Raw genomic sequence first — 72,089 nt, forward strand, 5'->3', positions numbered from 1 at the left:
TCATATGTTACCATGTACTAGAATCTCTCCGTTACAAAATCCCAATTCGAGCTGGAGTCATGGTTAATGTCAAATCCCATTTGCTATGAACATTATGTTCTCTTTTAATTCCAGTTCTTGATTAATTAGATTTTCTTATCAGAAACTCTTTTCTGACTAAATCTGTCTGTTCTGGCCAGAAACTTAAAACACCAAGAACAATTAAATTAACATAAGATTTTATCCCTATTTACTTAGGGTAACGGATTTCATCTTGATCAACACCTATCTCCATATATAACTAGTAGGAGCCAACACATGCCCATATACAAGTATGAAAGCAGTATCAAACTCAAACCACCTATATACAAGATAACTATGTTATCTTAGGTCTAAATAGTATATGCACTGATATGATATATGACAATGCATTGACAAGAGTAAACTCCATGTGCTTGTCATAAGCGTTACTGGTTCGGCCTACTTATCATGTATAAGTGCCTATCATGTTTGTTATGTAGTATGAGACTCACCAATCCATCTTATTTACATCTCATATAAATATCTTGGGAACAAACATGACTACAATCTTTCTGGACAAGTCATGTTCTTTGTGAAGTATCCTCGATTGTGAACCAATTTATGATACTTTGTACTAGAAATACTATCACTCATATTCTTAATAACTTAAAAATAGAATTTCTAACAAAATATCAATGGACATTTTCTATTACACATAAATACATTATGTAAATGGAAAAGTGAAATTGCCTTTTATTAATAAAATATGTATAAGATACATACAAAATGATATGCTCTAGGGCATACTACTAACACAATATCCACAAGATGTGAAGGTGAAGAGATCAATGATGAAGTTGCCGACATGTGCTTCATGGCAAAGGAGGAAAGCTCTAATGAGGTAACTTTAAATAATGATATTATTGAATTTTCTTATGATGAACTAGTTAATGCTTTTAAAGCTATGAATAATGAACTAGAACTAAGTTATAAGAAAAATAAGCTCTTGAAAAAGGAAGTAGCTAGTTTAAGGAAGGAAAATGAGACCTTAACTAAGGATGATAAACCTTTAGGGGTTAATATGCAAAAATCCTTAGATGAGCTCTCATTAGAAAATGAGAAATTGAAGAATGAAATTATTGGGCTAAAAACTTCTCTTTCCGAATTTGCTAAAGGAAAGGACAAACTTGATGTAATTTTGGACTCTCAATGGTCTCCTAGCATCAAGTATGGACTTGGCTATAGCAAATTTGCCCAAGCACCTCCTTCTAAGACCATCTTTGTTAAAGCATCTAGTTCTAATGAGCCTAGTCCCCAAGTGCCTAGTCCAAAGGTGTTCAATCCTAAAGGACAAGAGCTAAAGTAATCTTGTGGTAATGAAACTAGAAAGATTTCATTTCATCAACATGCTCCTAGACAAAATATAAATAGGACATATACATCTAGGAGAGTTGCATCTAGGCCAAACCTTCAAGGGGACATGCTAATAGGACTCATAACTATTATCGCACTCACCATGCCTCATGCTCACATTCACATAATGGACATAAAAAGATTGGTCATATGAGACCATTTGCTCACCCTCATACACATAGAAGGTTCAATGGACATTGTCACTATTGTGGTATGATTGGTCACACCAACTATAGGCGTGCTAATAGGAAAATCCATCCTAGATATGGTAGAATATTTGATTTTAATGATGGAAATACTAACCTCCAAGGACCTAAGTACATTTGGGTACCTAAAGTAAATTGAATTATCATGTGTAGGTGTGTTTGAAATCCTCAAAACTTGAAAGCAAGTGGTACTTGGATAGTGGATGTTCAAGACACATGACTGGAAATGCCAATCTCTTCCTTTCACTTAAAAAGAAAGATGGAGGTGGGCAAGTGACTTTTGGTGATAATGGTAAAGGTAAAATTGTGGGAATAGGTAAGGTTGGTAAGGAAAACTCCCCTATTCTTGACAAAGTGCTTTTGGTTAGTGGTTTAAAATATAATATGCTTAGTGTTAGTCAATTATGTGATAAGGGCTGTAGAGTTGTTTTTGAGTCCAAATCTTGCTTTGTGTCTAGGATGAGTGATAACAAAATATTGTTTATTGGTGAAAGAATTGAAAATATTTATATTATCGATTTGCATGCTTTGTCTAACAAAGATGTCAAGTGTTTTGTTTTTATTAGTAATGACTCTTGGACTTGGCATAGAAGGCTTGCACATGCTAGCATGGACCTTCTTGCAAACTTAAACAAGGATGAGCTAGTTGATGGGCTACCAAAGATCAAGTTTCAAAAGGATAAGGTGTGTAATGCATGCCAAATGGGTAAGCAAGTCAAGAGCTCTTTTAAATCTATTCATAAGGTATCTACTTTTGGACCCCTTCAATTATTGCATATGGATTTGTTTGGTCCTACTAGAGTGGCTAGCTTAGGTGATGCATATTATGCCTTGGTGATTGTTGATGACTACTCTAAGCATACTTGGGTTGCATTCCTTGCTCATAAGGATGAATGTTTTGATATTTTTGAGAGATTTTCAAAAAGAGTTTAAAATGAAAAGGGTTTTCAAATATCTTCTATTAGGAGTGATCATGGTAGAGAATTTGAAAATAAAAAATTTGATAAGTTTTGTAACTCACTAGGGATCACTCACAATTTTTCTTCTCCTAGGACTCCCCAACAAAATGGTGTTGTTGAAAGAAAAAATAGAACTCCTTTAGATATGGGGAGGACTATGTTAAATGAATAAAATTTGCCTACTTATTTTTGGGCGAAAGCCATTAATACGGCTTGTTATGTTTCAAATAGAGTTTTGATTAGACCTATTTTAAAGAAAACCCCTTATGAGCTATGAAATGGCAAGAAACCTAAAATAGGTTATTTTAGAGTTTTTTGGTTGTAAATGCTTCATTTTGAATACCAAAGATAATTTAGATAAATTTAGCTCCAAAACTGATGAAGGTATCTTCTTGGGGTACTTTACATGTAGTAAAGCATATAGAGTCTTCAATAAGAGAACCTTAGTTATTGAGGAGTCAATGCATATTGTATTAGATGAAGCTAACTCCTTTGGTCCTAGAAAGGATATTTCTTGTGATGATGATATTGTAGGTAATCTTGATGAGTTGACTCTTGAAGATCCTCAATCTAGTGGAATTCAGTATCAACACATGGAAGATCCCTTGAAGGACTTGGGAGTTGATCAAGTTGAGCCTCAAGAGCAACAAGGTCAACCAGTTCCATATCAAGAAGTTCAATAAAATCTACCCAAAAATTAGACATTCAAGAAGGATCATCCTAAAGACCTAATCATTGGTGATACATCAAAAGGGGTAACAACTAGATCCTCTTTTAGAAATATATGTAATAACCTTGCATTCATTTCTCAAATAGAACCTAGAAGCATAGATGAGGCCATTAATGATGAGAGTTGGGCACTTGCAATGCAAGAGGAGCTCAATCAGTTTGAAAGGAATAAGGTTTGGACCTTAGTTCCTAGGCCAAAGGACCATCCATCTATAGGCACCAAATAGATGTTTAGAAACAAATTAGATGAGGATAGAAACATAACTAGGAGTAAAGCTAAGTTAGTAGCCAAAGGCTATAACCAAGAGGAGGGCATTGACTATGATGAAACCTTTGCCCCCGTAGCTAGATTAGAAGCCATTAAAATCTTGCTTGCATATGCATCATACATGAATTTTAAGCTTTTCCAAATGGATGTTAAAAGTGCTTTTCTAAATGGTTTTATTGATGAGGAGATATATGTTGAGCAACCTCCTAGTTTTGAAAATCATGAGTTTCCAAACCGTATTTTTAAATTGACTGTTGGTTTGAAACAAGCTCCTAGAGCTTAGTATGAAAGGCTTAGTAACTTTCTTTTGCAAAATAGTTTTTCAAAAGGAAAAGTTGATACAACTCTTTTTGTTAAAATTCACGTAAATGACATCCTTGTAGTACAAACATATGTTGATGATATTATATTTGGTGCTACTAATGAGTGTTTGTGTGAAGAGTTTGCTAATACCATGAAGAGTGAGTTTGAGATGAGCGTGATGGGAGAACTCAAGTTCTTCCTTGGGCTTCAAATCAAATAAGCTAAGGATGGCATCTGTCACGCCTTACCCCTCTGTAAGGCATAACATGATCCCGTAGAATACCTAATGAATTACCAAACTTTACCTACCGATAACTCATTAAGTACACTACAAAGGATTTTAAAACCATTTTCTTACTTTTTGGAAGTGGTGAGCATTTTTGGTAGAAATTAAAAAGATTTAATTGAATTTTCAAAACTAGTTAAAATTTTTGTCCATTTGTATTTTTCCGCAAACTTTGGAAAAAAATTTCGGCAGAGTGCCTGCTGTATTTGCAAAAACCGAAAAAATTTTACTTGTAGAAAACACTTCCAATAATTGTTTTCACAACTCCTAACCACCAAAATAACTCAGTTCAACATAATTCAAATCAATTCCACAATTCAATCAAAGTTTGTCATCTCAAAATATTTCATAATTTCATTAACATTGCATTTAAAATTTAATTTACATATACAGGTCTTAATTTACAAAAAGAAAATCTAAAATAATATTATTACAATTTACTATACAACTGCTCTACTTTACATTAATACATATGACATTACAATATTTACATCAAAATAACTACAAGGGTATAAATAAATACCCGTACAAAAAGGTTTATGTAGTCCTCTATCTCAATAGCAGCTCACTCTGCTGCTTTCTCCTTGCCATTATCTGCGACAGCAAAATAAGCTATCACTGAGTATAAAAATATTCAGTGGTGCACAATAAAAATTCGAAATACATTACATAAAACATTCATTGATAAATCATAATTTAAATATTTCACAAATTATCAAAACTCATTATAGTAGAATTTTGGTCAAACAATTTAATAAACACAGTGTTGCCAATTCATACACAACTTAAGCCATGACACAAAATTTTCGATCAATGTCGCGTTGTACACCACGACAAAATGATCTACAACCCCACTAATCGAAATCAATGAGGGAGGTGGCTAGCTAGCTAATGCGTACTCATTCGATCTACAACCTCAACTGGTAAGCCATAGAGGGAGGAAAATAAATGATCTCAACCCCATAAATAAAGGAGGAATAATGTGGTACTGTCATGCTAATTGTGAATACAAAATCAATTCAAAACAAAGTACTCAAATAATTTAGGAAAGATCCCAAATAATTTCCAAAGTCATTTTTGTAGTCACAAAATGGCAACACAATTTATAAACAACACAACGATTTCATAAAGCATAAGATTTAACTTTTCACTTAGAAAATAATTACATAAATTTATTGTGCAGAAACCTGACGTGAGTCGCCTCAAAGCCTTGACTCAGTTTGTAACGATCGGGCTCCAACCACTAGAGGAATTGTCTGCTTTGGCCATAAGCCTCACGGTTTTGTCCCATAAGTGGAATGGAGAACTTCCTAGGAGGTCACCCATCCTAGGATTTCTCTCAAGCGAGCACGCTTAACCTTGGAGTTCTTCGAACTCTCCAGGCCATTCCACCAAAAGGCGCCTCTAGTGATTAGTTTCCCCATTTTATATATCATTACTTTTTGAACCCAAGACCATCTCCGTGCTTTGTCGCTGTGGGATTTGCCTAAGGGACCTTTCTCCCCCCCTTTCGGGACTCAGCATCCTCGCTGAGGTTTGCCCCACCATCGCCCAAGAGGACATGCGAGCGGCTCTGATACCAATTGTAAATTATACTTATATTATTATATAAGTTACAATTGCAATATTTATTTATGTTATAATTTTCTTTGCTAATCTTTTAGCAATTTCTCAATACTTTCTAGGTTGTCTCAGATTATCTCATAATAAATAAATTTTAATTATCCAAATTATGTTTTGTTTCTATCTTTATTTGTATATTATTTCCTTGTTATATTATTGCGCTACTAAGCAGCAATGCTTAGCGCGATGAAATTGTTTCCTTTGTGCACGTACTGTAGCTAAAACCCACAGGACATTCGACTGGGAATTTTGGGAGTCCAGATCTGTAGAGTGTCAAAGGTTGTCACCTCCTTAGCAATGCATGTAGCTAGGGCCCATGTATATCACTTTATGTATTTTGTATGTTATAATATGTTGTAATTTGTATATTTTAATGTAAATTAAGAATTTGTAAGTAATATTTATGTGATGTAAATTTATAAATTGATTATTTCATTTGTAATTAAATTGTATATCATGTAAATTAATGAAGATTGAAAATTATCATATATGAGTTGAGAATGAATAGAAATGAATATGAAATTGAATTATATAGAGGATATTCAAATTGATGAGATAATTATGATTAGTATGGATAAGATTTTATTGTGAAAATATTTTTGAATTTTCAAGCAGGTGAATAATGAAATACGCCAAATAGAAATAAAATAGGGGAAACTCCGCTGGTTTCTCCATAGAAAAATAATTGATATTAAATTAAACGAATTCAAAATTACTAAAATAATAAAGAAGATAAGATAGGGTGCTCCGGCACCGAATGTAGCACACTTTGCTCGGCTACACTATAGTCGGGTGAGGGGTGTTACACAGTCCCTTAGATTTTTCGAATCTTTTTCAGCTGAAACACACAATTGACAGTATTTCAGTAGCTTATCTCACAATAAATCCAATAATTAAACTCATATATGCTCAAATCTAGCCCTAATATGCTTAAACTTATGTTCTTGAAAATTTTTATGTCAGGGTTACTATTCATGATACTTTCAAGTCAAAATATTGACTTTCTTATACTTAAAAGGTATGGAAAATCTAATTATACCCACATACCACATTTTGGTTATCAATTTTGTTGGTTTTAGTTGTTCCTTCAAATTTTAGGTCTCCTAAGTACAAATTTCAATTTTCCAGATTTGATGTCCTGTTTTGTACTGTTCCATTGGTCATGTTACTGCGATAATTTGGCTAAGTTTTCTTAATAGAAGTTGTTCCTTATTATCTTAAATTTATTTCCCTTTTTGAATCACTCCATTTGGAGTTTTGTAGCCTAAGTTATAGCCATTTGAACATGGCTGGCCGGATTTGGTTTTACCCAGAATTCTAGGCATTCACTGGATAATGGCAGTTTTTGTGGGTTGACTACAGGTGGCTTTTCAAATAGGTTATGGTCAAAATTTAGGTTTTTTTTTTCTTCATGAAAGTTGTAGGGCTATGTCTCAGCTTTCTATAGGTATAAAATTCAGGTCATTTGGACCTTCCAAGACCAAGTTATGGTCATTTACGTAACTACTGTTCATTTGGTCATTGTTGTACAGGTCAGTTTGCTAATTCCAGATTTGGCCTAATTGTTCACTAAGTTATGGTCACTTTCTGGGCATGATTCCTGAATGAAAAATGTGCCATTTTGTGTCTAGTTTCATTCCCAATTGACGTCACACCAATTGGGTTAGTAAATTTTCAATTTTGGTCCCTGAAAGGGACCTAGGTCAAACTGCCTGTAGATTGACCTTCACCAATCCGAATTGGAACTTGGTTCCAACAATTCATACACACTACAAATGGTCACAATTGACCATTTCTCAACTCAAATAAGGTCAATAAAATCATTTGGCTAATTCTCAAATTTTTCTTCAATTTTTCACAATCTCCAAACCTTAATTACATACATTTCAACTCTAATGCAAATTTAAAGTGTATATTCATGATTTATACACTTAATTCACTTCAAATAACCATTCAAATCTATCAAACTCATTCATATCAAACCCTAACCCTAGCTGGATGAATTTCATGTTTGGTCCCTCAATAATTATTTTTGTTTGATTTTAAGTTAATTTCTAGGTTAAGTGAACTAAAAGCACAAGTATCAAACTAGAATTTCAAATTAAACTACTAACCTCAACTTTGATGTTCCACTTCCTCAATTCTTTCCTTTTTTCCTCCCTTTTTCTTCTTCAATCCTCTTGTCTAGTTGAGATAGCAAGCTTTTTAGGGTTTAGGGTTTACTTTGGGAGATTAAAATCAAGTTATGCAAGCTTGGAAATGGGGTTTCAATGGAGTTTTTGGGAGAGAGAAGTGAGAGAGAGATGGGGACGTTTTTTTGAAGAAGAAGAATTGATTTTTTTTTTATTCATTTATCTCTTTAAATTAGCCATTTGACTTAGTCCCAATTTGTAGGAAAAAGTAAATTAATTTTGACATCATAATTGATGTCATCACATGATGTAATAAAACTTTTTCAATTTCTTCTCTTTTTTTATTTTTATTTTTCCTTAGTTCTTTAATTTAATTCTTGATCTCGAAATTTTCTTTTCTCCAATTTTATTGGAAAGTTAGTCAGGAGTCAGCTCTAGAGATGAATTGACCAAATTGCCCCTCGCCGGTTCAATTCGGTTTGTAAGTTATTTGATATTTCTTCCGGATCCCTGACCTAATTATTTGACCTGCTTAACAACTCTTTTCTATGATTTTCTCTTTTTCACTGTGTTCGTAATAGTTCTAAAGACCGCAGCGTCATATTTTACAGTTCGAAATTTGAGTTTAGATTGACCTCGCAGTCATTTCCGAGAAAGGTCACCCATCGTTGTGACTCCCGGCTCATTTAACTTTTTATGCTTTGTTTTTCTTATTCATATATAACTTTGTGGCAATTACTAATTATTTGTGTTCAGCGTTTATTTAGCTGTCTTAAATGTAATTCTAATCCTCTTAATTGTCCGGACCAACACCGGTCACCAAAACAGTATAATTTACCAGGTTAGGCAAATAGGGATATTACAGCATCTTCATCAACCAAGCCAAGTACAACAAAGAATTGATTAAGAGGTTTGGAATGCTAAATAGCAAGCCAAGTAAAACTCCAATGAGCATAAATACTAAACTTGACAAGGATGAAAAAGGAAAACTGATTGATAAAAAGCTCTATAGAGGTATGATTGGTAGTCTTTTGTATCTCACAGCTAGTAAACCGGATATTATATTTTTTGTATGTTTATGTGCACATTTTCAATCATGTCCTAAAGAGTCTCATTTGCATGCTGTTAAACGTATTCTCAAATACTTGAATGGTACATTGCATTTAGGTCTATGGTATCCTAGAAATGCATCCTTTGATTTATGTTCCTACTCGGATGCCGACTTTGCTGGAAGCATCCTTGATAGGAAGAGTACCTCAGGTACTTGTCAACTCCTAGGACACTCTTTAGTTTCTTGGTGTAGCAAGAAACTAAACTCGTTTGCACTTTCCACGGCCGAAGCCGAATATGTAGCTACAGGTCTTTGTTGTAGCCAAATACTTTGGATTAAACAACAATTAAGAGACTTTAAAATATCTCTTCATCACATACCTATTAAATGTGATAACACAAGTGCAATCAATTTGACCAAGAACCCTATACAACGTTTTAGAACCAAGCATATAGACATTAGACATCATTTTATACGTGATCATGTATTGAACGGTGATGTTGTTCTTGAGTTTGTTAATACACATCACCAATTAGCTGATATCTTTACAAAACCTTTGTGTGAAGATAGGTTTAATTTCATTAAGAGAACATTAGGCATGCTTGACAACCTTGATGCTTGAGATTGTTATTTACTATTCACGTAACTGTTCACATGAACAAAATATGGGTTTCCTATTTTTGGCTGCCATATGGTCACAATACCATTCCTCATTAATTTAAATTGTTCTCCTTGATTGTTCTATGAAGGTTATTTACCAAAATTCTATTATTGCTTTGAATAGATCCATGATGGTTTTACAAGTCCTATGCAAATGAAATTAGTGAACTTGTATTGTAGTATTCTTAGCTCTTTGTAGGTTATTCTTTAAAATAGTTGTTATGTTGCCTCTAGATTGAGCATATATTATACATGTGTTCTAAGTGTCTCAATGACATAATTATACTCATGTTCAATTTCAAATCAAGTTGATTATGCACATTTGCTTAACTACCATATAACCACCTTAATGGTATCACTTTTTATGCTCAAATGCATGGTGGTAAGCCTTTGAATGATGCCATAATTTTTGTATGTTTTTCCTTCTAAAGTGCATTTTGATGATGCTAAAAAGGGGAGATATATAGCTAGTGGATGAATTAGCTAAGTGGATGAATAATTCCAAATTTTAAGCTTTAAACATGATATATAAATGATGATTTAGAGGGATACATGTTTTGGGTATACTTATGTGATGCTTCTTGGTAATCCTTTGATACATATTCTGAATTGTTTTTTATATAAAAATAACTTTGCATCATCATTCACTTAGGACTCATGGCATTGCATTCATTGAGTCAAAGCCTCTCTTATGTGCTCTCCAAATTCTATTTAGTAAGGCACAAACTATTTTTGAAAGGGAGAGTACATTAAGGGGGAGAATTTCTGAAAAATACACACTTCACTTGTGCTTAATTTTCCTCATCTACTAATTATTTGTTATCATCAAAAAGGGGGAGATTGTTGGACCTAGGTGTCTTAATTCATGTTTTAATGATAATAAACAATTAGTGTGCCACTAATATACTTTGAAAGTGTTTGTGTTGAGTTTATAGGCCCTATATTCAAAATTTCCAAACTGCTTCAAATTAAGGTTAAGGAAGAGCAAGATAAGGAAGCAAACATTTATGGAACCATACAATGTAACTTTTATTTATTTTATATCTTGTAAATCTCATTTTATTAATTGTGTTGGCTCAAGTGTAGGTGGTACCAAGAATATCTTGTTCAACTTAGTTTTCACCTAATTCTTTATAAAGGGAAAATTAAATAAATCTTTCAAAAATGCAAAATTAATTTTGAAAAGATTTTAGTTGCAAAATACATTGAATTAGCTTTCCAATGGTTCAAACGGATCAAAAATTTGAGTTCGGATCAAAAAGTTATGAGTTTTTTAAATTCTTAATTTCTTAGTGCCTTTACTTATAACTTTTTCTTGACCAAAGGGGACTAAAATAAAATTTTTACATTTGAGAAATGAAAATTTGTTTTTGAAAGTGTTTTCATTGAAAAGTTTATCAAATTAGCTTTCCAACGGTTCAAACGGATCGAAAATCCGAGTTCCGATCAAAAAGTTATGCATTTCCAAAGCCTAAGTGCCCTTTTGACACTTTCTATCCAAAAAGCACTTTGGCAGCCGAAAGTGGGAACTTCGGCTGCCGAAGTTCACTATTTAAATCATGGTTTTGAGTGTTAAAAGTCATTTTGTCCATAGAGCACTCCGGCAACCGAAAGTGGGAACTTCGGCAGTCGAAAGTGACTTTTCAAAAGCTATTTTTTAGCACTTCAAACTTCGGCAGTCGAAGTAAATAACTTTGGCAGCCGAACCTGGGTTTTTGCTGAAGGAGCGGAAGCGTAAAAAATATAAGTTTATACCATTGAATTCAAAAATTTTCACCTAGGGCCGCATGCATCATGCAAGATTTATTTTTATCTATTTGATTTCAATTATAAACAACATATTAAAACACTTTTAATATGTTTTTGGATCTGTATTTGTCATTTAAAATTTTTAAATTAATCAGATTAATTTTAGAACCCTAGATTAGATCAAGAACAAATACACTAACCTCTTGATGCACTGCAGTGTATTTGTGCCTTTCAGATGCGTCTTCAGGACACCAGATATTGTCCCTCTAGCTTGTCCACACCAAGAACACCTATGACAGCCCTTGAACAGCTTCTAAAGCTTTTTCTATTAATTAGAAAATCAAGTTCTGCCTTTTAAGATATTAAAGATGTAAACAGGACACTAGAAACGATTTCTAGTATTTTTAATTCAAGAGATTGTTTGCTAATCTCTTGGAATAGATGAGAGATGAAGAAGAAGAGAGGGAGAGCTTCAAAGTGGCGGCACAAAGAAGGAGCAGCTGCTGGTTGCGTTGTTTTCTTTTCATAACAACACTTATATAGCTAGGTCAATACATTAAACCCTTGCCACATGTCACCCTCTGATTGGTTCTAGGTTTAATTGACCCAATCACATTGTGCCAAGTGTCAAACCTATATTTAATCTTGATTTTAATCATCTTACATGATTAAAAGACATTTGGCAAGCTTATGTGTAATGCCATGTGTCACCATCTCATGGTGCCACATGTCACCCTGTGAAATAACCAAAATGCCCCTGTGTCTTAATTTTGAGTTCTCAACTAAAAATAATTATTTCTCTTCTTCTAATCAATTTATATCAAATATAAATTGATTAATTAATCTTTATTAATTAATTTCTCATTAATTAAATTCATATTTAAACACTTTAAATATAAATTTAACTTATACTGTACATTTAATAACCTAGATTTGATTTCAAGTCATGCTTGGGACTTTGCAATCTAATTGCAAACCAAACCTATTTAATTAATCAATTAAACTCTTTAATTAATTAATTAAATCATATTTAATTAGGTGATTACTTGTGTATGTATGTGACTTACTAGTCTCATCACTAATTGGCAATGAGATATGATATCAACTCTTAATATCATCAGAACTCTTTCTTACCATAAATGATTTCTCTAAATCATTTTATGCACCTCATAGACCATGGTTAACACCTAGTATAGCATGCCATGGTCACCCAATTAGTATAAGGTTTACCTTAAATGAACCTATAATCATATATTACCATGCACTAGAATCTCTCTGTTGCAAAATCCCAACTCAAGCTGGAGTCATGGTTTATGTCAAACTCCATTTGCTATGAATATTATGTTCTCTTTTAATTCCAGTTCTTGATTTAAAAGATTTTCTCATCAGAAACTCTTTTCTGATTAAATCTATCTGTCCTGGCCAGGAACTTGAAACATCAAGAACAATTAAATGAACATAGGATTTTATCCCTATTTACTTAGAGGAACAGATTCCATCTTGATCAACACCTACGTCCATATATAACTAGTAGGAGCCAACACATGCCCCTATACCCAAACACAGTACAAGTATGAAAGCAGTATCAAACTCAAACTACCTATATACAAGATAACTATGCTATCTCAGGTCTAAAGATTATATGCACTGATATGATTTATGACAATGCATTGACAAGAGTAAACTCCATGTGCTTATCATAAGTGTCACTAGTTCGGCCTACTTATCATGTATAAGTGCCTATAATGTTTGTTATACGGCATGAGACTCACCATTCCATCTTATTTATATCTCATATAAATAACTTGGGAACAAACATGAATACAATCTTTCTGGATAAGTCATGTCCTTATTATGAAGTATCCTCGATTGTGAACCTATTTATGATACTTTGTATTAGAAATACTGTCATTCATATTCTTAACAACTTAAGAATAAAATTTCTAACAAAATATCAATGGACCTTTTCTATTACACATAAATATATTATGTAAACGGAAAAGTGGAAATGCCTTTTATTAATAAAAACATGTACAAGATACATACTAAATGATATGCTCTAGGGCATACTACTAACATTTGTAACTCAATAAAATAGAGCTTTGGATAGTTGAATAACTAGTTTTGCATTTAATGCACCCCCAACGGCTATTTTCTTGCAAAAACTATAAATAGGCATCATTTATGACTAGAAATAAGTTTTGACACAATAATCTTTTGGAAATTTATTATTTTAAAGATTTTCTTCATTCTCTCTCTCTAGAACTTGAGCTACCATAGTTAATATTGAGAACTTGATATTTAAGTTGTAAATTCATTATTCTGAGAGTTCATTCAAGGTTGTTGTGAGCACTTATTATAATTTTGGGTGTGATAGAGCCTTAAATAACTCTTGAGTGTAAAGGGATTTGTAAAAGAGCAAGGGTCTGCTCTTGTGGTGATTGTAAGGGGTTTATTCTTCAACCAAAGAAGAATTTTAGTGGAGTTAACTCTCAAGGAGGGCCTTGAGGAGAGGACGTAGACTTGGGATAGCCGAACCTCTATAAATTTCTTGTGTCATCATTCTTCCTCTAGTCTTCTTTGTGTTTAAATTTATTTTAGTCTTTAATTTTGTAATTAGAACCCAATTCACCCCCCTCTTGGGTTGCTACAAGGGACTACAAATAGTAATGCTCCTAATCTAATAGCATACAATTTGTTTGCAATTCAAAATAATGTCTATATTTGATACGTAATAAAGCTCATTTGGTTTTAAACCAAACTTAAAAATTAAATAAGTAAATATTAAAATAAACTCAAATAACAGAGATTAATAAATATGATAATTATTGATATTATATATTTATGCTTTTGACTAACACTATCATTAAAAAAGGTGACATGTTGATGCATGATCTTCTACGCCTTATACAACTATGTTGTGCGCCCTAAACAAAGTGTAAGGACTTAGCAAAAACTAATATGAAAACTGTAGTAATGCATGATCTTCTATGCCTTATACACCTACAAGTGACATGTTAATGCATGATCTTCTACACTTTATACAACTATGTTATGTACCCTAAACAAAGTCTAAAGACTTACTAAAAAAAAAAACTGATTTGTGATTTGAAAACTATGATGATGTTTAATCTTTTATGTCTTATACACCTACAGGTGACATATTGATGTGTGATCTTCTATGCCTTATAAAACTATGTCATGTGCCCTAAACGAAGTCTAAGGACTTATCAAAAACTGATATGTGATTTAAAAACTGTAGTGATGCATGATCTTCTATGCCTTATACAATTATGTCGTGCACTCTAAATAAAGTCTAAGGACTTACCAATAATCTGATTTGTGACACACACACACACACACACACACACACACACACACACACACACACACACACACACACACACACACACATTGGGAAGGGGTAAGAATCTTTCGAAACTTTTCAAAATAAGTGCACACCAAGGGACTACCTCTAGGTCAAAATACAATTTCTCTCTGATTTTTTTTTTAAGGTCCTTTTTCCTTCTTACCATGGCTTGTCATTATAAGGTCATGTTTAAGCTTATGCCTTGTCTTGATTTATTCTGCTCCTTCTCTTTTGTGTGTTTTATTCTTTGTGCCCTAATTTTTACTTAAAATGCCTTTTCGGGTTTTCATCTTAATGGGCTAGCTCTAACTTTTGTCTTATTGCCCTTTTGGGTTTTTAACTTAGCGAGCTTCATTTTTGCCTAAATCGCCTTTTTAGGTTTTCGATTTAGTTTTTTTTTCAAGACCAAACTATTATATTGGAATTCATACTACGGATTTTTCTTCCAAAGCATTTACTTTATCATGATAATAAAACTCATATTAAACCAAAACATGCAATCCTACTACTTAGCTATTTGATGTAATCTCTAAGATACAAGAATTTACAGTCACAACTAGATAAAATCCATTTCTTGTCATGTAATAAAAAAAACTTTTTTATTAATTCGGATACACCATTACCCCCTTTATATATAGTTTTGCTAAATTTCTAACATTTCGAAGTTAGAAATAAACTTTATAACCTATTGAATGGTCTTTTCGGGTTTTTCATCCAGATCTTCACTCACGTTTTTTTTGCTAGATCACCTTTTCGGGTTTTCAGCCTAATGTCTATTATTTTTTTTCTTTTCTTTTCTTTTCTATTTCTTTATTATTTTTTGTTTTTATTATTTTTTCTTGACCTTAACTTTTGACTAAATCGCCCTTTGCGGGTTTTTAGCTTAGTGAGCCTATCTCACACAAAGTATCTTTTGAGCCTATCAAGGATAACTGGTTCCTGGAGCTCATTTCCATCTTGGTCTGATATTCTCATGGCATCTCCTGGCAAGATCTTCTTGAAAATATATGGGCCATCCCTATTTTGCTTGAATTTTCCTCTTAGATCAAAAGGAATGAGCCGAGCCTATTTCAAAACTATATCACCTTCTTTGATCTTTCTTGGCCTAACCTTTTTGTTAAAGGCCCGGGCTATCTTTCTTTGACAAGTGTGCATGTGATACAAGGCTCTCATTCTTTTCTCATCAATCAAAGCTAATTCCTCATATCTTTTCTGAGCCCACACATTTTCTGGAACTTTGGCTTCAAGCATCACTCTTAAGGATTCAACTTCTAGCTTAATGAGTAGCACTACTTCAGTCCCATACACTAAAAAGAATGGGGTTACCCAGTCGATGTTTTTATAGTAGTGCGATAACCCCAAAGAGCATAAGGGAGTTTCTCAAGCCAATTTTTATAGGTTTCAACCATCTTCCTCAAGATAGTTTTCAGATTCTTATTTATTGCTTCAATTGCTTTGTCAGTTTGTGGCCTATATGGTAAAGACTTATGATGCTTAATCTTTAACTGTGTGATCAATTTCAGAAAATCACCCTTGAACTGAGTACCATTATCTTAGATTATCTTATGAGGCACTCCAAATTGATAGATTATATTTTTTTTGAACAAACTTACTCATCTGCATAACATCCACTACTTTGTAGGATTCAGCCTCAACCCATTTAGTGAAGTAGATGATCACCACAATTATAAATCTCTGGCCATTAGAAACTATGGGAGAAATCTTCTCGATGATATCTATGCCCTAAACCAAAAATGGTCACAACAAGATCATACTGTAGATCTCACTTTGAGGTAGATGATTCGAATTCCCATAGATTTAACATTGATGGCATTTCTTGACAAACTTAGTATAGTTAGTCTCCATGGTAGACCACTAGTAACACAACCTTAAAATTTTCATAGCCAAAGCCCTTCCATTCATGTGAGGACCACACATTCTCGCGTATACTTCTTTCATTATTTACTTAGCCTATTTTTCTATCATACAGGAAAGCAAGAGTCCTTCAAAGAACCTTTTGTAGAGTTTCCCCCAACCAGAGTAAACTGAGTGGCCAATCTGTAAATTATTACTTATTCTCTTTTATTGGCTGATTACTAGTATTCCCTCACTTTCAGATACCTCCTTATGTCTTCATATAATTTCCCTTCATCTTCTAGGTCCAAATGTGCTATTACCAAACCTTCATAGCATGAAATTATACTCCTTATTAGGAGAACTAACCGAGTCAACTTTTGATCACCCTTTTCCCATAGGGATGCCAATGTAGCTAGGAAATCGGCCATTTGATTATGAGCTTGAGGCATGTGCTTCATGGTTCTTGGTACTTTTGTTAATAAAGTTATAAATCTACTTCTTTCTTCTTGAGTTAAGTCTTCAGCTAAATTTATATCGTTAGGGTTTTCTAGTGTGCCCAAATTAACAGAGATCGATTTTAATGCATTAACAGAAATATATTCTAAATGATTATGAATGCCATGCACACGTCCATCAAGAAAAACATCAAACAAGTAATCAAAAGGACTAGTCATATTATTAATTTTTGCCTCAAAATTGGCATTAAGTACATCAAAAACAAAAATATCAGCATCACTACTATGATTATTACAAAAGACAGACCCAAACTTAGAAGTGTAAGCCCAAGTGCTTGGCTTCGATACAGTTTTTATATCAATAATGCCGACCTTCTATTCTAGTTCTTCCACATGTGGTAGCTCTTGATCATCAATCCAAGTGAATGTCCTCTCTTTTAAAAACATGATAGGCTTTGACTCTTCCTCCTTTTCAATTGGTTTATAGCCTAGCCCATACCTCATGATTTGTCCCCTGATCTCAAGAAAAGTCATCAAGCTATCCATTCATTTTCTTAAGCCCATGCTAGGAAAGAACTTCATCTTCCTCATCACAATAGCTATTTTTGCATTCATCTAGTCTTCATAAATTCCAACAACCTAAAAATCAGACATTGGTGAAGTTAAACCATCTACTTGCACTACAACTACCTCCCTATTGGGGCTTTCTAACTTAATGCCACTTGATTTATCCCAATTAGATTTTTTTCCTTGATTAGCCACAATTCTCTCTTTCATCTCAGACATCTTGGCATTTATAGTTTCTTCAAGCATTTGCTTCAACATGTTCCTAACATCTTCCATCTTGACTAGTGCAAGTCAAATTCTTACTAGTCTCTTCTCTTCCCTAACCCAAGTGACCTAGTTGGAAGTCTCTTTGGTGTGCTTCGAGGCTATGTTTGCTAAAAAAATAGGATTTAAGGGTTAACCTAAAAATGCTATGTACATGAATGCAATGCATGAATGCTAGTATGAATACACAATTTTACCTTTACCTTTACCTTTACTTTTACCTTTGAAACCAAAATTTACAAGATCAAAACTAAAATATACAAGCCGAACCAAAAATCAAAATCGAAACCTTTCGCTGCAACTTAATCTTTACCCCCTTATTCCTCCAAATGTCACGTATGGGGTAGAGTAAAAATCTAATCTGGATTTTGGTACACTAGACACACCAATAGGGATGGTCTATGGCAGTCTTTCCTCCATAAACAATGGGTTTATATCCTTAAAATTTAACCTTAATTAGGCATCCTCTTGCCTAACACAGGTTTGGAAACAGACCTAGGCTTATACACAAATTGGGTTTATGTATAGGCTTAGCTTCATTTCAACTACCACAAAGACTTATAGTTTAGATAATAAGGTTATAAATCTAACACAACAAATCTATAGGGTACCTAGAGTTAAAATCTATGGCTCATGGGTTTCATTGGGTAGGTGAAAGGGTCACCCATGTGAGAGCTTATCCAAAAAGCACAACAGTTAGAACTGTGGCTCTTGTATATACTTAAAGTACAGGCATGGGGAGCTAGCATTCACCAATTTGTTATAGCTCGAGTTGGACTATAGCCTCCTCATCTTGTACTAATAGGGCTAGAAGGGTAAGCGTGATCCGTGTGATAGTGTAATGTAATGCAAAGAAGTTTAACAAAGGAATAATATTAAACTATTAAAAACATGTTAGAGTAACTATCCATAAAATCCGCAGTGGAGTCGCCAAAAAATTGTGGTGTGATCATGTGGCATGAGGCAAAAGATCATCTATCAGAATTGCATAAAGTGTACTAGTTAATGCCCAAGAAAGATGGTGGAGTCACATTGGTCTTGCTTAAGTACTACCTCCTTAGATAGCATTTCCTAGACATATAATCCTAATAGAATCAGACCCACTAGTAAGTACCGTCCTCTTATAACACTATAACAGTACTAAAAATTTATGCCACAAAGATATAAATAGATAAGAGTTGTCACCCGGATAATAACCAAGAATGTTCCTTGTTTCTTCCAAGGAACATCAATTTTCGATAGGGTCGTGGGGCAACTTGCTCTTTACAGAGGTTCTACAATCGTCATTACCATAGCCCAATGTCTAGATTCGAGATAATGGATACATAAGGGGAAGGTATTAGGCACCCCTTATGCCTGGTCTAACCTCGTTAATTCGAGTGTCATTCCTCTAGTAATGCTTCTAAGAGTCTTGTTTATTATTCCTTCATCAAACTTTTTACCTAAAAATATAATTTCTAATCCTACACACACAAACAATCCAAATAGGGGTTGTTGTTTACAAATAGTTTTTATGCACAAGTACTTCCTATTGACGGGGTTACTAAATTTAATTAAGTGATATTTACGAAGTGGCTAAAATTAATTAATTATTGACAATTTAATTTACAAACAAGTTTAGTTTACAAACAACCTTGAATTTCTATGTAGCTAATTAATTTATTTATTTATCAGGTTGCCCTAAGGACAATTATACTTATTAAATTATGTACATATTGCAATTTATTCTAATAAATACATAAAGACTCAAGCAATTACATCCTAAAAAATATTTATTTCTAACATGCAAATTTATTTTATTTCTTACCAAATATTTAATTACATTTAATTGACATGCCAAAGTTGGTTTTTTTTATACAAACAAGATTTAATTTTAATTTATCTAATATTTATTTAATTAAATTTCATGCACAAGTGGTTTAGATTTCTATTTGGTTAAAACTACCTAATGGCCAAAGGTCTTCTAACCAATCTTAATGCTTCATAACACTATATCACATCATATACATCATTAAAATTGGATCCAGATACAATTTAAAGCTTGATCACAAAAAAAAAAACCAATCTGAAATTTTCAAATCTGGCAAATTCACTATATCTTTGTATTTAAATTTCTAAAAATATTTAAATAGGTATATAAATTACAAAAAAACTATAGGAGTAAGATAAAACATCATTAATTTTAGAATTAATAATCAGGTCAAAATCATTACCAAATAAATCACAAAAATTGGAACTTTTAATAGTGACATGTTTGCACTATTTTTTTAAAACTACGATATCTCTCAAACTACAAAAGATGCTTTTGTGAAACTAATGAGAAAAGTTAGACAACATCTTAAATTTAATTTTAGACTTAGGAATCACAAAAAAAAATAAAGAATTATGGGAGATATGAGCCTTGAAAATCGGCTGCACTGCAAATCATAATTTGTAAACACCCTAACTTTGGATAGCTATAACTTATTTAATTTAATAGCTTTTTTCATGATTCTTGCTGGCTAAATTATCAAAATTTCATAAAAATTACAAATATAATTTTTATATAATTTTACAAAATTAGAAATACACGAAAAATAATTAAAAACAAAGTCATAGAAACAAGAACATGTGCAGAGTTGTTATCACCCTTAAATTTATCATATATACATGCAAATTATGAACATATAATGCTAATTTAAGGCATATAAATATGAAACAACTATAGTATGGTATGAATCTTGAACAAAAAGTATCAACAACCCTCAACTTAATTAAATCTTGAAAAACCTTTCTTAAACTAAAGAAAAGAAAAAATAGAGAAGGAAGAGAGAAATTCAGGGAGAGCTCTAAGAAGCTGATCTTTGAGTGTATTCCTTTCATCTCTCTAGTAGGGTTTATAGGTTTTGGGTGTAAACTTCTAGAGAGATAGGTAATCCTATTCCACGAGGGTTTAAAAGTGCTAATGGGATGGAAATAAATAGAGCTAAATAGGGATAAATAGGAATAAATAAGGGTAAAAAATGATGGGCTTTTATTTATTTAATTAAAATCCCCTAGAAGACCTTAGAGAGTCAAATTAATTTTTTTTTAATAAAACAAATTTTCAAAATTAAATTTAAACAAAAATAAATTTCATTTAAATTTAATTAATCATTTTTTGCTCTTCAAAATTTTCATCAAGAATCTGCCATACATATAATTATTTATATTTAATACCTTTAAATACACCTCATAGTCATACAATTTTTTCAATATCGAGTTTTTCACGACCTCAATGCACATGTCCACAACGTCACAAAATTTTTACAATACTCCATTTAAAATGAGTCAAATTGCATCCGAAATAAATGCAACTATAAGGTAAACTATGGAAACTCTCTCTCTATTAGTATATTAATAGAACAAGGAAGCTTGTATCTGTACTTTGGAATTAAGTCAATTATATTTGATTTTACTTTTCTGCGATGGTGAGAGGATGGATGTCAGTGGTGCATCATCAAGTAATTGGCTGAATGTTTCAAACTTTAATTTTGAAGACTTTTGCATTAGTGCATGTGGTTTAGATCTTTAAACAATTTGAAAATTCCCTTATATTGCTATTGTTATATGTTTAATAGTTTTTGTAAGATTTTGGATTCAATGAGTATTCGGGTCATGGCTTCTTTCCTTCATCTCTTTCATTCTTGTTTTTTCCCTCTGCACCTCCACTGAAAGAATCATGCACTAATTATTTATTTAAGTGAGGAGAGAGAAAATCTAGAAAGCACATGTTACAAGGTACTTAATAATTTTGAAAAACAAATAAGGCAGTAAGTTAGCAACCCCGTACTTCTTATAATTTTCTTTCTTTTTTGCATGTTAGCATATTTCCAATGTTTTTTCTACAGAGGTAACAATGAGATGTTTTGTTGGACATATTTTGAAAACTATATTTGGAATTCACTTACATATTAGTTTGCAGTTATTGATTCAAAAGATAATTAGGTAAATAAACAAAATCTTATATGTTTTTTATATTTTGTAATTTGATTCTGAAGTTAATTTAGAAATGATTATATAAATTATGCTAAAACAAGTATAATTTGTTCTAATTAAAAAAGGAAATGGAACAACAAAAAAGAGATATGAAGAAAGCTTGACTAAAAGGAACAAAGAAAAGTTGATGGAACTTAACCATATGTTATTCTTATTTAAACATGAACAGATATTCACTGTATTTATATTTCCTTTATTTATTTATTTTTTGAACTTTACAATATTCTTTACCATTGTGCTTAATGCAATGCAATGTCTTTTTTTTTTTTTTTTTTTTGTCTCATTTGGGGTTTTGTTTTTCACAATCTAACACTTCTTTAATGGTTACATTCATACCTTTGTTGCACAAATAACATATTGAAAATGTTTTTGCTTTCCTTTTATGTAGTCATAACCAATAGCAAATATCATAATCTTAATTATTGTACAATTTTTATATGAGTGCAGATTAGATTGGCCCATCGTGAGTAACTTAATCGATAGTATCCAACATGATTATTTTGCAAGATTATAAGAATTAAGAAGCAGAAAATAGCACATAACTCAGTGGCCTAAATTACAAGAATTTTGCTAAACAAGCAAGAAAAAGAAAAATAAAATGAAGAGAAATTAACTCCAAAATCTAAGAGGAAAAGAAATTCAATTCTCAGCCTGTAAAATTTTGCATTCCTCACTCCCACAACTTGTGCATATAGAATGCATTGTTGTAATGCCCGCAGTATTTCAAATCCTAGGAATATGTTTCTGGAACTATTTTCCTTCTTTTCACAATAGAAAAATACATAGTATAAGCCCAAATAGTACTAAATAAATAGCAAATATTATAGAATAATATTATTCAAAACATTTGGTTCTCATAAAAAACAAGAAAAGGTAATTTTTCATTAAAAGGTCAATTTGACAAAAAATGCCAAATGTTTATGTCTATTAATGTTTTTAGCCTTAACTTTTAATTTTGGCTGAAATAGCCAAACTTTTTTGATTTATCATGAGATGGAGTGAAATTGAATTTAAAAAGTTAATGGTAAATCATAATATAGTACCGAAAGTTTTATTTGATTAATAAATAAAAGTTCTAGATATAATCGTGATTTAATACAAACGTTTGTCATTTTTAATCTATTGATTAAACTTTATATTCAAAAGTAAATTTTGTTTTATATTTATTTTTAATTGAAACTTTATAAAAAAAAAATTATTTTAATTAATTTCAATTAACATAATTATCTTTTCAATCAAGTTAAATAGATCTATGTATCCAATAATAAAATATAAAATTAAATTTATATATCTTTACAAAGCAATTTTAAAAAGAATATATAATTAAAAAGAATATATCACATATGAATTATAAGATCCATTAAATAAAATGTACATTTTTTATATAGTTTACTTTAATTAACATGTGTATTTTATATAATGGATACTACAATTCATGATAAATTGATTTTAAATATAAATTTTTTGCACTGATTTTTTTTACTTGTTCTTTATTTTTTCTCGTGAAGAGAAATATAGAACCATGAATATTATTGTAAAGAGTTTTTTTTTTTCCTTTGAATTAGAATTTAAAAACTCATTGGTGAGTTTTTCAAAGAATTAGTAATGGGTTTTTCAAAAATTTAGCAAAAAATCAATGACAAAAATTTATGTTTAAACCAGTTTATCAAAAAATGTAGCACGCATTAAATAAAATACACATATTAATTAAAGTAAATTATACATAAAATACACATTTTACTTAATGGATGCTACAATTCATGTAGGATATATTATTTTTAATTATATATTCATTTCAAAATTATTTTGTAAAAAAATTTGAATTTTGTTTATATTTTTTATTCGGATACATAAATTTATCTGTCTTAGTTGAAAAGATAATTACGTAAATTGAAATTAATAAAAGTATTTTTAGTATAAAGTTTCAATTAAGAATAAATATAAAATAAAATTTATTTTTAAATATAAAGTTTAATCAATGGACTAATAATGCAAAACATTTATATTAAATTGCGATTATATCTAGAACTTTTATTTGCTAATCAACTAAAACTTTTGGTACTATATTGTAATTTACTATTAACTTCTAAAATTCAATTTCATTCCATTAGATACAATTGTGACAAATCTTAAAAGTGTGGTTATTTCATTCGACATTAAAAGTTACTAATTTAAATATGAATTCATACAAATTTTGGCATTTTTTGTTCAATTGACCTCATTAAAAACACTGTCTTTTCAAATCATTTTTATTTTTCAATTTTGTTTAGAGGATAGGAGCATCGACCGAAGAAATTTATTCAATATTTATTAGTGCTTGTGAATACTAAAAACATAACCATTTCCCACCCATATAAAGTATGGAGAATTAGAGAATATATCTAGAAGTTAGTCTAAAAAGCGAAATGAGGAAGCACATGTAATGGTAAACATAGTTATAAGAAAAAAACAAGAGAGGGGGGGGGGGGGGAAGGGACGGGAAGGGCAAGAAGGGGAAGAGAGAGAGAGAGAGAATGAGACTTGTAACCAGCAACCTATGCACATTCAGTGATATCATATCACAAGCAAGTCAGGATGCTTATGTACACATATCCGACCACAAAACAGGATAGGCTACAATTTGTGTACTTGTATAGCCTCTCCAAGTACTTTGATATGCTTATACTCGGTGGTCTTACTCCATGAAATGCGTTTAAGTTCTTCCCAAGCCTAGTAAAGCCAGCGCTCATCTCATCTAGCTCCTGGTTCAAGCCATCTGCAAGCGGATCATTTCCAGCCACTAGCTTCTCTATCACACTAGATAATATGGTTAAGACTCCTGATGTGATTTGCTCGAACAAACTCGGCTCTAGCTTCCTGCTGCCGGCTACAGTTTTAAGACATTGAGATGGTTAGCAATGTCCGAATTCTGAGTGTAGACGTACGGGAATCATGAAATGGGCTTTTGACACATGTACATATCTGATCTATCAGTGGAAACTAAAACTCTACAAGATGATGATATCATATTATGGAAGAAATGGTGGATATAGACGTGTTGATGAGGGGTGAAGAAACAACTTTCAATCAATTTGATTGCAAAGGGTTCCGGATGAGGATGACAATGTGAAAAGGATTAAAACGGCTTGGACAATAACGATTCAAGAACCAAGTGGTGTATCACGTACGAACAAACCAGAAAATAAAGCAATGACTGCTAATTGCTTTACCAAATGATTTGGTAGTCCTTGACAAATATACGGCCTTGCCCAAATAAGAGAGTTGCATAACGAGTTGATGCAACCTTCAGAACATTTTTAGCTTCTGAAGCCTAAATTCTTTTCGCAGGCATACATGAAGCATCCATCAGCCGAGTTTAGCGCTCCGGGTTTGGTCTTTGCACAGAAAAATGAGGCATTAAATGGCACTTTTCTACAAAGCTTTTTTTCTTGGCTTTCTTTTCGTAAGTTGTGTTACAGATAGAATGTCTATCAGTTCTTTAGGGCCTTAACCCTTTGGTTCAAGGATATGGCTTTGACAAAATGAACATCCTCTATATGGAAGCTCTCATCAGTACACTAAAACATAATTATGACAAGATATAAATCTAGTAGCTTTGTAAATGTTGAACAGTTCTTTCCTCTATGAACAAAAAAATTATATAATTGGAAATTAAAAATGCAATGAACAAAACCTTCTCCGCAAAAATATGGAGGACATTGTTCAAAGCCTCCATAGTTGTCTATACATTATGGTCAGTGGAAGATAGTAACTTGGTTTCCTCAGTTGAGATCTCATTTACTGAGAGCTGAATATTTGACTTGGAGCTCATTTTATTCCACTCATTTTCAACACGGAAGAAAACCCATTGGAAACGGCGGACCATCTCCAAGGCAGTGATCATAAACACAGTGAGGTAATTATGACGGAGATGGGCAGACAGCTTGTACGTCCAAGTGCAACGCAGAACCAAATTGCTTCCTATGACCCAAAAATATACCTGCAACTCCAAATATATATAATTACTCCAGAGAAATGACAGAAATTAGGAAGGTTAAACAGATCAATGGGTTAGCCCACACCTATTTACACTTCAAAAATTAATGTTTATGCTACAAGAAAATGGAAAATCACACAAAAACATCATTGGATCAAACAGAATTGGTTTGATTGCCCTGGCTTCATAGATGCCTGGATTTAGGTGTCAAACCAACCATGCAAAAGGATTCTGTTCTAACTGGACAGGTTAGCTGTAATCCTAGAAATATGATTGTAAATCAAAGACTGCTGCCTAATAGGTGCAATAGTGAATATAAATCCTTACCCATTTTCGTCCATAGAGCAGGTAAGAGAAGAGACTTGGTTTGTTAAATTTGAAAATTCGTGTGAAGCAGCTGGCAAAAGAAAAAGAGATTAATTAATGAATGTTGTTGAAGATGTAAGTATTCAGAGACTATAGGATTCAGTTGAAGGGCGTCAACATTGAGGTGATTAGCATCTTGCTTAATGCTTAAGTGGAACCAAACTAGCCAATGGCCCTTCTCTGGTTCTGAGATGAAGGGGAGTAACTAAGTGACAATTGTCACACTATAAATGTGAAACAGTACGGAAAGCAACAACATACCTCAAGTCCCAATCCCGAGTCACATCCCAATAAAACGAGTACAATGAGTTCAAAACACTTGATAGAAGCCAGAGAGGCCGATAAAAATTTGTCCATCTATCAGGGAAGACATGATATTTAAGCGCTGAAAGAAAAATCACTGGCACTGCAGTTGAATATTTTAAAGCTGAAACCATAAGAAAATGAAGTTATTGAAAGTTTTCAGGCAACAAAAACCATCTGTGTGCATAACCCAAAATAAAAGAACAAGAAAAGGTTGTATCAGAATTCAGATAGTGACAGAATGACAATCCATAGGAGGAAATGGAGCACTGGTCATTATCAGAAACTTAACAAGTCATTCTCAGTGTAAAGTTAGCAACGGAACATTACAGGTCATTTCAGTCGGTGCACCAAAGCTAAATGATGAATAGCAATAGATCATAGTATTATTTTTGGATAGAGGAAACCAATTTTGCAATGTCTTAAGAATATATTCGAAAACAGGTGAAGGAAAAGAAAAAGATGTTTAAAAATATATAAATCAAAGAAGAAAAAAAGGGAGAGAGGGGGCAATTTTTGGGTTTGGGGGGGGGGGGGGGTGTGTTTGGGGTGTGTGTGCTGTTTAGTAAAGAATTTCATAACATATGTACCATTAAAGAGATTTGTTTTCTCCCTAGTATCCTTGTATTGCCGAAGGCATTGGAACAATCGAAAAATATAAGGTGAAACAAGGACTAAAGGAATTGCAACGGAGTGGCTGCCACAAACAGAATCAGCTTCAAACCATGCAATGGTGGCAACCTGCACGTATTCAGACAAAAATCTCCTGATAAGACAGAAGCATAGATCACCATTTGTAGCAAACTACACTAGGAAGTTTAGTTTCATAGCCATTGTTTAAGGGGACAGAAATCAATACAGGTATGATATAACAAATTTAGCAGTCAAAGCCTCAAAGGACTAATGATTGGGATGCCAAGCAACCACAGGTAAAGGATTTGTGTATCTTTAAGACAAAGATCATCCCTTTATCTCTGTGATTTCACATCAAGAATTCTTTGCAAATGAAAAGATGCCTAAGACGCTTCTCACTTCCCAAATAATATAAATCCTCCTACATTTATATTTTTTAAACACTGGTTCGAGAATATGCAAGAATGCACTTTGAATGGCTTAGGGCCTGTTTACTTAGAGAGAATTTTCTAATTTTCTAGAAAACTTTTCTACAGAAAATGAAAATTAGAATATCCAATTCATTTTGATTAATTTTCCAAAAACGTGTCAGGAAATAGTTTTCCAAATTTAAAAGAAAATTTAGAAAACATCTCTGAGTTGTTTTCCAAAATTTTCCATTATAAAATTTGGAGAGTGCTCCAAATTTTCTACAAGTTTCACAAATAAAAAACACGAAAGTTTTTATATCAGCATCAAAAAGTATGTCTTCGAATGTTGGTAGAAATCCTTTTTCATTTTTTTCTCTTGTCCCCTTTTATTCCTCCTTTCCTCGATCATCAATTAATCCTTTTCTTCAAAGAGTTCTTTCTCTCTTCTTCTCTCAATCCATTTTCTCTCCTCTTCAGTCATGACATCTGATTATTATTATTTTTTTTTTGTCAGATTCCCCCAATTTAACCTTAACTATTGGATTGTGCTGATAATCCAAATTATCCCATGTTAATTTTCAATTTCTTCAATCTCAATACCCTTTTTGCTCACTCGATCTCTGGTTAAATTTTACATGGGTTCAACATCATCAGGTACGTTTTTCTTTTCTTCTTTTTTTTACCCTTTACAATTTTATTTAGTTTTTTGGTAATTGAGAAAATTTGAGAAAATAGTTGAGTGTAAAGATTCAATAAGCTTTAGTCCCACATATAGAATTGTTGCTTTTTATCGCACTCATGTTACTCATGTAAGTGTGAACTTGCATATTCTGTTTGTCTTGTTTTGTTCAAAATCGAGAAATGGTAGAAACTTTAATTTAGAGATTCAATAAGACAGGACAAGAGATAGGTTGGAGGTGTTTTGATCAAGTGTTGTTATGAACTGGACTTCACAGTGCCTTGTAATTCTTGTTCTTTATGTTCCAAGAATGACAACGTTGTCATCGTTTCTTTAGCAAAGAATAATGTAGATGATTTTTTTTTTTCTTTATTGCATCTTTTGCATTGTCTTTTTGTTGTTGGTTTTTCTTTTGGTTGGTTAGAGATTGATCTTTAGGTTGGTTTATTAGAGACTGCCATTTGCTTGAGCTTAGATTCAATAATGTTTTCATTTAAATAGTTTAGTATTACCATTTACGCATTTCAATATACATAAAAGTTCAAGTTTGCCATCTTAATTAATTTGGTCCGACATTCATCTACCAATCCACTTAGAATAAATAAAATCTGAATGAGTCATTGATCAAATTAGTTGTTTTTAATTTCATTCCTATCTGAATGATGTCTTTTCATGCAAGTTGCGTTTGGAATAGAAAGAAGCTCTGCCTTATAATTGAAAATATATTATTTAATTTTAATTTATATTAATATTTTTAATCAATATGTTTTAAAAAATATTTTTAACCTCAATTCCAATAATAATGTTAAATACATTTATATTAATTCTATCTTTTCTTAACGTGGTTAGATTATATATTTTAAAGCTTTTATGGAATATCAAAATAGAATTTTGTGCTGGGATACTTTTAAATTTAGGAACAAACTAGTCAAGCAATTGCATGGTGATGACAAATAATTTCATAATGGTAGATTTATCTGCAATGACTTGCTCAGAAAAAATCCTTCACGTGGAAGGAAAAAGAAGGAAGACATGTGTCACATACTATAGAAAAAGAAGGAAGAATGTTAAGAAGTAATTGTAAGTTGAGTAGTTATTGTTTTAGGTAGTTGAGAACTTTTTGGAGGGAAATTAGCGTAACTGCTTTTTGGAGGGAAATTCTAGAAACAACTCAGATCTGCTGGAAGTGGTTTTAGTTGTCTGAAAATTGTTAGGGAGGAGTTATTGCTGAGAATATATAGTGTGGACTAATACCTGTACAGAGGCATTCAAGAATTCAATCAATAATATTTTCTCTTTCTCTAAATCTCTATTCTCTTCTCATCTCATTCTTTTCTCTTCTCATCCAGTCTCATTCCTATTCAGAGACTGCTCAAGATTCCAGATTCTCTGAATTGGAAGTAGTAATTAGAGCTGTACAGAATGAGTCGAAGAAAGATAAAGATGAATTAAGGGAGGAAATGAAGCAGAATGCTTTACAGCAAGCAATTGAGACTCGCAATATGATCAGAGAAGAATTGCGATCCATTTTTGGTGATTCCATGCCTAAGGTCGGTCCAGGAGGGAATGATGAGGTTGAAACTTCTATCGCAACTCTTGGGGGCAAAGGAATTCTTCCTAATCTGAGGGAAAGAGTCAATCAACACCAAGGAGGAGGCAGCAACAGTAATGGATCTGCAATTAATGTTGAAGGTATGTCCCAAATGTTGCCAAAAATTGAATTGATTACTTTTGAAGGAAAAGAACCTAGGGCTTGGGTAAGGAAATGTGTTAAGTACTTTGAGGTGTATGGGGTTCCTAAAGAGCAAAGGGTTGGCATTGCTAGTTTGTTTCTAATGGATAGGGCTGATGCTTGGTATCATAATTGGATATCGGGGGAAGGTTCTCATTCTTGGGAGGATTTTGAAAAAGACCTTTGTAGAAGGTTTGGAGAGGAAGGGTTAGAAGATATAGTGGAAGAAATCATGAAGATGAGGCAAGAAGGAACTTTGGAAGAATATCAAGATAAATTTGAGGATCTAAGAATTAGGTTGGATCGGGTAATGCCTAATTTGGGGGAAGCTTATTTTCTGTCAGCCTTTGTTGGTGGGTTAAGAGATGATATAAGACTTATGGTCAGGATGATGAAACCAACTACTCTTTTCCATGCTTTTGAAATTGCAAAATACCAAGAACAACTCTTGAATTGCAGCAAGAAAGTTAATTCTATTACCAGACCTCACCAGAATAATTTTAGATCTTCTTATTATTGTACTTTTATCCCCAAAAACACTTCTTCTCAGTCACCTTATTTCTTGGCACCCAAAACCTCAAACTTGGAGCAATCTTCCATTGCCAAACCAATTAATTCTGTTCAAAAACCTCCCAATTCTGTGGGTTCTATTGCAAATTTTTTGCAAGAAAGGCAGCAGCTGTATCAGCTTATTAGAGAGAATTTAGTGCTGGCCCAAAACAGAATGAAACAATATGCTGATAAGAGGAGATTTGATAGGGAATTTCAAAGAGGAGATTTGATAGGGAATTTGAAGTTGGGGACTGGATATATCTCAAATTGCAGCCTTTCAAGCAAACTTCCTTGGCTATAAGAAAGAATTTTAAGCTATCAGCAAGATTTTTTGGCCCATATCAGGTTGTGGCAAAGATTGGAGCAGTGGCTTACAAGCTGAAATTTCCTAACAATGCCTCCATCTATCCTGTTTTTCATGTTTCCTTACTAAAAAGGAAAGTGGGAAATGATGCAATAGTAGTTCAAGACCTGCCAATTTTTCAGGATGATGCAATACTCATAGCCCCTGAGAAAGTGTTGAAGACTAGAGTGGTGTCCAGGGATAATCAAAAGATTCTCGAAGGCCTTATTAAGTGGCTTCATCTTCCAGCTGAAGAAGCAACTTGGGAAGATCAATCTTTTCTTTTGGCTCAATTTCCAGAATTTTCATCTTCTTGGGGACAAGAAGATTCTCTTGGGGAGGGTATTGTCACATACTATAGAAAAAGAAGAATGTTAAGAAGTAATTGTAAGTTGAGTTGTTATTGTTTTAGGTAGTTGAGAACCTTTTGGCAGGAAATTAGTGTAACTGCTTTTTGGAGGGAAATTCTAGAAACAACTCAGATCTGCTGGAAGTGGTTTTAGTTGTCTGAAAATTGTTAGGGAGCAGTTATTGCTGAGAATATAGAGTGTGGACTAATACCTGTACAGAGGCATTCAAGAATTCAATCAATAATATTTTCTCTCTAAATCTCTATTCTCTTCTCATCTCATTCTTTTCTCTTCTCATCCAGTCTCATTCCTATTCTGTTCTAGGTGATACTTTACAACATGTTCTCAGTAGGTGGGAATTCAATAATCATTATATAATTCAAGTATCATTATATATATGTAACTCCTATTGTAACTTACTCTTAATTTTATTATAAATTCCTTACTTTTGTTAACATTGGTTAGCATTGGATTGGTGATTGAATTCCTTGCATGTGCAAGATCATAGTGTGCAGAATTTGCCACTATACTTTCCAACTGTTGGGTTTCTTTTGCTACTTTGATTTAATTGTTTGTGCTCCATTGGTTTGCTTTGATAAAGGGGTACTCAAATATTGATGCTGAATCTATGTCCTACCCTACTATGTTGCGCTTGGTGCAAATTTCTGCTCTGTTTTGTGAACAATATTTGTGTCCTAGCTGCATTTTTGTGTTCATGCTGTGGTAAATTTGGATCAAAGTTGGTTGACTATTTTTTGTAATACACATTTTTTTTTTCATATATTCTCTTTCAGTTTAATCTGATGCAATTTCTTCCTCCGCTTCCAGTATCTTTTGCTTGAGAAACGAATCAATACAAGGTGCATTAAAGGTATGTTTTTTGGCTTGATCTATATGTACTAAGTTGGTGGGACTTGATTTATTTGATATATTTATTTGAATATTTAATTTGCTGCATGTAAATATTGTGTTAGAATTCGTACATAGATTGGGGAAAGATTGGGGATGGTGAAGATGTGAAAGAATGGTCCAATGCAAATGAAATTGCATTTCTAAGAATATTGTATGAAAGAGTTAAGAAGGATCCTAATGGAACACTCAGTTTTAAATAAAGTGATTAGCAAGAAATGGATGATGAGCTATATTTAGCAATAGGCGAGAGATATGGTATAGATAAGCTAAAGGGAAAATACAATCGTCTTTGTGTAAAGCATCGGCAATTTTCTGAATTGTTGGAGCATACTAGTGTCACTTTTGATTCAAATTCAAACATCATTTTTGATGCAGAAAATGTTTGGCAAATGTTTTATAAGATAATTTTTTATTTAAATTATTTAAAGAAATTTAAATTATATTTTTTTTTTTTTTACATTGATTGCGTGAAAATTCTTGTTTTTTATTAGCAATAGTTGATATACATATACTATACTTTTCAAATTGCAGAAACATAAGAACTTTAGGGCATACAAAAAAATGGGTGTAAACATTATGACCTACTTGGTCAAGTTTTTAGCAAATCTATTGCTACTGGGCATCTTCACCATACTTCTATACAATTACCTCCTACCTCAGATGAAGAGCGTCAAACTGAGGAAGAATTTCTAAATAGAGGCAACCATGTATCTAATGGTGAAGAATCTAGCATTGGAAACTCAAAAGGGAAGCGATCTGCTGATGATTGTAATAATCGTAATAGAAATTAGAATATTTTATGATCTAATCAAACTGATGATGAATTTTTCTTTCTATTTTGTTTCACTTTTCTTACTACAATTTGAAGTTATATTTATTTATAGTTTTTTTCTAAATTGTATTTTGTCATGTAACATGAGTTAAATTTATCTATTTAAAAGAATAATCAAAATAAATTGTTACTTTGAAATTGCATTAGGTAATTAATAAGTGATAATAAAATCAATAACAACTTGTTAAAAAAATAAAATATAATAATTTTTTTACATAATATAAATATATTTTTAGTTTTACAATTTGGAAAACAATTCCAAATTTTTTATAAATGAACATATTCTTCAGTTTTTAAAATACGAAATTAGTTTTCGGTTTCTCACAAATAAACACATTCTCCTTTTTGTTAAAGAGAAAACTTTTTTGCAACTTTGATAAATGAAAATTTTCTCTAAATTTTCTGCAGAAAACATTATTCCAATTTTCTAAAAAAATTGGAGATGAAAAACAAAAAACACTTTCTTTAAGTAAACACGCCCTGAACTTTGCACAAAAACAATACTAACCTGTCGATGGAGCATTCGACATGCTGAACGTTCCAAATCTGAAAATACCTGCACAGAATTGAAATTTATGAGAACATCATGCAAGTATAGTAGCAATTTAATATCTGAAAAATATCAGAACCAATCCTGATTTCTCACCTTGAATGCAATATTAGTAAGTGCTAGATTACAATTAATAGTAAAGCTTATTTTATAATCTCTCCAATAAGCCTTTGAATTAATACAAGTAATGAAAGGTTAACTGTGATAAAGCCAGAGATGAGGTGTTTGTAAAGCATATACTTGACTCAGTGCAGAAAAAGGAATGAAACAATTTGTGTTCATCACAGATACCAGATAGAAACCTTATTTGAATGGTATCAGCCAGTTCAAAGGCTAATTTTCCACCATTAAGGAGCTATGAATATAGAAGAGTTTTCAAACCCATAAAAATGGTTCAAAAACTAGAATAATTACCCAGTTGAAAATGCAATGAAAAAAATATCCCATTTTGGAATCATCAGAAGGCAACAGCTAGAATTGTCTATATGTTAATAGAAGGAACCAAGAATTTTAATTTTTAGTTACAGCAGAGTTAATGTTACTGACACACGAGGTTTATATATTCAAAAAGGATAGGAGAATGACATACAATTGTATTTACAATTTCACATGCATGAGTATGCTTTAACAAACAAAATGGTCACAATTAGATAATAGGATCCATACCTTTGACATGGAGGTCAAAACATCAGCCAAAAAAAAGTCAGAAAACGTAATTGCCTGTAACAATGATATAAAAGTTAAATTAAATACAGTACATAAAGCTCATATAGATGACAAAATAATAATAATAATAATAATAATAATAATAATAATAATAATAATAATAATAATAATAAAAAGCTCATATTGGTATACTGGTGCACACAAAAGGTCCCTCTGCCTCCTAGGGAAGTCATGGGAGAGAATAGCTTCCACATTTGCAGCATAGACTACAGACCTTGTGGCTCAATAGTAAATTTTCTAGAAACCATTACAGGACACAAACATAATTAAGTGAAATGTCCTGCCAAACTGTCACCCTCGTTTGTCAGGGCACCTTGGTTTGCAGCATTCTTGGCAGTGTTTTGTTGCAAATGTTTGTATGCATTATACATATATTGTTAAAATTATGTTTTCAAAAAGATTACCCAATAGAAGCATCCATAGTAGTCAAAACCATCTAGAATCTATAAACAAGGAAAAGCCAAGGACAAATTTCTGAGCAATTTGATAGATGAGAAGTAAATTATATACTACTTATTCACTTAACTTTTCAGGTCTTGACTACTTATTCAACAAGTAAGAAAGTTGACAAAGTGAATTGATTAACCACAACAGGAAAACAATCAAACTTGCCTGTAGTGGAAAAACTATTCTCCAGAGAGTCCTTAACAAGTAGTAGCGCGATGACAAATAAAAAATATCGAAGGGGAATATAAAAACCATCAGAACAGCAAAGTATAAGAGGACCTGCCATATAGAGAATGTTAACTGAATGCATTTCCAACATTGTAATAGCAGTCGAAAGGGATGGGATGTACTTTCGTCCACAAGATAAATAAACATATAAAGTTACATAATCATGATAGTTGGAATCCAACATCGTACTTTTCATGAAAAATTAACCCATAGACATTATTTATATTTTTCCTATTATATTTTTCCCATCCAAAGTTTAACCCATTTTCATGATATCTATGATTCTAGTTAAGTTTACAATCCTATCAGCTTCAAAATTAAGAACGCAAATGTTCTAGCACAGTTCAACATTATCAGAGTCCAAATATCTAATCTTAAACAATCAAGATGTATACTCAAAAAGGGGGAAAAAGATTATGTTTCACATTACAATATAGCAAAGTGAAGCACACAATAAGAAACGTATGGAAGATAATACTGAAATAAGAATCGTCTCAAATTATACTTCTCAAATCATGCACATATATCAGTTAAAAAAAAAATCATGCACATATAATAATTCATCTCTTTCTCTATCATAAAGGCCGCATTTGGTACACAGGATGTTACAAGACAGGGATAAATCCTCATTGTTTTGTGTTTGTTGTGCACTACAACAAGACAAGAAGATGATTTTGTCTTTGTCCCAACCGTAATTTCTTGTCCTTCCAGAAAGTGATGGACAATCTTGTCCTAGCTTTACAAGAATACCTTTACATATTTAAATGAAGTTTAACTAGCATTTTAAAAAAAATTGCAAATAACATATTAAAATTAAAATAAAATATAATAAAAAATAAAATATTTTAAAATCTAAATAATATTAAATTAATTTTTTTGCACCGGGGTATAAAATTTTAAAAAATAATGAATAATTCTGAAGATAGTAAAACAGATAGTGGAACAGAACACAAGATAAGCATAGAGAACAATAGAAGATATCATAAAAAGAGATCAATTAGGAAGGAACATGATAAGAGGAGAATCAAGGTTGATACTTGAAATATCGGATCACTTATAGGAAAATTAATAGAGCTTGTGGATACCTTGGAAAGGAGAAAGGTGAAAATTGCTTGCATCCAAGAGACTAAATGGGTAGGAGGGAAAAACAAGGAAATGGATAATTCAGAATACAAAGTGTGGTTTACTGGAAAGGAGAGGAACAAGAATGGAATGAACATGATCATAGACAGAATATCGAAAGACGCCGTAATAGCTATGAAAAGAGTAGGAGATAGAATTATACTAGTAAAGCTAGTACTAGAAGAAGAAACAATAAATGCAGTTAGTGCTTATGCCCCACAAATAGGACTAGATAGTGAGAGTAAACAAAAGTTTTGGGAAGATATGGATGATCTAATGCAAAGCATACCGAATGAAGAGAATGTTCTTATCGGTGGAGAAATATGGACATGTAGGAAGTGATAGACAAGATTATGAGAATATTCATGGAGGTTTTGGTTTTGGTTTTGGTAGCCAAAATGAGGAGAAAAAGCATCCTGGATTTTGCCATGGCATATGACCTAATACTAGTAAATACCTACTTTATAAAAAGGGAGTCGCATTTATTGACTTTCAAAACTGGACAACATAGAACCAAATTGACTTTCTCTTAACCAGGAAGACAAATAGAGCTCTATGCAAGGATTGCAAGGTTATTCTGGGAGAGGCTTTAACAAGTCAAAATCGGTTAGTGATCTTGAATGTCAAGTTTAGGAACAATTCAAGTAAAGCTAGAAGAAATATTGTAGCTCGAACAAAGTGATGGGAGTTCAAAGGAGTAAAGCAAGTGAAGTTCAAAAATCAGCTTCCCGAGTCCGAAGCATGGAAGGTGGATGTGGAGGCTAATGATATGTGGATACAGATCGCATCAAATATTAGAGAAGTAGCTAAAAAAGTACTTGAAGAGTATAGAGAACATGGACCACCTTTAAAAGAGAGATGGTGGTAGAATGAGAAAGTATAAAAGGCAGTGAAGAGAAAGAGGGAATGATATAAGAAATTACCTAAGTGTGATAATAATAAAGCTTACGAATAGTACAAGATAGCAAAGAAAGAGACAAAAAAGGCAGTTAGTCAAGCAAGAGCGCAGGCCTTTGAAAAGTTATATAAGAAATTTGGAACTAAAGAAGAGGAGAAAGATATTTATAGATTAGCATAGAGGAAAGAAAAGAAATGTCAAAATCTCAATTAAGTTAGGTACATTAACGATAAAGAAGGAAAAGTGTTGGTGAAAGATGAGGATATTAGAGAAAGATGGAGAAATTATTTTGATAATCTCTTTAATAATAGTCAAAATGGTTATAGCGTAAATATAGACTACAGAGCAATAGAAAAAAATGTGAATTACACTAGAAGGATTAGATCTTTAAAAGTAAAGGAAGCACTTAAGAGAATGAAAGTTAGTAAAGCCTGTGGACCCGACAAAATACCAATTGAAGTGTGGAAGTGTTTGGTAGATATGGGAGTGGCATGGTTAACTAAATTGTTTATTAAGATTCTACACTCAAAGAAAATGCCTGATAAATGGAGGAGAAGTATTTTAGTACCTATTTTTAAAAATAAGGGAGACATACAGAGTTGCTCAAACTATAGGGGAATTAAACTCATGAGCCATACTATGAAGTTGTGAGAGAGAGTTGTAGAACATCGACTACGTCATGACACTTCTATCTCTCCCAATCAATTTGGCTTCATGCCCTGTCACTCAACTATGGAAGCGATCTTTCTTATTAGAAGCTTGATGGAGAAATATAGAGATGTGAAGAAAGATCTACATATGGTTTGTATTGATTTGGAGAAGGCTTATGATAGTATTCCAAGATATGTCTTATGGAGAGTATTAGAACAAAAGAGGGTATCTATCAGATACATACAAGTGTTGAAAGATATGTATGAAGGAGCAACTATTATTATGCGCACAGTAGGAGGGGACACGAGATTTTCCTCTCTCAGTTGGATTACACCAAGATTCAGCTATGAGCCCTTACCTTTTTACATTAGCTCTAGATGAATTGACGAAAGATATACAAAAGAGTATCACTTCGTGCATGATGTTTGCATATGATATAATTCTAATAGATGAGATGCGATGAGTCAATAGAAAGCTAGAACTTTAGAGAAGTACTTTAGAGTCAAAGGACTTTAAGTTAAGCAGAACGAAGACAGAATACATGCATTGCAAGTTCAGTGAAAGTCGAACTGTTGATAGGGAAGGAGTTAGTTTGAATGGAGTAGTATTGCCCCAAAGTAATCACTTTAACTATCTCGACTCAATCCTTCAAGTAGATGGGGGGATGTAAGGAGAATATTAGTCATAGGATTAAAGTCGGATGGTTGAAGTGAAGACGTGCCACGGGAGTTTTAAGTGATCGCAAGATTCCCAATAAGTTGAAAAGAAAATTTTACTGTATAGCCATACGACCGACCATGTTATACGGTAGTGAGTGCTGGGTAATGAAAGAGCCGCATGTATCTAAGATGAGAGTTGCAGAGATGAGAATGTTAAGGTGGATGAGTGTTCATACTAGACTAGATAAAGTCTGTAATGAGAGTATTAGAGAAAAGGTAGAAGTGGTGCCAATTGAGGATAAGTTGAGAGAAGGGAGATTGAGGTGGTTTGGTCATATGAAGCGTAGACATACGGAAGCTCCAGTTAGACAAGTAGAGCACATTGAGTTAAAGGATAGAAAGAAAAGAAAGGGTGGACCTAAACTGACTTAGAGGAGAGCAGTACAACATGACCTAGAAGCATTAAACATTTCCGAGGATTTAACCCAAAATCGTTGATAGTGGAGAAAAAAAATCCCTATAGCCGACCCCAATAAATTTTTGGGATAAAGGCTTAGCTGAGTTGAGTTGAGTTGAGTTTAATGAATAATTCTGAAAATATATATATTTATATGAAGTAATTACTTATTACTTTGGCTATTTTCTTCAATAAATATTTTATACAAGAGAAAAATAGATAAGATAAAGGGTACAGTAGTCATTTTAACATTTTATTTTGAACTCTGTCTTGCCTATTTTACACTAAACATTAGACTGGACAACAATTTTCTTTGTCCCATCTTGTCCAAATTCAGCCAATGGATACAGCTTCTCCAAACCTTAACTTGTTTCTGAAACTCCCAATTCAGCAAGTTAGTATTTTCAATGTTTTTGCAACTGTAAAGTGGCAATAGCAATATAGATTAAAATATCATCATTGTATCACGAAACCAACTCTGAACTAAATAACTTATGAAAAAAATCCTAATTATTATTTTACTGGATAGCAGATAGCATTAATTAAAATCCTAAACTTCTGCAGGAAAAAGCCAAAATAAAACCCTTAAAGCATTAAGAAGCTGTTGAACAGAACATGAGAACTTGTCAGCAATTAAATAAGAGCATCTATTACACTGGTTGTGATGCAGCCAATGTTACTTCTCCATGAGAATAAAGGTAAAGATATGCAGTCATGCTAGTTGGGACAATGATAGTCATCCATGTGGCAACCTGAAGATAATAAATTAGACAGTTACCCTCTGCAAGTATACAATAATAACAATGAATAAAAGGGTTCAACCTTAAAAGTAGACCACAACAAAGAAAAGAGAATCATTCTAAAACAAAAACAAAAAAAGCTAGTCTCTAGAAGTGGACAGTCTGCTACATTATATCTTGTCAACAGATGTTCAAAACATTTACAATTTTACTAGGTTTTTTTAAAAAAAAAAAAAAAAAAAAAAAATCCAGAGAGCTTAATATGTTCATACTTCATCTAAACTGTAAACCCTTTCCAGCAAGTCATTGAAAATGCAGATTCATGTGCTACAAACAATTATGATGCTTACCAATTACCATGCTCTTCCTATACAAGTGCCTTCCCGCCCAGTTGTCATAAATAAGCATCACTAAAATTTTGATTAAAAGAATGTGAAAAGTTTTCCATTCTAGTCCTTATTTTGGAGAACTTCCATTTCAATTCTCAAAAATGCATATTGTTACAATAAAAGTTTTTCAACGAACCCATCATTAAACCGAATATCAAATGGAACTCATTACATCATCCCTCTGAAAACATGTGCAATGAACATTTGACAAGCTTAAATTGGACATCCTTCATTTCAACTGATGCACATGAGCCAATGATGAAATTACTTCATATAAGTTAGAACAAAATGGGGTAATGACACAGGATTTTCCAGAGATTTTAGGACTACCTATTTTAGGAAGAAATGTAGGAAGTAGAGTTTTATTTCATTTATGTGATTCCTAATTAGAATTTGCTTAATCGTCTCTTGTTTAGGATTCCAAATCCTAATAATAGTGGGATTAATAATGAACAAGGTATTTATTAATCCTAAATACTAACAGAACTATTAATCCCACTAGTATTAGGATTTGGAATCCTAAATAAGAAAATACTAATGAATTTGCTTAGTAAAAATGCTCATAGGTATTTATAGTAGAATTACTAACCCCGCTAGCATTAGGATTTGGAATCCTAGACAAGAAAATACCAAGAAAATTCTAATTAGGAATCTCAAACCAGCATAACTTCTTGAATAAAATAAAACAATACTTCCTACATTTTTTCCTAAAATAGGTATTCCTAAAATCCCTAGAAAATTCTGCATCAGGTAATCAAGTAAAAAAAGATACTCCAAAAGATATCCAACAGAACTACATGCAGTGCAACCTCCATAGCATATTACCTAACCAACAGACAAGGTTTAAAAACAGCAAGGGAGGATGGCATAACAGTAGTGTAACATTGGACAACAAGGGTACATCATAGAGAACAAGTAAACTGTTTTATTGTAGTAGTTCTAAAATACAAACCTTCCATACTTCTCTGTGAGTAAGATGATTTTGGTCAAGATAAAAAATTTTTGCATAACTAACTGTAGATTGAGCGAAAACCCATAAATTAACTCCCCAAAGCCAAACCATCATAGTCTGCAGTATGAAAACCAGAAGAAAACATTCTCACTTCACAATGAAATGAATACAACAATCAGATTAAAATGGTCTCATCCAGTCATCGCAATAAAAACCAATACTAACCACAAGAAGAAGAGGATTGTAATATAAAAATGCCTCGTATAGAAAGAGGTCCCGCAAATCCACACTCATTCTCATGACAGAATCCCATCCAGTCTGAAATTTTCACATGCCACATTAAGGAGACACAAAGCAAGTAACACTATGAAATTACAATACAACGTCCTTCAAACATTGCCAATGCTGCCATCAAATCTAAAATATCCAATGCACAAGTAATCATAACCACACACAAGAAATGTGTAAATATATGCTCACCTTGCAGCAAATGAAACCCCATAGAAAGAATAATAGTACCTGGAAATTAAACTCCTTCAGTATGATCAAATATGGATAACAAAGAAAAAGGTTAATGATAGGTGTAAAATTCAGAGTAAAATCAGAATACAACATGCCATAATCAGGGCATGTACTTCTAGCAGCATTGGAACAATTACTAGCACTCGATCAACATATTCAACTTAAATGGTTTGTTCAACATTTTATCCAGAAAGCGGAAGGGTATAAAAAAAAAAAAAAAAGAAATTATACTACAGTCATTAATTCCTTCAGTTAGTAGAACCTATCTGTATTAAGAGAAGAAAATGGGAATAATGGAATCACGCCTAAAAAATGTCTTGGTCCTTAGTCAGATGAACCAGGCATTGGCATAAATTTAACAAATAAATCATAAGGCAAACTGAAAAAATAAAATTATGGAAGGAACACAGATATAAGTACTTCATTAAAAACACAACCTTGAATCTCCATAATAATATTGGAGATGGCATTATTGCAGCAGTGCTTATAGGCGTAATCATACTCTTCAAATCATTGGACTCCGTCGAATGCAAGAAACCTTCCTCTGCACCATTTCCCTGCTCACCAACTGCCAAATAGTCCACAACATTAGCTCCATAAGTAAACATAAACCAACATAAATATTAACAAATAAATAAATACAAGCAAACAATTCACACATAATACATCGAAAAATAGCTTATAATCTTGTTCTACCAAGATCAAGGACAACAGGTCGGCTACCCGACTTCCTCAAATGTGGACTATTGCTTGGCGCTGTCACTTGACCTCCAAACATAGATGTAATGGCAGATAGTATTCGTGTGTTGCTGCAACGTAGCTAGTATTCGTGTGTTGCTGCAACGTAGCCTTCAGTACGTACCTGCCACCAATTGTGATTACAAACCACGATCACAACCCAAAAAAATTTCCTCTAACCCACATTATCATAACACCAATTAAGAGCAAATTTTGTAAAACTACCCTAACTTACATAATTAAAGGGGGAAAAAACAGATTCCAGAAAATTTGGAGATCTATTGCTCAAAATATCCAGAATTACAAATGCAGACAGGAAAAAAAATCAAATTAAGGGAAACCCATTAGAAGCTTCATGCTCAAATCATGCGATAGAGGAAAGTGGAACCAAATTGAACATAGAAAATGAGATCAGAGAGAGAGAGAGAGACTTACAGAGAGAGCTATGAATGGCTTTAAAATAGGTACCTTGATTGATTGATTCAACGTATGTTATATACATTCGAACCTTTTTGAGAGTTCCCTGGATCTCTCTCACCCACCTGATATGGTGAGATCTCTCTGTTGCACAATCAAAAATATTAGGAGAAATTTTGAGTGCGAGGGAAGCGAGGGAAGCGAGGTGCTAGCCTGGGAAGATGCAAATGCACATTTTCGGAAGGACACGTACCCAAAGTTAATGGGAAATTTATAATATTAAACCTGGATCCTATATTTTAAAAATTAACTATTTTTTTCAAAAAAAAATTAAACTATCTAATCTTTTAATTATACTTCCATTAAAATTGAGATATTCGTTGTAATTTAAAAGTAAAATTCCTTTAATTAAAATCGAAAAGAATAAAATATCTTTTATTTATTTAAAATTAATAATTGAAGAAATAAATTAAAAATCTTTATCTTATTTTGAGCCCAAAAGTTAATTATAATTTGGCCTTCCTTAAACTTCAGTTTAAGGCTTTGTTTTACTTTCAAGATCATCAGTAATTCCATGCTTGCTCATGATAGCGTATAACTAACTTTTCAGCACTTCACAACAGATTTAATGTTATTTTTATTTGCCATTATAGCTTTTTTTTGGAGTCGATTATATCTTTATAGCAAATAAAAAATCTATTATTGAAGTATTTTATTGCTTCTTGAGTTATTTTCTTTCCCCAAAATAAGTTGGCAATTTGTAAGAAATCTAGAGGCAAAGCATAGATATTCTCATGCTTTTCATTTTAATGTTTGGTTTCTATTCAAAACTCCGTCAAATCCTTATTGTCAAGACCTAGATTTGGCACTTGAGTGTAGTTTAGGAGGGTTCAGTCTTTGGAAACATATGTGATTGAGTTAGAGTGCTAGGTTGTTTCAGGTATGTAATTGAATTCACGCTATGGCCAAGACATAGGTCTTGATAATGGAATAAGTTGTAGTGATGTTTGGTTGTAATCTATGTAGCACATAAGCGAAAACGCCTTTTAAGTAATCAACGGGGCCTAACTGTTATATCATAAAATCACGCTTTAAAGAATTAACAACATAAGATATATGTAACAACATAAGATATGTGCATAAGATTGTTACCGGTAATGAGTATGTTATCAACATCAACCAACTAAAAGACATAAGTATTGCCATTATTGTATATGAACAGTGAGCTATCCGCATTCGATGATTGAAAATGAAGCTTGATCATGGCCTTTTTTAACTTGTGATGCCATTCTCCCAGGGCTTGTTTCAAGCCATAGAGGGACCGCTTTAATTTATAGACATGTGTTAGGCGATCTTTGTCAAGGAACCCCTTGGGTTGATCGATGAAAACACTATCATGTAAATCTCCATGCAAGATAGCATTGGATATGTCTAACTGCTGAATATGCCATTTGTTTGTGAAGGCAAGAGAGAGAAGCAACTAAATGGTTGATGGGTTTAACTATCCCAAGTCTCTGATGAAACCCATTAGTGACGAGTCAGGCTTTATAGTGATCCATGGTGCCATCTGCCTTTTATTTTAGGTGATAAACCCACTGGTACCTTATAATGTTTTGTGCCTTAGATCATGCTACAAGATCCCATGTCCCTGTATTGATTAAAGGTGAGATTTTATCATTCATGGCCTTTGTCATAACTTACCCCTCTGTAAGATATGACATGATCCCGTAGTATACCTAATAAATTACCGAACTTCGTCTACCGATAATTTATTAAATATACTACAAGGGATTTTACCAATTCAAATTCATTTTTAAGTCTAACATGGTGTTAAAAGGGTTATTTCGATGTCTCTAATTTCAGTACAAGCCATAAAAATTTATTTAGAAATAATTAACCATTTTTAAAACTTTAGAGAAATTTTGTATAGTGATGGCTAAAATTATATAAAAACAATTCTTTTAAACCTGTTGAAAATCCTGTAACATTTTATATAATTCATTCTCATCAATTCCCATAAAAAAAATTTCCATCATTAACATAATCTAGGAAGTAATTTAAACATCGGCATTCATTGAAAATGAAAAAGTTAATAATACAAAAATTTAAATATGGATAAAATCTCAAAATAATATTACAAATATCTACAATCACAAAATATCATTACATACAACTGCTAAATGTCTGTACATGCATATATATAGTTACATACACATCAAAATGTAATTACAAGGGTATTATATACCCACAGTTAAACCAAAAGCTGCACCAAAGTTTCTCACTTGGCAGCCTTCTCCCTTCCCTTACCTGCGATAGCATAAATAAGCTATCACTGAGTATATCACCCAGTGGTACACAACTATAATTTTCAAACTCAATATAAAACATGTTTGTGCAAGGTATAACCAAGAATTTGAAATATCCAAATTTCCATAATTCATAAAACCAATATCAATATTTTCAATCATATAATTCAATTGTTTCAATAACATTTTATCAAGCAATTGCAAAAAATAATGTTGCCAACAATTCACACAATTAAAGCTATGTGAATTGTTGGCAACATTATTTCAATAACATTTTATCAAGCAATTGCAAAAAATAATGTTGCCAACAATTCACACAGTTAAAGCTATGACATAAAATTTCATGATCAATGCCGTGTTGTACACCACGACAAAGTAATCTACAACCTCACTAACCAAAATTAATGAGAGAGGTGGCTAGCTAGCAGTATGAGTACTCATCCGAACTCAACCTCAACTGGCAAGCCAAAGAGGGAGGAATACAATATCAATTTCACTTCATATAATAAGGGACACAATTCAAATTGCCATGCCAACTGTGATTTTAAAATAAATTCAAATATTTCCATTCAAAGAATCACATTGCAAATCAAATAAGTCACATTTCATTCATCGAAATTCCTTTATAGGGTTGGCAACACATAATTTCTCAAAACACTTCTAAAGACATTCAAAATTGGCTCACCCCCTTGCTACAATGAAATATATAGCCAACATTCGCCTTTCCAAAATCACAAATTCATTTCACAAATTTAAAGTTCTCAAGCGCAAGAAAAATCATAACTCATCCATAATAAATTCATTCAAATCAATTACAAGGTTAAAAACAAAGAAGAAAGTTAGTTGTGCACGAATCTTCAATGGATTTCCTTTTTCTTGATTTACTTCTCCTTGCCTTTTAAGGCCTCCTTTTCTACTATAAACACACAATTAAGTGTCTCAATACTCATCTCAATTATCTCCAATAGCCAATCAAATAAATGCCTAATGCATCCCTAAGTAAATTTTGAAATTTCAATATATTCTGGATTCAGAGCAGTTTTGGACCCTTACTTTGCAACCCCATTTTAGTCTAGTTTCAATCATAATTTGAAAAGGTGATCTTAATAAACATTGTTCCTCTATGTCTTAGTTTTATTGTCTTTTTTGAATCACTCAATTTAGAGCTCTGGATCTCAAGTTATAGCCAAATTACTAAGCACTATTCCAAGTGCCATATCCTGAAATTTCAGGTTTTCCAGATTTGTATCATAACTTTGCATTCTATATCAGGGTATCTTAAGCTCATAATTTGGCCCTAGTCCCTAAAACAATGTTTTAGGTCTTTGTCTTAAGTTTTCAGATCATTTTAAATCACTTCAATTGAATTTTTGTAGAGGAAGTTATGGCCTGATAACCATCCGGAGGTCATAGGGTAATTTGCTTAAGGTGCAGGAATTCCAGATTTGGCATTCCTGACTTACCCTAACAATTCCTCTACTTTTCCCTAGGAACTGGGTTCTGGTCAAAACATGAAGTTTTTAGTTCTATGTCTTATGAGAATTTTAGCTTTGAAATTACTACATTTGCATTTTTGTAGCCCAAGTTATAACAATTTTGCCAAAACTGATCAGATAGCTAATTGTACAGGATTTTCAGGTTAGCCCAGAATCAGGGCAGATTTGCTGGACCAACTTTGTCTAGTAATTGGATCAATTTAGGATCATATTTTGACTCTATGGTCCTCATAAGAATTATTTTTCTATGTCTTAGGTTTCTATTGGTTCAAGAATCACCTATATTGGAGTTTTCTAGAGTGAGTTATGCCTAATTTACTAAGTATTGTTCATATAGTCATTTTCTCTAGGTCCAGAATTAGTAACCCAGATTCAAGCCTAATTTAAGGTATCCTATGGTCATTTTCTGGGCAGGGTGTCTTCATGAAAATTCTAGCATTTTGTCTTAACTTTCATCTCTAATTGGTTTCACACCAATTGAAGTTAAATAGCTCAACTTATGAATATTTAAGTTCATTAGATACAATCTATCCAGATTCCAGCACATTAGCACCCTACCATTCCACTAATTCTTTTCATCAATTCAATACCGAATCACATAAATTGCACCTCAAATGACCTTAATTTGGTATCATGAACCCTAATTGCACTTCATACAATAAAAACCATAATTTCTCCAAAACCCTTATTTCTCCAAAACCCTATCTTCCATCTCTAAATTCATGCAAATTCATGCAATTTCAACACACCAATCATGTATACTACTTCATTTAAGCTACAATTCATGATCAATTTAATCAAAACACATCAAAACCCTAACCCTACCAAGCTAGCCGAAAATCCTTCTTCAAGATTCATGCATAATTTTTATGATTTCTTAAGTTAAATCCCATATCCAAGCTTAACTCAATGCATACATAGCTAATTAAGCTTAAGAGGAAGCTTACCTCTAATGAAACTTTTCAAATCTTCAATTTCCTTCAAGATATCTTGTTCTTTTTGCTTCAATTCTTCCAATCAAGTGTCAATTTGAGGTTTTATATGGATTTACTATAAAAATTATGGAAGAAGTTGGGGTTTCAAAGGCTTGGATTAGTTAAAAATGGAGGAAGAATGAAGAGGAAGAGAGAGAGAAGGAGACTGCCGGCCAACACTTGAGGAAGATGATAGATTTTTTTTATTTTAATTTAGTTCTTATCTTCTTATATGGATATTTATCCATTTAATTTATTTAAATTATAATTATAATTATTATTATTTTTAACACAATTTATTTAATTCCCTTCTTGTCCCTTTCTTAATTTCCTACACATATTAATTAATTTAATCTCATTCTAATATTTTAATCTTGCTCATTTTCTATGGATATTTAGGTCAAAAGTCAACTCTTAAAGTGAATTGACCAAAATGCCTCTCATCGGGCTATAGTCTATCTTTTTCCAAAATACCTAATGAGTCCTTAGGTTTTGATTCACTTAGTTTTACTTCTTCCCTTTTCATTTCTTTGATTTTCAAATTCCCAAAAATTTCTAAATAATTCCTTCATTAAAGTCTCCATAGGGTCCCACACGAATTTAGGGTAGCAACTAAACTTATAGTCGCTTCCCATGTAGGTCACTCATCGTCGGGACCTAAGCTCATTTAACCTATTTGTGCTTCATTACTCTTTTTGTCATCCAACCTCATTTGATCTCTATTAGTTTAATTTATGATTTCTCTCTATAATTTAATTACGATTCTGGACATTCTAGCTGTCCGGATAGACATTAGTTACCGAAATAGTAGAATGTATAGGACTACTTGGTATGAGGGTATTACAGCCTTACACTAATTTGGATCAAGTGCAGCTTTATTATAACAAGTAGGAAGCAAAAGATGCTTATAATTGGCCAAGAAAGTTTTAGGTTTTAACAAACCAATTTTGGACCAAGTGACCATGTAATGCATTTTGGGATTGGATGTTGCGGCTTATGTAGTCTCATTTAGAGAATGTGGCTAGTCTTTCAGGCATGAGCTTAGGTCCACAATGAGAAAAAGACTAGTTGAGGTGGAAGAGATATATTTTAGTGATGGACTTTGAGTGACTAGATGAGACTTGGGAGATGATGTTTGTTGGGATAAAAACGGTGATAAGTTTTATGGCGTTTGAGTTTGAATAAGTAGATGAATATGATATAATGGAGTAGTGCAAGTAGGACTATTAGGTGTAGGGTGAGCACTCAAATCTAGTTTTGCATCATCTTCCCATGACACTACCATGATGCTTGAATTTTATCACCAAAAAGGTGGATGATGAAAGAATCATCACACGGATGATAACTTGGATAAGTACTTCAAAAGGGATATGAGTAATGACTTTACCTTTGTAGAGGTCTATTAGCCTCATCACCATACACCCAATGCACTAGGACTGAGCATTATTCAATTTAAATTGAATTAGCCGAACAAAACTACCCTATTTTGATATTTTGATTCAGTTTTGGGAGCAATTCAGTTTGGTTCGATTTTATTTTTTTAAAATTTTGATTATTTTAGTTCGATTTGATTTTGATGGTAGAAAAGTTTGGTTGAACTGAACCGAACCAAAATTTATCAAAACTCTGCGTTTTGGCCTTGGGAGTTTGGGTTAAGTAAATATCTCTTGTTCAAACTTTAGTCCCTTCCTCCAAACCTGCTCGGTGCATGATTTCTCCTCAGCACTTACTCATTCAGTCATTTGATTCTCATTCAATCGTCTCTTCAGTCTTCACACTCCTCACAGCCAAGATTAGTCCTTGTCGCTGAAGTTTATCAACCCGTAGTGCGGCTCACTCACTCATTCCTCTCCTATCTTCTCTCTCGACTCATTCTTCTTGCAACCTGAGGTAGTCACCATCTTGGAGTGCTTTGTTTTATCTCTCGCTCTCCTTCTCCAGTCCACGGTGGGTTCAACTCTCCTTAGTTCTTTTCTTACTTTCAATCTCAAATATAGTTGAGTAGTTTGAATGTTTGAAACATGATACTATAAATTTATATCTACTGCATGTTTTGTTAAATGCTCGATTTATACTAAAATTTCTCAGTGATTATTAAAGGGAATCATCATATATGTTGTTAAATTGCTCAATTTTGTTTATTTTTGTAGCTTAATTCTCAAATATTATTGAGTAGTTTATTACATGATATTATAAATTTATATCTACTGCATTACTAATTTCAGTAATTAATATGATGCAAAATGGGTGTAGTGTTATTAGTATTTTATTATAATTTCAATTGGGGAATTACTAGTCTATATCCATTTCAAATGATGGTCCAAGATCTACTGGAGTGTAAACACAACAAGTAGAGATATATTGGTGGTTTAAGCATGTTGATAGCTTGTAGAACTATGCATACCAGTAATAGAAGCAACATTATTCTGTGTTAATCTTATCAGTTCAATATATAATTAATATTGTTTTAGATCATGTTAATTGTTAATGTGATTATATGTATTAATATATTTAGTCTCATAGTATTTAGATTATAGAATAATACAATAGCAGGACTATGCATATCTATTACAGAAGCAGCACTAGGAATAACTTTCAGCCTTTAAAAGTTAAGGTAGAAAAAAGGCATAATTGTCACACCTTACCCCTCTGTAAGGCATAACATGATCCCGTAGAATACCTAATGAACTACCGAACTTCACCTACCGATAACTCATTAAGTACCCTACAAGGGATTTTAAAACAATTTTCTTCTTTTTGATAAGTGGTGAGCATTTCTAATAAATATTTAAAACATGTAATTAAGTTGAAAGCTAGTTGGAAATTTTGGCCCATTTTATTTTTCCGCAAATTTTATAAAAATTTTGACAGAGTTTTCTCTGTATTTTGAGAAAATAGTTCTTCAAATACCTGTAAAAAGCACTTCTAAAAGTTTTTCTCAACCACTACTTCGGTTTCACAATCAAACTCAATCAATTTCACAATCATTTCAATGAATTTCTCAAGTTCAAAATTCAATAGTCCTCAAGGTACAGTCAATCAATTTCATACATTCATATTTCTTTAAAGATAAACAATTTATGTATACATCATACAAAAATTTACATTAAGAAAATCCAAACTAAAGTTTATTACAAATTTTATACAGATTTTGTACAAGCTGCTCAAAACCCATCTTCACATGTCCATACATTTCTGTGCATTACATACATCAAAATAAATATTTGCGATCAGGGTATAAATTATACCCGATAGCTTCAAAGCAGAACGATCCTCAATCCTCAGCAGCTCAGTCTGCTGCTCCTCTAGTCTCTGTATCTGCGACAGCAATAGAAGCTATCGCTGAGTACTAGGACTCAGTGGTGCACAACATACTAAAATAATCTTTATGCAAAACTTAAATCACATTTATTCAAAAATTTGACTAAACATGAGCCTTAAGCACAAAACATAAATGATGAGATTTTAATGCAAACCAGGTACTTTTCAAAGTATCAAAACACATTTCATAAAACCCACAGTTAGATCACGTCATTCGAAACAAATAGAATCTCAATAGCCAGAGGCTAAAGAGAAATCACATCACAAGGCTAGCTAGCTCAAATATATGGATATCCATTCACATCCTCTTCTACTGGCACACCTCAACACTTCTCCAGAGAAGGAATCAAAATTCGAAACTAATTACCCCCACTAGTCGTGCTAGTGAGGTGTTTCAATATATGGTCATGATACTGTGGTTTCAAAACTTATCTTAACAATTTGCTAAACATTGTCATTTCAAATATACATAATAAATTTCAACAATTTAGATCAAACATCATAAGAATGCCATAATCAAATATTTCACATTATTCAAAATAGTATGCAAAAGATGATTATTAAAAAGTATACGTTGTGCACAAACCTCAAACGAGTCGCCTGTTGGCCTTGACTCGACTTCTCGGGTTCTGTCCCGGTATTCTTTTCCACTGAAATAAGCAATTTTATAATGTTTCAGTACTAGAACTTAAAATAAATCCAAAATAAACTTAGCTTCACATTTACCTAGCTCTAACGTGTTAAATTCGACGTTCTCGAAATTTTGTGTTTTGAGTTACTATTCACTGCACTATTCAAGTCAAATAGTTGACTTTCTAAGGCTTAATAGGTATGGGAACTCCAACTTCACCCACATACCACATTTTGGTCATTAAACTTGTTGGTTTTGGTCATTTTCTCAAAGCTTAGGTCATTTTGGCAAAATTGCCAATTTTCAATTTTGGTGCTCCGAAGTTGCACTGTTCCATTGGTCGATCTACTGTTGGAATTTGACAAAACTTCCTTCATAGAAAATGTTCCTTATTGTCTTAAGTGTATTCTCATTTTTGGATCACCTCAATCGGAGTTTTGTAGCTCAAGTTATAGCCAAAATAAAGTTACTGTTCACGTGCACTGTTCATACTAGTATCTGGGTTCTGGCAGATTTTTTATCCAACTTTGTTCAGTAATTTGGTCAAGTTAAGTTCATAATTTGGTCTCACTTTCTTCATATGAAATGTTCTACTATGTCTTATGTTTCCATCGGTTCAAGAACCATCTAAATTAGAGTTTCCTAGAGAGAGTTATAGCCCTTCAAACATTACTGCTCAATGGCAATTCTGCAGAATCACAGGTACAGTAGTTTAACTTTGCTCAATGATTTTGAAAGAGTTAATGGCATAATTTGGGTTTGTGTTCTTCATGAAAGTTTTAGATCTATATCTTATCTAATTACAGTTAAAATTTCAGGTCAATTTGACCTACCTAGCTCGAGTTATGACCAAATGAATCAGTTTGGTGCAATGGCAGCCTGCTCTCATGTCACTTTGGTCAATTGTTTCACTAAGTTTTGGTCAGTTTTTGGGCATGGTTACTTAATGAAAATTGTGCCCTTTTATGTCTATTTCCATCCCCAATTGGTGGCATATCAATTGGGCTTGTAAAATTCCCATTTTGGTCCTTCAAAGTAGGTTTGGTCATGCTGCCAGCAGCATGACCATTTGACCTACGAATTTGGTTTTCATTCCAATAATTCCCACACATCTCTTTTGGTCATCATTGACCATTTTTCATCTCATAATAGACCAAAGTCATTATTTAAGCATTTCTCCAAAATTTGGTTCACAAACCCTAACATTCAAACCCTAATTTCACTACTTTGTTGCCATTAACAAATTCAAAATTCCAAACTATCATCATTCAACTAATTAAGTCTTTTAAACTCATTTTAACTCATTTAATTCATGCAATTCATACTCCCTTCAACCAGGCCAAAATTTCAGCAATGGTCCTCCCCCATATTTGTTTCATTTAATCAAGTTTTAAGCTCACTTGAATACCTAAACATGCATTTGAAGTAGAAAATTGAAAGTTAGCACACTAACCTTTGCTTTGGATTCTAAATCTTCAATTTTCCTCTCCTTTTCTTCTTTCTTTCTTGTACTTAAGTTGAGATTGCAAGGTCTAGTGAGGTATTTAAGGGAGTTATGTAGTTTGGGTAAAGGAATTTAAGCTTAGATGTAGGCTTAAATGAAGGATTTTCATGGAGGGTTTATGGGGGAAGGATGGGGCGGCAACTAAGGGAGAAGAAGACCTTTTTCTAATTTTTTTTTCTTTTGTTTTCTTTATCTTTATCCCTTTTTGAAGACCAAAATTCCCAATTTAATAAAATAATTTAATTAATCTTTTATGACATCATTCATGACGTCATCACCTTTGACTTTTCTAACTTCTTTCTTTCTTTTTCTTTTTTTTTTCTATTTAATTCTTTAATTTAATTCTCGATCCCGAAGTTTTCTTTTGTCCGATTTTATTTGACAGTTAGGTCAGGAGTCAGCTCTCGGGGTCAATTGACCAAATTGCCCTTTCGGCTCCCTGACCTAATTATTTGACTGACTTAACAGTTCTTTTTCGTGATTTTCTCTTTTCCACTGTGTTCATAAGGGTCCTAAGGACGGCAGCGTCACTTTTTACGGTTCGAAATTTGAGTTTAAAACAACTTCGCAGTCGTTCCCGAGGAGGTCACTCATCGCTGTGACTCTCGGCTCATTTAACCTCTTATGTTCTGTTTTTCTTATTTATAGTTAACTAATTAAACATTACTAATTATTTGTGTTTATGGCTTCTCAAGTTGTCTTAAGTGTGGTTCTAATCCCCTTAATTGTCCAGACTGACACCGGTCACCGGAATAGTGAAATCTACCAGGCTATGCAAACAGGGGTGTTACAATAATGGGAGACAGCAGCAGTAGCATGTTGTAGTGAAAAAAAGACAGATGGAAAATAATTGACTTCACCTTCCCAATGAACCCCACTAAAAGAGGTGAAATAGTTAAGAGTCTGATACACAAATCATAAAACATCAAGCATTGAAATAAAATAATTTCTATTTTGTATAGATTGTAGATGTTAATTTTCCCCTTCCTTTGTTTCTTTTTGGGTTAAATTATCACACAACTAATGCATCTTTGGTTAAAGATAATAGAACAAAAAGGTCGTAATGAAATATAATCAAACTAAAAGCAAAAGAACATAAGCACATTATGCATTCCATTATGCATCATTATATTGTATTAAAATCCATTTAATTCTTAATACACTTGAGAATACATGAAGGATTAGAAGGTCACTCTCCTTGGATGCCACTTGAAAATGGCAACAAATATCAAACTAGCTTCTCATTACACCCCTGAAAATTTTTTGCTGGAAATCTATAGCTAAAGCATTTTTATCAGTAGTCACTCTTATATGAGATTTTAGTAGACAAAATGACATGGGATGCTAGATTGCTTGTTCTATCGATGGTTGTCATTGAATAATAATTTGAAAACAGTATAACTTTCAATTAATTATTTGCCTTTGATTAGATTAATGAATTGAAATATATATATATATATATATATATAAAAGTAGATGTATTATGTTTAAGTTTCTTTCCTTCATAAAACATATTAAATGATTTGTAATTGTCTACTATATGTAATTATATATTTTTATTTCATATGCAGATTAATTTTTAAATTTCAAAGATGGCACAATAAGAAACAACAAATGATCCTCTTGTGGAACCCTTTCATCCACCTCCAGTTGCTTCAAGCCAAACTGAAGTTGGCGAAGCAACTTCCAAAATGAAGAGGAAAGGCATGAAGCCAAGATCAGCTATTTGGGTTCACTTTTCACAGTTTGTTGATGGCAGTGGCGTATGAAAAGGCAAGTGCAATTACTGTTACAAAGAATTTTTCTGTGACCCAAAAAAATGGCACTACTGCACTTAGAAATCACATGTTTGCATGCATAAAGAACCCACATAGTATGACTACTTGGCAATCACAATTATCTTTACAACCACCTTCTAGTACACAAGAGGAAAGGGGAAGCCATTGTGGTATGCTAAATGCTTAGAATTTTAATCAAGAGCAGTTGAGATGGAACCTAGCTAAAATGATAATTATTGATGAGCTCCCATTTATGTTTGTGGAAGGGGAAGGGTTTAAGAAATTTATGGAGGATACACAACCTAGGTTTCGAATTCCATCCCGTTGGATAGTTTCAAGGGATTGCTATGACTTGTACATGGAAAAGAGAAAAAAAAATTAAAGAATTACTTTTAAAATTGTAATCAAAGGGTTTGCATTACCACAGACACATGGACTTCGTTGCAAAGAATCAATTATATGTGTATCACTGTACATTATGTTGATGATAATTGGACAATGCATAAAAAAATTCTTAATTTTTATCTAATTACTAGTCATAAGGATGATGATATTGGCATGGCAGTTGAGAGTTGTTTGCTAAATTAGGGAATTAAGAGAGTGTTTACAGTAACTATTGATAATACAAGTTCAGATGATGTTGCTATTGCCTATTTGAAAAAGAAAGTAGTTAGTTGGGGGTTTAGCATTTTAAATTGCAAGTAACTTCACATGAGATGCATTGCACACATAATTAACTTGGTTGTTGTTGATGGATTGAAGGAAACCAATGTTTCAGTGAAAAGGGTTAGGGAAGCAGTGACATATATTAGGCAATCTCCTGCTAGGTTGCGAAAGTTTAAATCATGCTGTGAGATAAAGGGAATTGAAAGTAAAAGTTCTTTATGCTTAAACGTGTGCACTAGGTGGAATTCCACTTATTTGATGTTAAATGCTGCTGTAGACCCTTATTTATGATGAGTATGTGCATTGAGGCCGTGGGAAACCGATGATGAAAAATTGTATGACTGTAAGATATAATTGAAGGCATGGAACTAAATTATTAATTCCGTGGCATGATCTTGAAAAAAAAATAATAATGTTTTTTTGGGAAATTAATTTAATTTAAATAAAATTTTGTTTTATTTAAATTTAACATGTGTAATTTTTAAATGTACCTAATTAAGTTTAATTAGGCCCCATAGGCCTAAGAAAGCCTAGTTAGGAATTTTAAATAGGACCCATTTAATTTATTTTTTGAAAATTAAAATAAGAAAATAACTTTTTCTCTATCCCTCTTCTATACAAACTCTCTCTCCTCCTTTGGCGCCACTCTCTTCCTCGCTCCCTATTGGTGCTGCTCTCTTTCCCTCTCTTCCTATTGGTTGAAATACCTCACCCATATCCCAGTCTCATATAAATTTCTCAATTCCAATTGTTTAAGTTATCTGAACCTTATCACACTAGTACTTCAAACACTTTGGCCCCACTCTCTTCCTCATTCCCTATTGGTGCCTGTCACACCTTACCCCTCTGTAAGGCATAACATGATCCCGTAGAATACCTAATGAACTACCGAACTTCACCTACCGATAACTCATTAAGTACCCTAAAAGGGATTTTAAAACAATTTTCTTATTTTTGACAAGTGGTGAGCATTGTCTAATAAGTACTTAAAACATTTAGTTAAATTAAAACTAGTTAATATTTTTGGTCCATTTTAGTTATCCGCAAATTTTATAAAAATTTTGACAGAGTTTCCTCTGTATTTTGAGAAGACCGTTCTTCGAATACCTGTAAAAAGCACTTCTAAAAATTTTTCTCAACAACTGCTTCAATTTAATACTCAATCTCAATCAATTTCTCAAATTCACAAGTTCAATAATTCCTTCAAAATACTGTCCATCAATATCATTTATTCATATTCCATTCAAGATAAACAATTTATATATTCATCATACTAAAATTTACATTCAGAAAGTCCAAACTAAAATTTATTACAACTTTTATACAAAATTTTTACAATCTGCTAAAGACCCATGTACATGTCCATACATTTATGTGCAATATATACATCAAAAGAAATATTTACTGATTAGGGTATAAATTATACCGAAAACTTTAGTGGTAGCTTCTCACACCTCAGTGACTCGATCTGCTGCTCCTCTAATCTCTGTATCTGCGACAGCAATAAAAGCTATCGCTGAGTACTAGGACTCAGTGGTGCACAATATACTAAAATAATCTTTATGCAAAACTTAAAGCACATTTATTCAAAGATTTGGCTAAACATGAAAATTAAATACAAATCATGCATTGTGAGATTTTAAATGTAAACCAAGTTCATTTCAAAGTATCAAAACACATTTCACAAAACCCACAGCTAGATCATGCCATTCGAAACAAATAGAATCTCAATAGCCAGAGGCTAAAGAGAAATCACATGAATCTCGATAGCCAGAGGCTAAAGAGAAATCATATCACAAGGCTAGCTAGCTCAAATATATGGATATCCATTCACATCCTCTTCTACTGGCACACCTCAACACTTCTCCAGAGAAGGAATCAAAATTCGAAACTAATTACCCCCACTAGTCGTGCTAGAGGGGTGTTCAAATATATGGTCATGACACTGTGGTTTCAAAACTTATCTTAACAATTTGCTAAACATTGTCATTTCAAATGTACACAATAACTTTCACAATTTAAATCAAACATCATAAGAATGCCATAATCCAATATTTCACATTCAAAACAATATGCAAAAGATGATTATAAAAGTATACGTTGTGCACAAACCTCAAACGAGTCGCCTATTGGCCTTGACTCGACTCCTCGGGTTCTGTCCTGGTATTCTTTTCCACTGAAACACGCAATTTCACAATGTTTCAGTACTAGAACTTAAAATAAATCCAAAATAAACTTAGCTCCACATTTACCTAGCTCTAACGTGTTAAATTCGACGTTCTCGAAATTTTGTGTTTCGGGTTACTATTCACTGCACTATTCCAGTCAAATAGTTGACTTTTTAAGGCTTACTAGGTATGGGAACTCTAACTTCACCCACATACCACATTTTGGTCATTAAACTTGTTGGTTTTGGTCATTTGTTTAAAGCTTAGGTCATTTTGGCAAAATTGCCAATTTTCGGTTTTGGTTCTCCGAAGTTGCACTATTCCATTGGTCGATCTACTGTTGGAATTTAACAAAACTTCCTTCATAGAAAATGTTCCTTATTGTCTTAAGTGTATTCTCATTTTTGGATCACCTCAATCGGAGTTTTTTAGCTCAAGTTATGGCCAAAATAAGTTTACTGTTCACGTGCACTGTTCATGCTGCAATTTTGGGTTCTGGCAGATTTTGATCCAACTTTGGTCAATAATTTGATCAAGTTAAGTTCATAATTTGGTCTCACTTTCTTCATATGAAATGTTCTACTATGTCTTAGGTTTCCATCGGTTCAAGAATCGCCTAAATCCGAGTTTTCTAGAGAGAGTTATAGCTATCCAAACATTACTGCCCAAATGAAAATCTGCAGAGTTGCAGGTTTGATAACTCAACTTTGCTCAATAATTTGAATGGGTTAATGGCATAATTTGGGGTGATGTTCTTCATGAAAGTTTTAGATCTATATCTCCTCTAATCCCTGGCCAAATTTCAGGTCAATTTGACCTGTCTAACTCGAGTTATGACCAAATGAACAGTTACTGTTCATTTGGTCGATTTAGTGCATGGCACTGCTATCATTTCACTTTGGTCAATTGTTTCACCAAGTTTTGGTCAGTTTTTGGCCATGGTTCCTTAATGAAAATTGTGCTCTTTTATGTCTATTTTCATCTCCAATTGGTGGCATATCCATTAGACTTGTAAAATTTGAGTTTTGGTCCTTCAAAGTAGGTTTGGTCATGCTGCCAGCAGCATGACCATTGACCTACGAATTTGGTTTAATTTCCTACCATTCCCACACAATTCATTTGGTCATAATTGACCACTATTTCACTTCACAATAGGTCAAACATGCCATTTATGCATTTCTCCAAATTTTGGTTCACAAACCCTAGCCTCCAAACCCTAATTCATTCATTCAATCACAATTGGTGCATTTCCATCTTACCACCATACTAATGTAAGTTTACTAACATCTTTAATTCCCTTTAAACACATCAAACCAGACCAAATCATACTCCCACCAAGCTGGCCAAAAATTCAGTTTATTCCTCTTCACATATTTTTATTCCATTTTAAGGTTATTTACAAGCTCTTAATGCCATATAAACACTAATTAAGCAAGAAAAATTGAGGTTTGTATTACCAACCTTGAGCAGAATTTTCTTCCTCCTTTTCTTCAAATTTTCCTTCTTTCTTTCTTGCCCAATCCTCTTCTCAAGTTGCCTAGATAAGCTTTAACTATGGTGGCTAATTTTTCTATGGTGAAATTTTATGATATACAAGCTCAAAATTGAGCTTTAATGGAGTTTGTGGAGATGGAGAGTTAAGAAAAAGAGAGAGATGAGAGAGGAGATGAAGGTTGACGGAAATGAAGAAGAGAAAAAAATCAATTTCTTTTCTTTTTATTTTGCTTATGGAAGACCACAAAGTCCAAATTTAATAATTCATTTAATTAATTCTTTTATGACATCACCTTTGACTTTTCTAACTTCTTTCTTTTCTTTTTTTTAATTTTTTTTTATTTTTTTTATTAGTTCTTTAATTTAATTCTTGATTCCAAAATTTTCTTTTCTCCGATTTTATTTGACAGTTAGGTCAGGAGTCAGCTCTCGGGGTCAATTGACCAAATTATCCCTCACCGGTTCATCCCGGTTTGCAAATAATCCAATATATCTTCTGGTTCCCTGACCTAATTATTTAACTGACTTAACAGTTCTTTTTTATGATTTTCTCTTTTCCACTGTATCCATAAGGGTCCTAAGGACCGCAGCGTCACTTTTTATGGTTCGAAATTTGAGTTTAAAACGACTTCGCAGTCGTTCCCGAGGAGGTCACTCATCGCTGTGACTCTCGGCTCGTTTAACCTCTTATGTTCTGTTTTTCTTATTTATAGTTAACTAATTAAACATTACTAATTATTTGTGTTTTTGGTTTCTCAAGTTGTCTTAAGTGTGGCCCTAATCCCAATAATTGTCCGGATCGACACTGGTCACCGGAATAGTGAAATATACCAGGCTATACCAATAGGGGTGTTACAATTCTCCCCCCCTTAAATAAATTTCGTCTCGAAATTTTACCTGGTATCAATCTCTAAACAGTTGTGGGTGTTGTCTCCTCATGTCCTCCTCTCGTTCCCAAGTAGCTTCTTGGCCCAAATGATGGTTCCACAGCACTTTTACCAATGGTATCTGCTTATTCCGTAGCTGCTTCACCTTATAAGCCAGAATCACTATGGGTTCTTCCTCATATGTGAGGTCTGGATTCACTTCAATTTCTTCCACTGGTAGTACATGAGATGGGTCTGATCGATACCTCCTCAACATAGACACATGGAAGACATTATGTATCTTCTCCAACTCTGGAGGTAGTGCCAACCGATATGCCAAAGGACCCACTCTCTCCAGAACCTCATATGGCCCAATGAAACGAGGACTCAGTTTCCCCTTTCTACCGAATCTCATAATTCTTTTCCAAGGAGAAACTTTGAGGAAAACTTTCTCACCCACTGCATACTCAATATCCCTTCTCTTCAGATCAATGTAGGACTTTTGACGGTCTGATGCAGTCTTAAGTCGATATCGGATCACCCTGATTTTCTCTTCAGTCTGTTGAACAATTTCGGGTCCGATCATCTTTCTTTCACCCACGTCATCCCAACACAACGGGGTTCTACATTTTCTGCCATACAAAGCTTCATATGGAGGCATCCCAATGCTTGATTGGTAGCTGTTGTTGTAAGCAAACTCAATCAAAGGCAAGTGTGTATCCCAACTACCCTCAAATTCAATCACACAAGCTCGTAGCGTGTCCTCCAAAATCTGAATTACCCTCTCGGTGGCCATGCATGCGTGGGTGGAATGCAGTACTGAAGTTCAATCTAGTTCCTAGGGCTCTCTGAAGACTACCCCAGAATCAAGAAGTGAACCTAGGATCTCTGTCTGATACGATGGATACTGGCACTCCATGCAATCTCACAATCTCATCGATGTATAACTTGGCCAATCTTTCTAAACTGTAGTCCATCCAGACTGGCAGAAAATGAGCAGATTTAGTTAGTCTGTCAATAATGACCCAAACTGCATCATGACTCTTCTGTGTCCTCGGAAGTCCCATCACAAAATCCATCGTTATTCTCTCCCATTTCCACTGCATCTGGTAGTGGATGTAACAACCCAGCGGGTACTTGATGCTCTGCCTTCACTTGCTGACAAGTTAGGCATTTGGATACAAACTCTGCCACATCCCTTTTCATACCCATCCACCAGTAATGCTCCTTTAGCCCCCTATACATTTTTGTGCCACCAGGGTGCATGGCAAAAGGAGACTCATGTGCTTCCTTGAAAATGATCTGCCTCAAATCAACATCACTAGGAACACATATTCTGCCCTGGTGTAGCAGTAGACCATCATCTCTGATTGAGAATTCTGGTTTCTTGCCCTACCGGACTTCTTCCAACAGCTTCTGATACTTCTGATCATTCTGAGCAGCCATTCTAATCTGATCAATCAACACTGGCTGTACATGCCATGCAACTGCTGTCTGCCCATCATCATTAATCTCTAAGCTGGCATGCAATGATCTCAACTCATGTACCAAAGACAAAGGAGTAACCCGTAGACTTGCCATAGTCTTACGACTTAGGGCATCAGCCACAATATTAGCTTTCCCTGGCTGATAGTCTATCAAACAATCATAGTCTTTTATTAACTCTAACCATCTCCTCTGTCTCAAATTCAGCTCTTTCTGGGTGCCCAAATACTTTAAACTCTTATGATCTGTGTAGATGTAACACTTTTCCCCATATAAATAGTGTCTCCAGATCTTAAGAGCAAACACAATTGCTGCAAGCTCCAAATCATGTGTTGGATAGTTTCTCTCATGCGGTTTTAGCTGGCGTGATGCATAGGCAATGACATTTCGATCTTGCATCAACACACAGCCTAACCCATTGTGAGAAGCATCACTATAAACTGTATATTCTTTACCCGGGGTAGGTAAAGTTAGGACTGGAGCTTCAGTCAAACATCTCTTCAATTCATCAAAACTCTGCTTGCATTTATCCATCCACTGAAATTTTACATCTTTTCTAAGCAGCTTGGTCAATGGAGATGCCAACATGGAAAATCCCTTCACAAATCTACGGTAGTATCCAGCTAAACCCAGAAAACTACGAATCTCTGTGACATTTCTGGGTGGCCTCCAATGGGGCGACTTCAATCTTACTTGGATCTACCTTAATGCCCTCTTACGATACTACATGCCCCAAGAAAGATATTTCCTTCACCAAAATTCACACTTCGACAATTTGGCATATAGTTGTTTCTCCCTCACAGTCGTCAGTATAATCCGCAGATGTCTATCATGCTATTCTGCATTCCTCGAATAGACCAATATATCATCTATGAATACCACAACAACCGGTCGAGGTATGGTCTCAAGATAGTGTTCATCGATCCATAAAAGCAAATGAGCATTAGTTAACCCGAATGGCATGACCAAGAACTCATAATGGCCATAGCGGGTTCGAAGGCGATTTAGAAATACTCGCTCTTGTACTTTCAATGATAATAACTCGATCTCAGTCAATTTTGGAGAACACTTTGCACCCTCAACTGATCAAACAAGTCATCAATGCGGGGCAATGGATATCTATTCTTTATTGTCACCTTATTCAACTGCCGATAATCAATACACAAGCGGAGAGTGCCATCTTTCTTCTTTACAAACAACACTGGCGCTCCCCAAGGTGACACACTAGGGCGGATAAAGCCCTTGTCAAGCAATTCTTGCAACTACACTTTCAACTCTTTCAATTCTGCAGGTGCCATTCTATATGGCGTTATGGAGATTGGGTCCACACCAGGCATAACATTAATCTCAAACTGCACCTCTCTTTCTGGAGGTAATCCTGGCAATTCATCAGGAAATACATCCGGAAAATGACATACAGTAGGGATGTCCCTTAGTGCTGGACTCCCCACTTGGGTGTCTATCACATGTGCCAAATATGCTTTACACCCTTTTCTGATCATTCTTCTGGCCAGTGCAGCTGAAATTATGTTTGAAGGCAATAAATGCCTCTCCCCATGTATTACCACATCACCGAACAAAGGGAGACCAAAAGTGACTGTCTTCAGTCTACAGTCAATCATGGCGTGATGCCTAGCTAACCAATCCATACCCAAGATGATATCATACTCTCTGAAGGGCATTTCAATCAAGTTTGACAGGAAAACATGTCCTTGGATCACCAAAGGACAGTCTCTATAGATTCTGTTGACTCGGACCTCTTGTCCTAACGGACTAGTTACTAGCACTTCAAAACCCATTTGCACACATGGAACAGCAAGTGAACTGACTATGCTAGCACTAACATATGAATGGGTTGAACCCGGATCAAACAACACAAATACTTCTTGATCAGAGATAGAGAATGTACCAGCTACCACATCGGAAGTCTCAGCCTCTTCTCGCTGTCTCATCGTGTAGACTTTGGCTGAAGCACTTCCTTGTGCTGATTGACCAACTGTACCCTGACTGCCTGAAGCAGTGCCTCTACCTTTGCCTCTTCCTCTGCCAAACGATTGTGAACCTCTGGGAGCAGGACTCTGAATAGATCCCTCGGCAGTAGTAGGAGCTGGACCATATCTCGGAGCACTAGTACAGTCTTTAGCTATATGGCCCTTGCCTCCACAGTTAAAGCAGGCTCCAGTGGCCCAATAGCATTCCCCCCCATGAATCTTGCCCAAGTCTCACAGGGGCGGGTAGAATGTGAACCCCTACTCGACTGCTGACCAGACCTAGGGGGTCTCTGTCCAGAGAATCGGCCCCCACCAAATCTTCCACCTCGACCCCTGCTGGGTCCACTAAACTTCTTTTTCTTTCCAGAGGTAGCACCAGAACTCTGTTCAACTGATTTTTCCCCCTTGTCTTTTTCTGATTTCTCGGCTTTTTCCTTCACTGGGGTTGCTTCTGCTTCAACTCTCTCCAGTTCAAGTGCTTGAGACATAAGCTCTGAGAAGTTGCTGTGTCGAAATCCCACAACTTGCATCCTTATGCTGGGCTTCAAACCCGTCTCAAATCTCTTGCACCTTGCCTTGCTGGTAGTAAGGAGACTCCTAGCATAATGACTTAGGCGGGAGAACTCCCTCTCATACTCTGCCACTGATCGATTTCCTTGTTTCAAACTCAAAAATTCTTGCAACTTCTGATCAACATATGCGTCTGGGATGTATTTGCATGCGAACTCTCGATGAAGTCATCCTGTGTCAAGATCGTGGTTCAGCCAAGCTGTGGGGGATGGTCTTCCACCAATCATATGCATCCCCTTGCAGTAGCGACACAGAGTATTCAAATTTCAGCTCATCTGGGCAGTGCAATTTCTTAAACACTCTGTCCATTCTTTCAAGCCATTGCTCTGCCTCTAAAGGGTCCACTGTACCCTTAAATTCTGCAGCCCCATACTTCAGTAATTTATCATATTGTCTGGCTGGAGGCAGTGGGTGTGCCACAGGTGGTTGGGGTGGAGCATGAACAGGCATACCCCCAGCCATTTGTTGAAACATTGCCGCCATCTGCTGTGCAAGGTATGCGGTGGAATCATGCATTTGCGGTGGTGCTCTCGACCCACTGACATTCGGTAAAGCTGGGGCTTCCCCTTGTGCCTCAGCTTCAACAGACTGCTCAACTGAGAGATCCCCTTCATCCATAATAGTTTGGAGTAGGGTATCTCCTGAACAAGTAACACAAGGAGATTTCCCTCCGTTAGTTCATATTCATGATGTAATGCACTGTATGTAACAAAAATGGACATTGAGCGGTTGTACTTAACAAAGAATTACACAAATTCACAATTTAAAACATACTTCAAAATTTTGCTCTAATACCACTAAAACATGTCACACCTTACCCCTCTGTAAGGCATAACATGATCCCGTAGAATACCTAATGAACTACCGAACTTCACCTACCGATAACTCATTAAGTACCCTAAAAGGGATTTTAAAACAATTTTCTTATTTTTGACAAGTGGTGAGCATTGTCTAATAAGTACTTAAAACATTTAGTTAAATTAAAACTAGTTAATATTTTTGGTCCATTTTAGTTATCCGCAAATTTTATAAAAATTTTGACAGAGTTTCCTCTGTATTTTGAGAAGACCGTTCTTCGAATACCTGTAAAAAGCACTTCTAAAAATTTTTCTCAACAGCTGCTTCAATTTAATACTCAATCTCAATCAATTTCTCAAATTCACAAGTTCAATAATTCCTTCAAAATACTGTCCATCAATATCATTTATTCATATTCCATTCAAGATAAACAATTTATATATTCATCATACTAAAATTTACATTCAGAAAGTCCAAACTAAAATTTATTACAACTTTTATACAAACTTTGTACAAGCTGCTCAAGACCCATGTACATGTCCATACATTTATGTGCAATATATACATCAAAAGAAATATTTACGCTAGGTATAAATTATACCCAAAACTTTAGGTGGTAGCTTCTCACACCTCGAAATTCGATCTGCTGCTCCTCTAATCTCAGATCTGATGACAATAAAAGCTATCGCTGAGTACTAGGACTCAGTGGTGCACAATATACTAAAATAATCTTTATGCAAAACTTAAAGCACATTTATTCAAAGATTTGGCTAAACATGAAAATTAAATACAAATCATGCATTGTGAGATTTTAAATGTAAACCAAGTTCATTTCAAAGTATCAAAACACATTTCACAAAACCCACAGCTAGATCATGCCATTCGAAACAAATAGAATCTCAATAGCCAGAGGCTAAAGAGAAATCACATGAATCTCGATAGCCAGAAGCTAAAGAGAAATCATATCACAAGGCTAGCTAGCTCAAATATATGGATATCCATTCACATCCTCTTCTACTGGCACACCTCAGCACTTCTCCAGAGAAGGAATCAAAATTCGAAACTAATTACCCCCACTAGTCGTGCTAGAGGGGTGTTCAAATATATGGTCATGACACTGTGGTTTCAAAACTTATCTTAACAATTTGCTAAACATTGCCATTTCAAATGTACACAATAACTTTCACAATTTAAATCAAACATCATAAGAATGCCATAATCCAATATTTCACATTCAAAACAATATGCAAAAGATGATTATAAAAGTATACGTTGTGCACAAACCTCAAACGAGTCGCCTATTGGCCTTGACTCAACTCCTCGGGTTCTGTCCTGGTATTCTTTTTCACTGAAACACGCAATTTCACAATGTTTCAGTACTAGAACTTAAAATAAATCCAAAATAAACTTAGCTCCACATTTACCTAGCTCTAACGTGTTAAATTCGACGTTCTCGAAATTTTGTGTTTCGCGTTACTATTCACTGCACTATTCCAGTCAAATAGTTGACTTTTTAAGGCTTACTAGGTATGGGAACTCTAACTTCACCCACATACCACATTTTGGTCATTAAACTTGTTGGTTTTGGTCATTTGTTGAAAGCTTAGGTCATTTTGGCAAAATTGCCAATTTTCGGTTTTGGTTCTCCGAAGTTGCACTATTCCATTGGTCGATCTACTGTTGGAATTTAACAAAACTTCCTTCATAGAAAATGTTCCTTATTGTCTTAAGTGTATTCTCATTTTTGGATCACCTCAATCGGAGTTTTTTAGCTCAAGTTATGGCCAAAATAAGTTTCTCGCTCACGTGCAATCGCTCATGCTGCAATTTTGGGTTACGCAGATTTTGATCCAACTTTGGTCAATAATTTGATCAAGTTAAGTTCATAATTTGGTCTCACTTTCTTCATATGAAATGTTCTACTATGTCTTAGGTTTCCATCGGTTCAAGAATCGCCTAAATCCGAGTTTTCTAGAGAGAGTTATAGCTATCCAAACATTACTGCCCAAATGAAAATCTGCAGAGTTGCAGGTTTGATAACTCAACTTTGCTCAATAATTTGAATGGGTTAATGGCATAATTTGGGGTGATGTTCTTCATGAAAGTTTTATATCTATATCTCCTCTAACCCCTGGCCAAATTTCAGGTCAATTTGACCTGTCTAACTCGAGTTATGACCAAATGAACAGTTACTGTTCATTTGGTCGATTTAATCGATGGCAGCCTGCTATCATTTCACTTTGGTCAATTGTTTCACCAAGTTTTGGTCAGTTTTTGGCCATGGTTCCTTAATGAAAATTGTGCTCTTTTATGTCTATTTTCATCTCCAATTGGTGGCATATCCATTAGGCTTGTAAAATTTGAGTTTTGGTCCTTCAAAGTAGCATTGACCTACGAATTTGGTTTAATTTCCTACCATTCCCACACAATTCATTTGGTCATAATTGACCACTATTTCACTTCACAATAGGTCAAACATGCCATTTATGCATTTCTCCAAATTTTGGTTCACAAACCCTAGCCTCCAAACCCTAATTCATTCATTCAATCACAATTGGTGCATTTCCATCTTACCACCATACTAATGTAAGTTTACTAACATCTTTAATTCCCTTTAAACACATCAAACCAGACCAAATCATACTCCCACCAAGCTGGCCAAATATTCAGTTTATTCCTCTTCACATATTTTTATTCCATTTTAAGGTTATTTACAAACTCTTAATGCCATATAAACACTAATTAAGCAAGAAAAATTGAGGTTTGTATTACCAACATTGAGCAGAATTTTCTTCCTCCTTTTCTTCAAATTTTCCTTCTTTCTTTCTTGCCCAATCCTCTTCTCAAGTTGCCTAGATAAGCTTTAACTATGGTGGCTAATTTTTCTATGGTGAAATTTTATGATATACAAGCTCAAAATTGAGCTTTAATGGAGTTTGTGGAGATGGAGAGTTAAGAGAAAGAGAGAGATGAGAGAGGAGATGAAGGTTGACGGAAATGAAGAAGAAAAAAAAATCAATTTCTTTTCTTTTTATTTTGCTTATGGAAGACCACAAAGTCCAAATTTAATAATTCATTTAATTAATTCTTTTATGACATCACCTTTGACTTTTCTAACTTCTTTCTTTTCTTTTTTTTATTTTATTTTTATTTTTTTTATTAGTTCTTTAATTTAATTTTTGATTCCGAAATTTTCTTTTCTCCGATTTTATTTGACAGTTAGGTCAGGAGTCAGCTCTCGAGGTCAATTGACCAAATTACCCCTCGCCGATTCATCCCGGTTTGCAGATAATCAAATATTTCTTCCGGTTTCCTGACCTAATTATTTAACTGACTTAACAGTTCTTTTTTATGATTTTCTCTTTTCCACTGTGTCCATAAGGGTCCTAAGGACCACAGTGTCACTTTTTACGGTTTGAAATTTGAGTTTAAAATGACTTCACAGTCGTTCCCGAGGAGGTCACTCATCGCTGTGGCTCTCGGCTCGTTTAACCTCTTATGTTCTGTTTTTCTTATTTATAGTTAACTAATTAAACGTTACTAATTATTTGTGTATTTGGTTTCTCAAGTTGTCTTAAGTGTGGCCCTAATCCCAATAATTGTCCGAACCGACACCGGTCACCGGAACAGTGAAATATACCAGGCTATACCAATAGGGGTGTTACAGTGCCACCCCCTTTCCCTCTCTTCCTATTGGTTAGAACACCTCACCCATATCCCAGTCTCACCCAAATTCTGCAACCCCAGTTGTTTAAGTTATTTGAACTTTATCACCCTAGGACTCTAAACCCTATCACACCTCTCTCCCAAAACCCTATAAATACCCTACTGGAGAAGAAAAAAAAAGTGGTGGAGGAGAAGACAAAAAAAAAAAAAAATTAAAGAGAGGAATAGCCAAACTTCTTTTAGTTCTTCTTTCTTTCTAGCTATATTTCTTAAAGGTTAGTTCTTTTATTTTCTTTTCAAGATCTATGCCATGTAATGTTTAATTCTATATTCCTTATTTTTAATTTATTTTATATGTTCACATAGATCATGTAATCATGTTTAATTCGAGAGGATACACAACTCTGCACATATTCAGTTTTCTATATCTCATAGTTTTATTATTGTTTGTTATTTTCTGAATCTGTAAAAAATTTGAAAAAATTATATTCATATTCTACATGAAATTCTATTAATTTTAGGCTCAAGAATCACTAAAAAAGCTTTAATATTTTATAAATTATGGCTGTTTGAATTTAGAATTCCTGTAAAATCTAATTTGCAAGATACCCGATTTATAGAGTCTATATCTCCCTTATTTCTTAATATTTTTGTGTAAATCTGGTGTCTAAAATTAAGTTTGGAATCTTGTGAATATTTTCCAATTAGTTTCGCATTCATATCTATTATGGTTGGTGATTTATGAATTTTACAAAAAAGTAGTGTGATTCTGTCATTATGAAAATTTACGATTGGTGTAGATTATTTGGCTAGGGTCATGTTTAATCTATGAATTTTATGATGTTGTATGATGTTTTGACTATCTTTTGTAATTTTTTCATGATTTTTAGGCTTGTCTAACTATTTTTCAAAAATTAAATTTCTTGCTACTATCAATCTGTTGTCAGAATTTGGAAATTATATGTTTAAGCATGTTCTTGTATTTTCTTGGGTTCCAATTGATATTTGATCTATTTTTTCTGTGCTTTTTTAATTCAAGAAGTGTTATGAAGTGTTTGGAATATGTTAGAAGATGTGAATCCTTAGGTAGTTGTAACTAATTAGGAATTTTAACCCTTTAGAAGACTAGAGTTAGAATCTAATGTAAATTGTTATTAATATTTTCTTATTTTCTTTATTTCTTTTATTTTCTTCAGTTTCTTTATTTTTTATTACAAACAAAAATGGTAAGTAGCCCTAAAGTAAGTACCAAAGAGGGCATTTGCGTGGAGCTTATGTGGAGCTAAACAGGAGTAAGTCAGGGATATCATTGCCATACTAGAAGAGAAGACTATTTTTTAAGGGTAGCTTGCCCCAATGGCAACTGCATTTATCAACAGGTAAGTAGCCCTAAACTCCTTGAATAACTATTGGCATGAAATTGTAGCAATAATAGAATTTTTATTTGGTAAATTAAAATTAACTTTGCGTTTAATTTAACTGACATTTACATGTAATTAATTTAAATAAATACTTTGTAAATTAAAATTAATCTTGTTTATAAATTAAATTAACATTAGCATATAAAATAAATTTAATTTAATACTTGGTAATTATAAAATAAATTTGCATGTTAGAAATCTTTATTAGGTTGTGATTGTTTGGGCCTTATTTGATGTTATAATAAATTACACATGTACATAATTAACTTAGTTCAATTATCCTTAGGGTAACTTGGTGAAAATTAGTTAATTAGGTTAAATAGAAACGTAGGATTATTGTCACACCTTACCCCTCTCTAAGGCATAACATGATCCCGTAGTGTACCTAATGAATTACCGAATTTCACCTACCGATAACCCATTAAGTACGCTACAAGGGATTTTAAAATAATTTTCATACTTTTTGAAAGTGGTGAGCATTTTTAGCAGATATTAAAAACATTTAATTGAAGTTTAAAAGCTATGTAAAGTTTTTGACAAATTCTATTTTTCCGCAAATTTTGTAAAAATTTCTGCAGAGTGCCAGCTGTATTTGAGAAAACAAAAAATTTTGACCTGTAAAAAACACTTCCAAATATTTCACTTCATCAGAATCAACCACTAATACAACTCAATTCAGCATAAATTTACTCCATCTCCACGACTCAATGCAAATTTCCACAATTCATAATTCTCAACTCAAGTATTTTCAAAAATAATAATGAATAATTTCATTTACATTCCATTAAAGAAAAAGTGATATACATTCATCAGTCTAAATTTACATCAGAAAATCTAAAATAATATTATTACAAGTTTTGTATAACTGCTCAAGACCAATTTATAAAATATACATACAATCACATACATCAAAATAAATATGTACAATAAGGGTATAATGTTATACCTGACAAAATCTCAAAGGCTACTGTAGTCCTCAGCAGCTCATTTAGCTGCTCTACTAGTCTCTCTATCTCCGATAGCAAATAAAAAGCCATCGCTGAGTATAATAACTCAGTGGTGCACAACATAACAAAAATGCTAATTTATGCATAATTTAAATCACAATTATCCCAATTATAATGTTGAAGTCATTAAATAGATACAAATCATAATTTAAAATTCTAGTCAAATAATTTTTCACTTCAGAAGTAGCAAAACAAATTTTATAAAAACACAAAGTCATATCATGCCATCAGTATAGTGTTCATCTCAATGGCCAGAGGTTTATGAGGAATATCAAGGCTAGCTAGCTCAAATCTATGGGTACCCATTCAAATTTCTTTCTCTACTGGCACACACCTCAACACTTTAGCTAGAGAGGGAATACAAAACTAATTCCTCCCACTAGTCAAGCTAGTGAAGCATTCAGATATGTGATCATGACACTGTGGTTTCAAAACTATCTTAATAATTTTCTAAACATTACTTTGCAATTCAAACACATACAATTTATCTTTCTTACAGTTTAGATCAAAAGCATATTGTTCCTTTCAATAATAATTTCAATACAAATAAGTCACAGTTTAATATCACAATTCATTCAAAACAATTTGTAAAAGAAAATTTACAGAAATTTCTATGTTGTGCACAAACCTCGTACGAGTTGCCTCTAGGCCTTGACTCGATGTTTCAGGTTCCTTCCTCATATTCTTTTCAGCTGAAACATACAATTTGTAGTGTTTCAGTATCATAACTTATAATAAATCCAATAATAAATTTATGTCTACTTAATTCTAATATTAATATACTTAAAATCATTTTCTTAAAAATTTGCATTTCGGGGTTACTATTCATGACACTATTCAAGTCAAAATGTTGACTTTCTTATGCTTAATAGGTATGTAAATTCCAATTAGACCCACATACCACATTTTGAGTGTCAAATTTATTGGTCTTTGTTGCCATTTCAATTTTTAGGTCTCCTAATGACAATTTCAAATTTTTTAGTTTTTGTGCCCTGTTTTGCACTATTTAATTGATCTAGTTGCTGTAGAAATTTAGCTAAGTGTTCTTAATAAAAGTTATTTCTTATTGTCTTAGTTTTAATTTCTTTTTTGAATCACTCCATTTGGAGTTTTTCAGGCCAAGATATGGCCATTTTACTAAGGCTGGCAGATTAATGTTACCCAAAATTCTGGGCTTGTTTAGGTTCTGGTAGTTTTGGACAACTAAATTTGGATGGCAAAATGACTTGCTTATAGGAAGAATTTGGGTTGGTGTTCTTCATAAAAGTTGTAGTGCAATGTCATACCTTTCCAATGCCACAAAAATCAGGTCATTTGGACCTGGCTAGGCCAAGTTATGACCAAATGAACATATTGGTCATTTTTGTGCAGTGGTAATGCATATTACCCAGATTTAACCTAATTGTTCACTATCTAAATGTCATTTTCTGGGCATAGTCTCTGAATGAAAATTG

General features: G+C 33.4%; 2 protein-coding genes across 6 annotated transcripts; one reads left to right on the top strand and one right to left on the bottom strand.

Annotated features, from left to right (window-relative positions):
• Positions 1 to 8,866: 8,866 nt before the first annotated feature.
• LOC131181342 (secreted RxLR effector protein 161-like) lies at positions 8,867 to 9,592 on the top strand. Its single transcript, XM_058149384.1, has one exon. The coding sequence runs from the start codon at positions 8,867 to 8,869 to the stop codon at positions 9,590 to 9,592; it is 726 nt and encodes a 241-aa protein (XP_058005367.1).
• Positions 9,593 to 25,421: 15,829 nt separating this feature from the next.
• On the bottom strand, positions 25,422 to 42,729 carry LOC110657614 (uncharacterized). Of its 5 annotated transcripts, none has more exons than XM_021814884.2 (14): positions 42,512 to 42,729; positions 42,035 to 42,200; positions 41,776 to 41,906; positions 41,297 to 41,335; positions 41,042 to 41,134; positions 40,817 to 40,933; positions 39,392 to 39,487; positions 34,886 to 34,999; positions 34,214 to 34,267; positions 33,506 to 33,553; positions 27,145 to 27,295; positions 26,513 to 26,678; positions 26,213 to 26,282; positions 25,422 to 25,888 (listed from the first exon to the last, which is right to left on the bottom strand). In XM_021814884.2, the coding sequence occupies exons 2-14, from the start codon at positions 42,114 to 42,116 to the stop codon at positions 25,631 to 25,633; spliced, it is 1,419 nt and encodes a 472-aa protein (XP_021670576.1). In that variant the 5' UTR covers positions 42,117 to 42,200; positions 42,512 to 42,729; the 3' UTR covers positions 25,422 to 25,630. The 5 variants fall into 5 exon arrangements, with proteins under 5 accessions (XP_021670576.1, XP_021670579.1, XP_058006028.1 ...); XM_021814887.2 differs by having other exon boundaries at positions 42,062 to 42,200; positions 42,512 to 42,699; XM_058150045.1 differs by having other exon boundaries at positions 42,035 to 42,196; positions 42,541 to 42,698.
• Positions 42,730 to 72,089: the final 29,360 nt, after the last annotated feature.

Source organism: Hevea brasiliensis, chromosome 7 (assembly GCF_030052815.1).
Source record: "Hevea brasiliensis isolate MT/VB/25A 57/8 chromosome 7, ASM3005281v1, whole genome shotgun sequence".
Classification (NCBI taxonomy): domain Eukaryota; kingdom Viridiplantae; phylum Streptophyta; class Magnoliopsida; order Malpighiales; family Euphorbiaceae; genus Hevea; species Hevea brasiliensis.

Coding starts and splice junctions, on each gene's coding strand:
- LOC131181342 (XM_058149384.1), top strand. CDS start 8,867: ATGAGCATAAATACTAAACTTGACAAGGATGAAAAAGGAAAACTGATT.
- LOC110657614 (XM_021814884.2), bottom strand. CDS start 42,116: ATGTTTGGAGGTCAAGTGACAGCGCCAAGCAATAGTCCACATTTGAGG. Junction 35,000..39,391: donor CATTGGCTGCATCACAACCA/GTGTAATAGATG, acceptor TCTATATGGCAG/GTCCTCTTATACTTTGCTGT. Junction 33,554..34,213: donor TTTTGACCTCCATGTCAAAG/GTATGGATCCTA, acceptor AATTCTGTGCAG/GTATTTTCAGATTTGGAACG.